The sequence below is a fragment of the Homalodisca vitripennis genome, unplaced genomic scaffold, assembly GCF_021130785.1.
Source record: "Homalodisca vitripennis isolate AUS2020 unplaced genomic scaffold, UT_GWSS_2.1 ScUCBcl_1320;HRSCAF=4789, whole genome shotgun sequence".
In the NCBI taxonomy this organism is placed as follows: Eukaryota; Metazoa; Arthropoda; class Insecta; order Hemiptera; family Cicadellidae; genus Homalodisca; species Homalodisca vitripennis.
The window spans coordinates 36,985-99,099 of NW_025777442.1; the positions used below are offsets into that span (position 1 = coordinate 36,985).

Below are 62,115 nucleotides of genomic sequence, written 5' to 3' on the forward strand. Positions count from 1 at the left end.
TCGATCTTTGTGGATTGTTCTTGCATGTCGGAATTTTTTCTAATATGCTCTCAAAGTCCATATAAATTACGTACGGATGGTTAAATTTCTTTTGATAATTAGTAAATTTAGTTGTTTGACCTGGAAATGGCATAATTGGCTTACAAACTTCATGATTTTTACAAATTTCTAAGTGATCTGTTAAATCTCCAGATTTGTAAAAATGGCTTAAACATCTTCTACACAAAAATTTTCTTTCTTTATGTTTAGACAACTGCGAAGAAACAAGCTTATTTAAATCGGTTATCAAAACATAATGAGATTTATCATCTTGTTTAACATACAATAAATCAATGTTTGTTTCAGCGTCATATTTTTCAGAAATTTGTAACGGAACAATGTTAATATTTTCATCAAAACTGTAGACATTGATAGACATTGTTGGATACTTATACTTGGAATTGTAGCTTCGTTTTTCAAATATTTGTATATCTTTCAGAGACATTGGATACTCAAAACCTGAAAATATTTCGTCATTCACAAATTTTTCGTATTGCTTTACACGTTCACAGTCTCTTTCTGGTTTTTCAATAGCACATCTTATTGAGTAAATAAAGCAAAAATCATCTCTATTTTTTATATTTATACAAGCTTTTTTATCTTTGATATTCTTTGGTAAATCGATGTATGATCCTGCATTCATCATTTCGTGTTTGTTAAGGCTCAAAACTAGTTGTTTACAACTTTTAAATGTCCATCCGGAACCTTTATTTGGATTATTCGTTTGTTCTCGATGTGTTAATTTATTAAATTGCTTAGTAATAAAGTCGTTTACATCAAAGATTTCGTCTGCTTTGATAGTAAAATACATTAGACATGTTTGCGGTTCACCATTCACTAAAGTTCGTTCGTATTCACATTCCAAAGAGAGATAGCCCTTCATATTTTTAACATTTTCTTGAAATTTCTCGATTAAACTTTTAATTTCTGACCGCATAATTGAAAGATATTTGTAAATTGACATGGAATTGTCGTTCAAGTTTGTTAAAATGTATTGCTTGAAAAGACCGTGTATTGAGGATAAAACTTCTACATCAATGATATTTTCGGATTTTACTTTAAGAGTTTTATCAATTTCTTCGATCATTTCAGACTTGGTTTTATCGTTAGTACCGATAGCCAACTTTTCAGCGATTGATTGAATTTTTTCATCTTTAAATAGATTGAGATTTTTCTTTTCAACTTTGAAATTTCTCTTTAATTCACGTAATTTCTCAATATTAAACATGTTTTCGTGATCGGCAATTTTATTTTCTCTAGCCCACTGTCTTAAATAATTTAGTTCATTATTGTAAATTTGCTTGTTTTTTTCATGACTTTTAGAATTATAATGGCGATCATAGTTTTTTCTTAAAATTTCTATTTTGCAGAACGGACATGATATTTTATCGCGCTCCATTTAGATAGAAAAATTTATTTAACTAAATGGTGATTGTAAACCAACGATTGCGCCTCTCACGGCGTGATATCACTACGGATATGACGCAGGCGAAGCGATTATCGTGATGGTCGGTCTGTAGTAGCACACCTCGACTGTCATTAATACACACAGCGCAATCTTTCGGAACTAAAATGTCGGTAATGCAGATTTGCTTTTAAGAATAAAAATTGTGTTCCCGTTTACTATTATAACATTTTCTTTTTCAAAATGTTAGATAATTTTACCTATTTTAAATATGCGTACATTTTGTTACTTGTAATTTTCAAATTATATTTTAAATTAATTTCTTAAATTTTTACTTCTCGATGGGCTGTTGTATTGTGTTGCTGAGTATATATGTCCGCGAATTCGGTTTGGACGGTTAGGAAGTTTACTTCTGAACTGTTTCAATGCGAGTGGCCATAGCGGAGAAACACCAAGTTCAGAAGTATTCAGATCGTATTCCGGAACCATTTCTCTATCCGTATCTCGCTCTTCTCTCTCTCTCTAGCCTGAATATAGATCCTAGCCTATAAACGGCAGAAGTGATCGTGTCATAGGCATAAAAAGAGAGGGAGAGAGAAAGAGACAGAGGGAGGAGAAAAGGTCGACCGAGAAATGGTTTTGCACTTTTTGACTTTGAATTTTTTCTATTTAAATGGAGTTCTTGAAAGAGTTAAATGATATTGGAGAATGTAAGTTTAAAGAGTATAAGAAGTTAAATGAATTGGAAGAAAGGAAGAAACATAGAATCTTGAATTTGGAGAAAATTAAAGATAAATTCGGGTTTACAATAATTGCCGAGTTGGAAGATTGTAAAGTACACTTGCCGAACAGATTTTTGACTGTTTTGGATGAGAAAAAGATTAAAGAATTAAACAAAAATGAAAAATTACACTTGATTGTTACTGGAAAGAAGACTATAAAAGATAAAGAAATTATAACAATTAACTTTGTAGAATAAAGTCTTAACTCTAAAACTTGCAGTCCCTCCCCACGTCATAGTACTGTTTTGATAACCATAGTTGGTGTCTTTCTTCATAGGAATCACATGGAATATTATCTACAGTAATACCTTTTGTTTCACACAAAATGTGGCTATATTCTATAAGAAAAATTCTATAATGCTCTTTAATGAATTGTGTTGATAAATCTTGATACTCACAAAAATTCCTAAGAAATTCATCAATTAAGTCTTGATTATCTTGAAAGGACGTATAATATGGGAAAAATGTCATAAAAAAACGATGAAAACTCTCTGTTTGTTTATTTTTTACTTTCTTTTCAATATCTTTCGTAATTATATTAAATATGTAATCCCTTACTTTTTTAGTTTTTTGCCGATAGTAAAACACTCCATTAGACGTTTTTTCTGCAAAAGACTTTACAAGTTCTTTGAATTCTGTATCATTTAAGGAAAGTATTTATTTATTTATTTATTTATTTTTTATTTATTTTATTTATAAACAGTTGTTTTACATAGTCTTGGCCTCACCAAGTTCTACAAAACTTGTCGGTGAGGACCACTTGAAAAAGTAAATAGAACACATTGATACAAATATTCAACTTTTAACTTTCTTTTAATTTACTAAACTATAAACTCAAATTCGGCGGTTTAGGGCAGGCACTAGCTTAGATATCTTGGTATGTGTGGTAAATTTGATCGAAACAGTATAATTTTTTTAAATAATACTTAATAGTAATAGTTAAAATCAAACGCATATTTGAGTCCCTAAAAATCCTAATTAATTCTTCCCTCAGCAACGACGAATGGCAACCCTGTCATCAGGAAATCTGACAACGCCGGCTACCGGAATTCCCAAATCTCCTTATCTCTAAACAAATAAGCAAATAAAACCTGCCCTCAGTCAAATTCCAATATGTTTCTAGAGTGGACAGTGCGGTACTCAATCCGCTACTCGCTTTAACATGACTGAGGAGGTACGGGAACTCCGGCGCGCGCGGGTACTGTGTGTGTGCTCCCCTTGTAGTGTTCACGGTGTGTCGGTGTTTGTGTGCGTTAGTTATAGTGTGTGTCAATGCTAGTGTGTTTAAATTGTCCAATTAGGTTAAATATGTGTGTGCGCAACACCGTGCTGTGGTGCTCCCTGTGAGGTTTATAGCCATTCATCGCCACTAACAACGGAGAGAGAAACAGAAACCATAAATAACATTCTTAAAAAACTAATAAAAATATGAAAACTAACATGTAATCAATTTATTTTTAAAGCTAGAGTATCAACGGTACAACAAAATCTAACACCAAGCATAAAATACAGATAAACCACCAATTAACGATTTACAATAAATATTTAACATATAAATAACAATGTCAGAATAATTTATTTACTTTCAAAACTGTGCTCTCAAAGCTTTAAACATCAGTGATTAACACTATGATATAATTCAAATAGCCAACAATATAATCTATAAATAGATAACGAGTAACAATAAATTATCAGAGAAAATAACAATGTTAACCACTAATTAACGATTTACAATAAATATTTAACATATAAATAACAATGTCAGAATAACTTATTTACTTCCAAAACTGTGCTCTCAAAGCTTTAAATATCAGTGATTAACACTATGATATAATTCAAATAGCCAACAATATAATCTATAAATAGGTAACGAGTAACAATAAATTATCAGAGAAAATAACAATGTTAACCACTAATTAACGATTTACAATAAATATTTAACATATACAGAAAGTAACAATGTCAGAATAACTTATTTACTTCTAAAACTGTGCCCTCAAAGCTTTAAATAACAGTAATTAACATTATGATATAATTCAAATAGCCAACAATATAATCTATAAATAGGTACCGAGTAACAATAAATTATCAGAGAAAATAACAATGTTAACCACTAATTAACGATTTACAATAAATATTTAACATATACAGAAAGTAACAATGTCAGAATAACTTATTTACTTCTAAAACTGTGCCCTCAAAGCTTTAAATAACAGTAATTAACATTATGATATAATTCAAATAGCCAGCAATATAATCTATAAATAGGTAACGAGTAACAATAAATTATCAGAGAAAATAACAATGTTAACCACTAATTAACGATTTACAATAAATATTTAACATATACAGTAAGTAACAATGTCAGAATAACTCATTTACTTCTTAAACTGTGCCCTCAAAGCTTTAAATAACAGTGATTAACATTATGATATAACACAAATAGCCAACAATATAATCTATAAATAGATAACGAGAAACAATAAATTATCAGCGAAAATAACAATGTTACAATTAATATAACAATCCGTTCAACTGCAGGCCCACGATACGCAGTGTTCAGTGTTTGTGTCACTTGTCACGTCATTCAGTGCACCCGAGTGATGTCCACTGTGTATATATGCATATGGTATAACAATCCAATGTGTGTCAGTGAAACAGTATTTCACAGTGATCCAAAGCAAGTTGTCGGTGTTTCATCACTATTACGCCATTGCGGTTTTCTTTCTCAGGTAAATCTCAGTTTAATTACATTTCTAAGTTTAATAGCCATAGTTCAATACATTTTTTGTAAGTCTTTAAGTGTGGTATATTCTCAATTTCATCCGGCAATGCATTAAATAACTTTGGGACTATATAATTCGGCAATCTACGCCCGTACACGGTGTTGGGAATAGGTGTGACATATTTAATAACATTCCTTGTGTTAAATTTCCTTCTATACTTTTTTTTAAATTCCATATTGCCATAATATTTTGTCATGATATTTAACGTGTACAAACCCTTTGGCGTTAGTTGTCCTGCATAACTGTACATATATTCTCTTATACCTAAGTTTTGATGAGAGCCGTTACCAAACAGTGCCCTTAAACATTTTTTTTGAAGACCAGCTATTATATTTAAATGGCTTACTGCTGCTGTTCCCCACACAGATACACCATATCTTATATGTGACTCAATCAATGCTTTGTATACTGATAGTTTTGCATTCTCACTAAGTTTATTTCTAAGTTTATGCATCATGGCAGTGCCGGGACATAGCTTTCTGTGCAATCTACTCACATGATCACTCCACGTTAATTTATTATCTACAATCAGACCTAGATATGATGTACTCTGAACCATGGCTATATTCTCACATTCACACAAGCTCTGCTCATGCAGGCACTCACAGCTATGATATTTAATACTTATATCAATATTAATTTTCATGTTCTTAGGACATATATGCATGATGCTAGTCTTTTCTTTGTTAATAATAAGTCCTTTGTCATGACTCCACTTAGTGAACTTCTTAAATTCCTCCTGTAAAATATCTTGTACTCTCTGTAAGTTTTTATGCTGTGTCACCAATACCACATCATCTGCGTATGCAAAAATCTCACACATTGTAATTTTATTCAATATTTCGTTTAGATAAATATTAAACAGAGCTGGTCCGATCTGGCTTCCCTGAGGCACCCCATATTTTGTATTCTTCTCTTCACTCAGCACGCCTACTGCTTTAACGACAAAGCTTCTGTCCTTAAGATAGCTTGTGAACCATCTAGGTTATCAACTGTTCTTTAAAATGTTTTGGTAATTCGTTGAATTCATCTTTGTTGCACTGTTTTAATGCTAGAAATTGTAGAGACTTTGGTGAGTTCATGTTGTTTATTTAGTAGAAAAGTTTTTTATTAAAGTACAGTATGTTTTTAGTAAAAATGTTTTAAATTGATTAAATTTTATTAAGATAAATCCTTTATTCGTAGCAGATTTGACAACATTTTACAAAGCACAGCTTAAGAAAGTAGAAGCTCAGATTTGGTTAATTTTTCATTCCACAGAGTAGATAGTAATGTACCGATCGCTTTTGGAGACGAACGACTGTAGATTCGGTTAATTTTTCATTGAGATTTGCTGTGTTATTTCTCAGCTTCCTTTATGGTACATTGAACAGAATTTTACATTGCTTTTCGGTCGGCTCCGAAAGTGCGCCAGGAACCCCATATTACTATCTACTTATATATATATATATATATATACAGGGTGTTCTGAAAAAAGGTGCCCATAAGTCAGGGCGTGATTCCTCACATCAAAATAAGAAAAAAGGTCTAATTAACATAGGTCCGAAAATGCTTAGTTACCAAGTTATACAGGGTGAAAGATTTCGTCTGAATTTCAGTTCCCCTGCTGCAACGAAGCCCTACGGGTATTTGTTGGCTGTTAATTAAGATGTACAATTTAGCGTACTTTATGTAAAATGAACTGGAAAATTGAATAAAACCATTTCCAGACCTGTAGCTACAGTAATTTTTAAGATATGTGACGAAATACGCGAAACTTGGTCCCGAAAAACAAGTTACATTTAGGTTTGAAGCAGATTTACTATGTTAAATGTACAATAAACACAAAATATTTTTTCACGGTACTTGTAGAAAATTTAATTTCGAAGAGAAAGATGTAAAATAAGTCTATAATAGACAAACGCAAACTTTAAAAAATAATCCTTAATTACATACAAAACGCATGAAAAATAGACAAAATCTGTTAAGCTCTCTACAAATGTAATATTGAAATTAAAACAGCTGTTTTATTAAAATATTTGATTTGAGAAACAAAATCATTTCTATTTAAAACATATGTTTTAACAATGTAACATTGTTTATAATAATTTAAATAAACATTACAAGCAGCTATTTTTCCATTGCTCATTAAGTGCGTGTGTTGATCTGTACTTTAATACAAGTTAGTGCGAGTGCCGTTGAAGTTAATTTTTGATAGCTAATAATATCTTATTCATCATGGCAGGTAATATGAATATTATGTACACTAATGGTGAAATGGCAGACATGCATTTAATGTACGGTCTTGCACATTGCAACAGTAGTCAGGCTAGACGACTCTATCAGGAACATTTTCCTCATAGACAGTTACCGACTCATAAAATGTTTTCTTCCATTCATAGAAGGCTAAGCGAGACGGGAACCTTTAAATCTGGAAAATTTGGTAGATCAGGACGGCCACGTACAACGTGTACAGCTGAATTGGAGGAGGGCGTGTTGGACGAAATAGAGAATCATCCTGGAAGAAGTACTAGAGAACTAGCCTTGGATTTCGGTGTTAGTAATTCAATTGTCTGGAAGATTTTACACGAGCAGCAGTTGCATTCTTATCGCTATCAAAGGGTCCAGGCTCTTTTGCCTCGAGATTACTTTCCTCGTGTTCAGCTACGCCAATGGCTTATCCGAAGGTGCAGAAATCCACATTTTTTAAATTACATTATCTTTACTGATGAAGCAAAATTTTCAAGAATGGCTATTCTTAACACCCACAATACTCACATGTGGGCAATTGAAAAATCCACGTGCTATTTCAGAGAACCGTCACCAATATCAGTTTTCTATAAACGTATGGGCTGCTATTCTGGGTGATAAAATTTTTATTAGTTTTTTACCTGATACGCTCAATGGTGAAAATTATTTACATTTCTTGACGACTAATCTGAATGAGTTACTCGAAGATGTGCCACTATACACATGCAACAACATGTGGTTCATGCAGGATGGAGCTCCAGCTCATTACACATTACAAGTAAGAGAATTTTTAAATGAAGCATATCCAAACAGATGGATTGGTCGAGGAGCCCCAGTAGCATGGCCTGCAAGGTCACCTGACCTCAATCCTCTAGACTTTTTCTTATGGGGACATTTAAAGACGCTTGTCTACGACTCGCCTGTGGATACCATAGAAGAGTTGCGAATAAGGATTGTTAACGGGATTCAAAGGATACGTGAGACACCTGGGATCTTCGAAAGAGTTCGGCAGTCTATGAGAAGACGGCTGGATGCTTGTATTTTGAATGAGGGGAAACATTTTGAACATCTACTGTGACGTGGTTAGTTTTTTAGGACAAGTGTAACTTTTTTGTTGAATGATAATTCAGATAACTTTTTTATGTATGATTGTTAAAAAATATTTACTTGATAAAAAATAATAGTAACTCATTAATTTTTTTTAATAAAACAGCTGTTTTAATTTCAATATTACATTTGTAGAGAGCTTAACAGATTTTGTCTATTTTTCATGCGTTTTGTATGTAATTAAGGATTATTTTTTAAAGTTTGCGTTTGTCTATTATAGACTTATTTTACATCTTTCTCTTCGAAATTAAATTTTCTACAAGTACCGTGAAAAAATATTTTGTGTTTATTGTACATTTAACATAGTAAATCTGCTTCAAACCTAAATGTAACTTGTTTTTCGGGACCAAGTTTCGCGTATTTCGTCACATATCTTAAAAATTACTGTAGCTACAGGTCTGGAAACGGTTTTATTCAATTTTTCAGTTCATTTTACATAAAGTACGCTAAATTGTACATCTTAATTAACAGCCAACAAATACCCGTAGGGCTTCGTTGCAGCAGGGGAACTGAAATTCAGACGAAATCTTTCACCCTGTATAACTTGGTAACTAAGCATTTTCGGACCTATGTTAATTAGACCTTTTTTTCTTATTTTGATGTGAGGAATCACGCCCTGACTTATGGGCACCTTTTTTCAGAACACCCTGTATAAGTGTATGTTTGTATGTAGGAGGTGATAAACAGGATCTGCCCCCACCCCAACCTTTCCCCCAAGAGCATTTTATTTCCAAATAATTGATCGCCTATTAGTCTATTTTCTATTATAGAAACAACATTTATGTTGGTACTTTGAAATAAATCACAATAAAATACGAGTATATAAATTCAAACATTATAACTAATTTCATTTATAAAATACAGCACTGCTCATATAATTTAATTTTTGTAACCCTAAATATTTTCATTTCATCATCATACTGCAACCATGAAAGTGATGTTAATCCTTACGGTTTGTACTTCCTTCTACCTGTAATTGGTACTTCACTAACAAAGTGTTCTCGTCATGATTTAGACTCATGCATTACAGAGTGCTCCTAAAAAGGTACAGGTAAAATTCTAGTTACTGTTACTGATGATAAGAGTGTGAGTACTTAGTACCAGGAACGACGGAGACAGCAATCGTTTAATGTAATCTTACTGATTTAGAATCACACGGTACAGAATGCTCCTAAAAAGGTACAGGTACAAGATCCAGTTACTGATATAAGTCCGAGTACTTTGTACCATGAACGATAGTAATTGTGTAATGTACTTGTACTGATTTAGAATCACACTTTATAGAGTGCTCCTAAAATAGTACAGGTAGTACAGTCTCAAAGTGATCTGTTTTCACATTAGTGAGTTGCCGAACTCTGAGTAGTTCTGTACTGTGTTCGTTTGTTGTCAATCTTTGTCACTATGGGCAACACAGACCTGGGTAGTCTGGAAATTGCACGTTAGAATCAACAGTTACCGGTTACAGTGAATTAACAAATCTTGCTCAATTTCATGTGTTAAAAATTAAACATTTTAATTAGTTAATTACAAAATTACTCGCTCAACATATCTAAGCTCTATAATGTGACCAATGCCGAATTTTGTGGACCATATGGTAATTAAGTTTAACTAGCATAATTATAATTACAGTACACATGTATATATCTTGTATAGACATTTGATCTTAGTATAGACATGTATATATCTTGTATAGACATTTGGGGGAGGGGGTCTCCGGAGCACCCCCTCCCCCGCTAGTATGGGGAAGTTTTCCATATCCCTGATTCTCTGGTGTTTAGACACCCCCCAGAGAAGATTTCTGGGTGTGCCACTGGAACGGAACTAACTCTGTTGACTCTTCCTGAGATTTTTCTGAGGCCCTTCTCATCAAACTCAAATGAATGGGGTTTTCTCATGGTTGTGTGAGCTGGGTCAAATCCTACCTTACTGAATGCCAACAATGTGTGAGAAAAAGAAACAAGTACTCAACATCGACAACTGTGTTTAGGAGTTCCACAAAGCTCTAGGCTTGATACATTACTATTCTCATTGTATATAGACTACAGGTATATGAGTTGTAATAAGTAATTCTAGATTTCATTTTAATGAATGAACTCAATGTAAATTATATTCTTGTTCTTTTTCATGCAATAATCACAACTAAATTACTTACTGACCAAAATTTATTTCCATTTCCAACATCAGTGTAAACGATCTACTCGTTGGAGAGCATCTCTTCCACCCATTCCTACCCATTGTTACAGTTTCTTTATTAATAAATCGTTCACTCACTGCCTGTTGACTATGGAATTCACTTCCCGATGATATCAGAAATCTAGGCATGCGTTCTCATTTCAGGGCAGGAAACGTGGAAATGTGTGAGCACTGGGATGATGCGGTCTAGACCGCCGGTAAATGTTTTCCAGTTAAATGTGATTTGAATGTATGCTTTACTAATCTATAAACTTACTATAAATAAGTATGTTGTACAGTTTTTCCTTTATTTATGGTTATCATTTGTTTGTGTTATTGCACATCCTGGATTTACGTTCAATATTAATTGTAAGTTGTGTTTTAATAAGCTATTTATGTTTATGGTATTTTATTCAGTCATTCCTCCTTTTCTAATAATTTTTATTTGTTTCTTTATATTATAAATTGCATTGAAGTTAAGTGTTAGAGAAAGCCTTATAACTCTTCCTTCGCTTCCAGTAAAGCTCAGTCTCAATTTCATTTCAATAATTCAGAAGAATGAGCCAGTAATAGATTTGTTAGAAACACTCAATGTTTGAAAGAATAGATATTGTATATATTTAAATAGTGTAAATTAAATATTCTTTTTTTGTGTTACTACAATAATTTAAACCATTCAAATATTATTTATTTACTTTAAATTTGTTATCTGACGTTATGCTAATATGACAGTAGAATGTTATTTTACATAGATGACTCATATATCTGGGATGACTCATATTAATAACATATCAATGGAAGGAATAATTGGTTGAATGGAATATTGAATTTAACTCCATTTCACCTTCCACTTAGTGCAGTGCTGAAATCTAGTGATCGCCTTACCTATTCTTTTGAGTGAGCTGTGATAACCATTCCCACTCACTTGTATGATCTGTGATTCCATTCTTTCTGCCTTGACAACAAAAAGAACATTTGGAAACTGTAAGGGATTGATGTTACTATGAGCTGATGTAGTTTTTAAAGTGATACATTAACCTCTTACGTATCAAATAGGATCTCACGGCTATTGGATATGGTTGGAGAGTGCTCACTTTCCTACTTGACACTCAGAGTTAACATTCGCAACTATAGGTCAGACAATGTTATATAACCCCCTTATCCTGGAAGTGTCTATCAGAAATTCTTAAGTGTGCGCTGATATTTTACGTTTTACAGGGTCACTTTGTAAATTTTATTAAAAATCTTAAATGTTGTATACATATAAAGTGTCGTATATAATTTTTCATGGGATGGCATAATAACTTAAAATGTTCTTTTTGTACCTTTAATTATTCTTTTTAAATCTTTATATGTGAAATAAATAAGTTGATAAGGAATCAAATAAATCTTAGGTTAGAAGTAGTGGTCATGTTTAAGATAATTTATGTTTATACATTTTTATTACAAAGAGCAAAGATTAATTCATTAATAGCAAATAACGATGCTATCTTAAAATGTATGCTAAAATTTGAATTAACACAAATTAGTTAGCACAAATTCGATAAAATGGTTGTCAGATAAAGGACAATGTGTAGGAATCAGATTTATTGGTAAGAAAAAGCCACAATGAGGACAACATTCAGTTCAGTTCATTTATGTACAGTAGTGCTGTGTAGTCTAAAGACAAATCAGTGTAAATTGCTGTTTCAACTGAACCGTGATCACAAGTCGACCTGTGATTAAAGAAGAACCGTTATAAAATCACAGCTTATTATTTCGATTTCATCACTATTGAAATCTGACACTGAGTAATCTAGAGTCCAAGTCCATACAAAATCGGTGGTGAAGATGTTCAAAACAAACTCTTTACTTTGTTTCAACATCAGACTCCTAGACTACAAAGGAGAGATCTAGATGAAGAGGTAGATAAGCATGGCGGAGCACCAAGTTTGCTACACAGCACATAGCTGTGGTGTGAAGGGTTAATCCAATAAGAATGTTGAGTTTAGCTCCAGTTTGGTGCATTATGTGTAAGACTGTTGCTCCACCATGCTTAAATATCGTGTCAGAAACATCATAGTGCTTTTAATTGTGCTCCTGATGAGACAATGAGAATATCTCTTAACCTAGATTACACTATATTTTTATACTTTTTAGCCTTGGTGTCTCTGATGTTGAAACAATGAAAAGAGTTCATATTGAGGTCCTTCATCGCCGACATTTTTTAATCTCTTCAGACCAACATGACTTCAGGAATAAAGTCTATGATGGCATTAGATTCCAAATGCTACAAACTTGCTTGTATTTATTACAGTCAGACAACAAAGAAACATTGTCTGCCCCCTCTATCAATTTTGCTATCCCAAGCTGTCATATTTACATCTTATTAAAGATTTTAAATAACTCAATATCAAATACTTTTATAAAGAACAATCAACTTCACTCATATAAATAAATAATCTACAATTAAGTCATAGTAAGACAGAATCGCCACTTAGTTTACTCATGCCAACATAACTGCAATCAGCTGACAGAAACCTGTTGAATATTGTTGATATTCAGGAAAATAAAACAAGTAGGATAAAAACAATATGAATATGACATGTTCCTTGTTTTCATCACAATGTTCTGTTATAGTTACTTAGTTAGAATAATTTAAAAAATTGCCTGCAAGATATAACCTTGGGCTGTCACCGCACATTACATGAACCTCAAACCATATAATTGGATCTTAAATCAAACCTTGATGAGGGGTTAAAAATATTGACTTTAACAACTTTATATTTTGTTAACTTAGTCTGAAACAGTGAATCCAGCAAAAAAATTACTTTTCAAACAAATCTTTGAAAATCTAGTATGTTTCTTATGAATTTCAATAAATATTTTTGACTGGACTATTTAACTCTTCCTCTGTAATGTACCAGTCAGAAGAAATGGCAATTGACTAAGATAAAACAAGACATTTAAGAAGGATTGGATACAAAAACCATGAACAAGTTATTTATTATATTTGGGTAAAAATGGGAAACATGATTTTATACGAGAGAACACATTGTAAAAGAATAGTATTGCTTAACTATATACAAGTTTACAGTTTCAAGAGAAAATCTGACCTGCAATCCCTTATATTTATAAAAACACTTAAGTGATTGATGTTGCCAAACAAAACTCTGAATTACAATAATAACAAATCTATTTTATTCTTCAAATCATAACACCGGACTTTATTTACAATAACTATTTTCAAGATTTTACTACCATAAATTGTAACTTTAATTTTGAGAGAAAAATATTCACACTAATTCTATGCATTTTTGTATAAGAAAATACCTACCTAATTTCCAAACACTAAAATTAAAACAAATTATTAACTTAATAAGAATATAAAGTTATCAATTCATTGCTAACTTTAATAAACAAACTGCAACATTAAATTAATTTCATATTTTAATGTTGCACAATACATGTAACGAATAATTCAAAGTACAACAAAATGGCTATATTAAAGATACACTGCGTAAATCTGTGCATAAAATTAAATTTAACAGCATTTTTCTCAATTTTATTTTATTTTTAAAACTATAACAATACTTTAAAACTAAAATTCATATGGTTAATATCACCTTTTACATGATATGTTTTATTTAGAAGTTTGTTGTTTGTAATGTTAAATTACCTTATTTCTTAACAAGCCTTACAAAAATGAAATGTTTTCTGAGGTAATAAAAAACTAATTTGTTTTACTTTCTAATAGCCAGCAATATACCTTTTATTCTTTTATAAATTTATCTACAAACAATATACAAGTGCAATAGAACAAATACGATGAAAATCAAAATATGTTTATAGATATACTTGAAGTATTTTTATTAACTGTCTCTTACACAGAAGACATAACATAAATATGAAAACAATATATTACATCAAAGACCTCCTAATCAAATCCCTAAAACATTATTAATACAAATAAAAATCATTTCTAAGGTCATATTGAATAAAATCTATTTTAGTTATTACTAAAAACAAGTGTATTTACTACAGTGCACAAATTGACAGTAATAAATAATTATTCTTACAAAATACTATTATTATGATCAATCACAATGTAAGAAATGTTAGGAGAGAAAAATTATCTCCACATTAACATAAGACCAATAAAAACAAATGAAAAATCTATTTTTGGAAATGAGAACATCTTGGTGGGGTCCTCCATACAGCACTGGATGTTCTGATTCTCTTTTTAATCTGAGTACCGGCAAACATTTTACTCAGATCAGGATTTACGTTGGGTACCATGAATTGAACCCATAAAGAGGAGGGAATGTATTTTGTCGTCTTGATCAGGCGCTCACGATTTTTAGCTGTAAACACAACAAAATCATGAATAGACCACCAAAATTTGTTAATGTAACAAAACATGCAATTACTGTTCACTAAATTATTCTGTGCCGAAAAACATTAAGATATTAAAACTCTGGTAAGAGAACTTATCACCCCTCTTAGAGCAAGTGGGTTATTTACAACCCAAAAAGTATGCTGTCCAAGAAGACGATGCAGTCTATACATAGCCCACACTAGTCTTGCAACACTAAAAAAAAAAACAGTGGGCCCGCTTTTTGTTTGACTGTTTATGAGTCATGAAACATCGTAAAATCATTATTCTCTAGGCTAACGTATGCCCTTTCTACAAATTTGTTATGGTCGTGTTGGTAATATTTAACTCTAGCTGTGTGTGAAGCACATGTGCTTCAAGGTTTTTGGAGAAAAGTACTATTTATTGCAAAGATACCTGATAGTTACACCAAGGTATTCAGGAAGTAGTAAACTAAATATATATTTATTAAATAGGTCTTTATCTGTAATGCAACTTTTTTCTTAAACGCTTTAAAAAAGATATCATTTTGAAAGCCCACGCCTGAAGAAACTACCAAATACGTTATTTTTAACCGATCACAGGGCTGATGATGTGACACACACCACACCAAATGTCACCAAATGCAGAAATTAATTATGTTTTCAGCACTGTGATTGCCATTTAATTCCATATCCTACTTGTTTACAATACATTTTCATACAAACCCTTACATCGGGCCTGGTAAGTTGCATCAAATACATAGTTCATGAAAATGTAATAAACTCTTTATAATTTAATGAATCTAAATCAAAAAAATCTCATTGGAGATTAGTTAATGCATTTAAAGTATTTGTCAAGTAAGTATTTTGTGCTGTGGGGTTGGCGACAGTTTCAAAACGACGTGGAGCCAATTTCTTTGTCCAAACAGTTTGCCGACTAACCATTTTCATGAAAATACAAACTTTGTTGTGTCATGAGTTATAACGTTTGTGAAGTGTAGTGTTTTAATTAGAAAATATACTACTAAGGACTACTTTAAGTATTATTGTGAAGTGTTCTATATATAAATCGATTATGAAACAATTATGAAACCATTATTTATTCGTACAACAAAGTTCATATTTCTTTGTGCCTCTAGGCATATCTCTCTTTCCAAGATGGAATATTCATTTACTATATTTTTGTAGATGAAATAGTAATTTTAAATTGATTTGTTTTATTGATTCTTATATTTTGGATATTTTATGCTTTTTCAAGATTATTCATAGAATAACAAAGATCTAACCCAGACTACTGTACATGGAAGATTTTAGTGTTGATAAATGTTCATTTTGTTACACAAATATATAAATATCAAGTAGGCCTACACATTTTTTACAATTTGGATATTTTATGCATTTTTCCAAAACTTTGTAGAATAGGAAAGGTCTAATCTACACTACTCTACGTGGGAGATTTTAGCCTTCATAGAAAGGGAGACAGAATAACTTTTTTCAAAAATCATTAAGATTTGAAAGGTGTCAAAAAATTACATTAAATCTCATTTTTACAAGAACAAAGTTACATTAAATATAAATATTTGTCAAAGTTTCTCCAGGACAGGCCACTGTGAAGAATGGTCGTTGAGCAAGCCATTTTTTCAAATTGAGTCTGAGATTATGGTTGTTTAGACTCTGCAACTCATCTGGGAGACTGCTATAAAGATTGGTGCTGGCGTATGCTGGTTTCTTTGTGTACAATGCAGTGAAATGGAAGATTGCAGTTAATGGCAAATCTGGTTTGTACAAGCAGACGAAATCACTGCCAGGACATAGTGAGAAACCACTGTCAAAATTTCCATATCTTGGAAAAGTTTTCCTGCAGCTATCAAGTATTCCCAATCCAGCCAATGTTCTTATTGCCTTCTTTTGGAGAAGCAAACCCCTTTCTAGGTTGCCACAAGATGAACTCAGAGGGCTCTTGGGTCAACAGGGCTCTTCCAAGAGATGTCAACATCCACAATAACTCAAGGATTGTTTGGTGTGGTCAATGGTTTCAAGATTAGGTAAACCAACTATTTCATTTTTCTTTACTCCAAATATCAGCTGCTTCATCTTTTCTTTGTCAAGAGCCATATTCAATGCTATTAAAGAGTTGAACTCATGACTGTTCACAGATTTGTGTGAAGGTAAGATTACAGTATCGTCAGTGTACATAAAGCATTTGCCGTGTGGGTTGATATAGGATGGTAAATCATTAATAAACAATATGAATAAAACTGATAAATATCCTTTTTACTGTAAATATTGATGAATATCAAGTTGGCCTACATATTTCTTACCATTTCGATTATATTCTTCAAGATTATTCACAGAATAGCAAGGTTCCGACCTAAACTATTCTAAAGTTTTCACTCTTGATCAATATTCTTTTAACTATAAATATTTATGAATATCAAGTAGGAAGGACAACATGTTTCTAAAAATTTGAGAAATAGTTTGGCTTTTTCAAAATTGTTTGTAGAATAGCTAATATCTAACCTAGACTACTGTACGCATAAGTGCTTAGTCTTGATAAATATTCTTTTTACTACAAATATTGATGAATATCAAAGCAAACTTACACATTTCTTACAATTAGAATTATGTTTTATACTTTTTCAAAATTATTCGTAGAATAGTAAAGGTCTAACCTAGACGATTTATTGTACATAAGTTTTTTTTACAAGAAGTGTTTGAAGATCAACACCTAGGTAAGGGACGAAGCACAAGTGTGGTGTGTGTGGAAAAATAGGATTGTTCTGGTGCCCTGGATGTGATATTGGTCTTCACATGAAGTGTGAGAAAATATTTAATATCATATAAGCCAGTAACAACATATTATAATGTGTAAATAATAGCTTCAATTTATTAGTTATAAAAAGCTTTTAATCTTTACAATAAAGAAGACTATGATAAGATATCATATTACATAATGTATTTTTTATTTATACATATTTTATATGTATTTATTCACACATGTATGTTCTAACAAAATATGCTATAGGAAAAATTATAATTTATTTTTAGAAAAAACTGTATGCAATATATATAAAGTGAACATATGTCAACAAACACCCTGTTATATACTATATTATATTTAATTTATTACTCACAGTATTTTGATTTTTACTTATTTTTCATTATCTAATTAGTTTCCTATGTGGAATATATTTTCAATAAAAATATAAAAACTCAGTAATTACAGGGCCGAACTTGTAGCTTGGTTTTTTTTGGGGGTTTTCACTCAAAATTTGTGTTTCATGGTATTTTTATTTTATTTTTTTGCATCAAAATTATATCTTTACAGCTTTGGTTACATATATTGTCATTTTCCATTATATACATATGAAAAGCGTATACTTTTCAAAATATAAAAATAATGGATTTTTTAATATTACACTTACACTAAAGTATACAAAAAGATACTTAAGAGTAATATTTAATATTTCTGTAACTTGCACATGTTTTTACAAAATATATTGCAAATATTCCAATTTTATTTTTACTGGAAAACTATGCACATATTCTTTTTCTACATAATATTCTACACATTTTGGTTATTTGGAATTTACTTATGTATTTTTATTAACAAAATGTGATAAAGTTAAAGTTTTTTTTTCTCATTCTTCTCATGACAACATATAGTAAAACATAACATTCATAAATTATAGTAACTGTTTCTAAAACTACATTTTTAGAGAAAAATTATGTGCTATAGTGTATACTATTTTTTACAGATCGTTTAAAAAAGGCTTACAACGTGGACAAAAACTGTAACATGTTACTTTTTTTAACATACAAAATTAAATTTAAATTTAAAATATTCATTAGTAAAATTGTAAAATTAGAACAGACATTTTTTAACAATTACGAATAACGACTTGAGTTTTATAATTATCATAAAGAGGAGCGAAATAATTATTTTACTGACGATGAGTCAGACGCTATCTGGCAGGTCCGTGCCCGCACGGATATCGCCGCTTCCCCTCCGATCACGGCGAGAGGAGAAGGCTTCCCCCACCCCCGCGATCGCGCGAACCTATATAATGACGGCCGATTGAAGACACAGTGAGAGACAGCCAGTGACCGCGACACCGCCGACGACCGCTGCTCACCACTACTTCGACCCCTTCCCCCGACCCCGCTCGCTGAACGACTACATCGCGACTCGACGCCCGCCGCCGATATCCAGCACCAGGTAAGGAACAACGACCCTGTTCCTTACTAAAGTGTTTTATCTCCGCCATCAACAATTCTTCCAAATTTTTTTATGTGAAACCGAATTTAATATTTTATTTGTAATTTATGAAAATTAATCGATCTGAAATATATTAGTAATGTTTGATGGTTATAGATTTATTTTGATAAGATAATTGTTTGATTTTAAATATACTCTTAATAATTTATTTGATATTTAAGGGTATCATTAAATTTAAACAGAATATATTTGACTTTCTCAATTTACTGAAACTTTAATTACTTTTTCAACTTGAATTACTAAAGTTATTCTTTTCTTCAATTTAACTTATATTTAGAATTTCAATTACTCAGATTATATTTTTTGTCATTTCGACTAAATTTTAATTACTGTGTTAAAATTTTCCTTTCTAAATTTTTCAGATCTCGCATTTCTTTTCCTGGCGATCGATCTGACACCTCATCCCGAGTTTCCTTTACGAACTTTCCTACCAATTATCTCCTACCCGGAAAAAATTATAACAGTCGGGACTCGCCTTACCACTGCTTTCTTTCCGGCGATAGTACTGGCATCCTATACCCACGACTTCCTTTTATAAATACTTTCTTCCCACCGACCCCGTCCTCATAAACTAAATCTTATCTTCAATCGATGTAAATTTTTATATTAGGTATAAAGTTTTCTCGACCATCATTCTGTTGTCTGATTATTATCACATTTCTTGGCGAATCTCTAATCTATGCGGAAATATTTTTCTTTCTTATTGAAGTTCAATCTAATTTTCATTTTATTAATTATTTATATTTTTGTAAGTGATTATCTTTATTTTTCTCCTTTATCTATTTCGGGACTCGCAACCCTTTCTTTTTATTTTTGCGAACGTCCCTGACACCCTCACCCCGATAACCTCCATCAAAATATTTATTTAACGATATTTTAATTTATTTTTCTGGTGAACTGTGCAGATAGGGTGAGTGTTCAATTTTTCTTTGATATTCATAGAGCCCTAATATTTATAGTAATTTAGCTTTGTAGCCTTATTGCATGGTTTAAATCATTTACCTTTATCTTAGCTTCCATATGGTAGGGTAATTCTGCATGGTGTGTTATAAGTGATTACTTTGTTTTTTTATTTTTCAAAATTATATGCCTGAGAAAGTAAACTTGATATTTTATTTTAGAGCTATACACTTGCCTACAGAATAAATACAGCTTAGTATATTTTTATATTATAAATTTATCTAGCTTTTGCATCCCGTAGAAATATTTTTTGTTAATGGTTAGTACTTGCTTTATGTATATAGTAGTTGCACTGTGATATTGGTGCATGGCTAATTTTTAATTTATAAGATTGTATATTTGCTATTGGTGTTATTTAAATATTGCTTTTGTTTGCCATTGCTATTCATACTTTGCTTTGATTTTGTATTTTGCTTCTACTAACCATCATTATTTAACCGATTAATTATTCCAACCCCGGGCTCAATAATTACTGTATACGACTCCCCGACCAAGTTATCAGTGGAGACTACTCAGCTTACTTGTAATTCCTCACTGACCGACGTATTAATAAACAATACAGTTGTTTTCGAAAATCGAACTCGCTTGAACAATAACTTTCCTAGAACAAGAAATTTTTATTTTTCTGAGCAAGATTATTTTTTTTTATTTTTTACGTCTTCAAAATTTTATTGGAGTTGACGTGATGAAGTAAGCCCAACGTTATTTTGGAAGTATCAATTCCTTCCGCAGGGCCCTCTGATTCGACTCCTAACAATAAATAATAGTTATATTAAATTCTCGAACCCTGGAAATTTCTAACCCAGCTCGACTGGCTATCTGGCAAGTTGCGAATATTTTCGCTTGCCCCGAAAATAACATCGCAAAGTGGCGCCCGAACAGGGACTGTAATATACGTTAATTTACGAACTTTACGATTTACTTTACACTTTTTGTGAATATACTTTACAATTTACGACTAAAAAGTGTTAAAGTTTTACAATAACTTTTTTTTTAAGAAAATTTTATACGTACAATAATGATGTACTTATTGAACCTCTTTTTCCGCCCTTATCAAATTTTATTCTTTATGTATGTAAACGGAAATGATGGACAAGGGGACGCAAACAAACGAAAAACAACCACAACCACTACGACTTTAACTCGTATTACGACACCACAGGCTTCTGGTGGTACAGTGCCAAAAATGAGTCCTCCTACAGTCGTAACATCAGTCGCACCGATTACTACCACTACTACTGCTACTATTACCGCCACCACTACTACTAGTACTACTGCTACTACAATGGGCCTACCGATCCCTCCTACAACCATTCCCAATCCCCAAATTATGCTTCCTTCCCCTTCGGAGAATGATCCTCGTGTGGGCTGGATTTATAAACTACAAAAGAACGACCTACAGGAAGAGTTAAGAAAATTTAATCTGAATCCGGATGGTAATGTGGCTGAACTACGAAAGCGACTTGTAACTTTTCTTAGGTCTGGAAAAACACCTCCTGAACCTCTTCCACTAAGAACAGAATTATTGTCATACGGACAAAACCTCGCGACCAATGTAGTTTCCTCAGCATTAGGACCGATTAGTGCCTCTCATATTGATGGTCATATACAACATGAGGAAGTTAGCATTCGAGAAATGTTAAACCTCCCGCCTACAGCTAGTTTTAGACTAGTACAGGAACGATTAGCCCTTTTAATGCACGAAAAATCTGTAAATTCCATAGCCCCAACAAACACACAAGACATAACAACACCTCACCCGTTGAGAATCCCGACAGCAAGATCCCTCACAGGTGATGAGTCTTGTGACCCGAATTTTGGATTGGATAGTGACGCTAACATGGTCAGCAGGCCTACATCTGAACTTAGACAACCGGATATCTCTCATATCTGCAATCAAGTTCGGAAATGGAATTTGAGATTCGATGGGGATGGAGACCCAGTCTCTTTCATTGAGCGTCTCAATGAACTTGCCGAATCTTATGAAATACCTCCCGATCGGCTACTAAAAGCATTACCGGAACTTTTTAAGGGAAACGCTCTTTTCTGGTACCGAAATAATAAGTCATTTTGGACAAACTATGACGACTTTATAATCAGCTTCGAAGAGCAGTATCTTCCTCCAGATTACCGACGTAACTTGGATGAGGAAATAACTCGAAGAACTCAGGGCGAGAGTGAGCCAATGCGAAAATTTATTGTAGCCCTTACGACTCTAATTCGACGACGTGGTGGCTTCTCTGTAAACCAAACACTAAACCGATTATATTCAAACATGAGACCTGAATACAAATTGACGATCAGAAGGGAAAGTTTTCACTCGATTAGTGAATTAATTCATCTTGCCGAAGGTTATGAAAGTTATTTGCGAGAGAAGAATAGTTACCGACCTCCTCCAAATCCGGCTCAATCCATGGTACCTGAGACAGCATACGACACAAAACGTAGAGTTTTTAAGTCATACCCAGTACAGATGATAGATAAGCCAGAACTGTATCACGATAAACCCAAATATTTTACCGATAAACGAAGGTTCGAGCCCTCTACAACTGTCCCGACTAACACTACTCAGCCAAGGCATCTTACTACAGATACAACGACTACCATTCCTACTTGTTGGAATTGCGAAACTAAAGGGCATAAATATCACCAGTGTCCTCTCCCTAAAACCATTCGCTGTTTTAACTGTAAGAAAGTAGGAGTTCGAACCGTCCAGTGTCCTTGCAGGCAGGGAAACATTTCCGGAGCCCGGAGCGTCAGAGGTGTCCCGGGACTCTAAGGCAACAAATCACCTCAATCGAATGGCCCAAATGGCTCAACCAAATAAAAGAATTTAACAAAAGCAGCTGTGCAGAAGTTAAATCGAACGATCCTAGACCATTTGTATCCATTAAGATTCAAGAAACTACCTTTTGTGCACTGCTTGATACGGGATCAATGGTGACTATTATAGGGGAAAGAGTAGCTAATCATCTATTACAGTTAGGTGTTAGGCCTAAGAACGTAAATGTTAATGTTAATATGGCCGATAGCACAAATAGCCAGATATCTCAGGCCTTCGAATTTAACTGCGAGATAGCCGATATTAGAACTAAGGTACGCGCCCTGTTTCTACCAGGCTTAACTACGCCGATGATTTTGGGTATGGACGTTATAACGCCTTTAAAACTGATCGATATCACTCCTCATGAAAGTACTGCAGAAACAGTGACTAGATGCGATAATTCAAAGACTATTCATACTGATGCCGTTATGACACTAACAGAAGTAGAAAGTAAAAAACTGAAAGAATTCCTTGATTATCAGTTGAATTTGTTCGATGGTTTTATTGGTCGCACGACATTAGTGGAACATAAAATTCGCCTTAAAACTGATACACCCATTAAACAGAGGTATTATTATCGCAACCCGGCAATGCAGGCGATCATTGACAAAGAAGTTGACAAGATGCTGGAGTCAGGCATCATTGAACCATCATCTAGTCCTTGGAGCTCTCCACTAGTGCTGGTTAAGAAATCGAATGGAAAAGTAAGGTGTTGCATCGACTTAAGGCGAGTTAATGCGGTCAGTGAGAAGGATGCATATCCCCTTCCCCAAATAAGTGCGATACTCGACAAACTGAGGAATGCTTGCTATATATCCACGATCGACCTTAAAGGATGGCTATTGGCAGGTACCTCTCGAAGTTAACAGTAGACCAATTACGGCTTTCACCGTTCCCGGCAGAGGGTTATTCCAATTCAAGGTCATGCCATTTGGCTTACACTCTGCTCCGGCTACCTTTCAGAGATTGCTAGACCAAGTGATAGGACCTGAGTTTGAGCCCTACGCTTTTGCCTATTTAGACGATTTGGTGCTGGTATCCCGAACTTTCGAAGAACATTTAAAACTTCTCAAAGAAGTGTTCGAACGCCTTAGAAATGCAGGATTATTACCAAATATGGAAAAATGTAACTTTTGTAAAAAGGAGTTGAAATACCTTGGCCACGTAATAAACGAGAGAGGAATCCAGACGGATCCAGAAAAGGTTAAATCAATTGTAGATTTTCCAGCACCTAAAACTGTAAAACAAGTACGGAGTTTCTTGGGACTTGCGTCTTGGTACAGACGATTTATCGAAAACTTTGCAAACATATCTAAGCCATTGACGAAACTCTTAAGAAAGGGGAATAGATGGGAATGGACGGATTCTCAAGAACGAGCATTCAATTCCCTTAAAGCAAAACTTTCTACCGCACCGGTCTTAGCCTGCCCTGACTTCAAGGAAACTTTTACGGTCCACGTGGATGCCTCCAATGAAGGTTTAGGGGCTTCGCTTACCCAAACTATTGGCAAGCGGGAGAAGGTTATTGCATATGCGAGTCGACTTTTACACGAGAATGAAAAGAAATTTTCCGTAACCGAGAAAGAATGCCTAGCTCTGGTATGGGCCGTTCAAAAATTTCGTCCGTACCTCGAAGGGTACAAGTTTATTGCGATAACTGACCATCAAGCTTTAAAGTGGTTGATGAGTTTGGAGAAACCATCTGGAAGACTTGCTCGCTGGATGCTGGAACTACAGCAACATGACTTCGAAGTCCAATACCGCAAGGGAGTCCTGAACCGAGTAGCAGACGCACTCTCCCGGTATCCGATCGACACGTCAAGCTGTGATCCTGTAGTCGGTTCAACCGTTGGTTGTAGCACCGCCAACGACAGTTCGAATAACTCTCGGAGGCAACTATCGCTCAAAACCAAGGAACCAAGGCTAGAAAAAGCTTCAGGCGAACTTATGCCCGATTGGCACTCGAAAATGCTTCGGAAGGTATCTGCAAGTCCGAATAAATATGCAGATTACACCATTCGAGGAAATAAACTATACCGAAAAATCGATAAATCATCTACCGACCCAAAAACAAATTGGAAACTTTGCGTACCAGATTCTCTAAAATCCGATGTACTGAGAGAAAATCATGACAGCACAACAGCTGGCCATTTAGGTGTAAACAAAACGATCCAGAAAATCAGCGCCAGATACTTTTGGCCTGGATGGAGAAACGATATTCGAAAATACGTAAAAAATTGCGACACTTGCCAGAGATACAAGGTGGAACAATGTAAACCGGTGGGTAAAATGCATTTCAGACGCCCCCAAGGACCTTGGTTCACAGTAACCAGCGATCTGATGGGACCCTTTACCTCGATCTCGTAAAGGAAACAGATTTATCCTGGTGTTCCAAGATACCTTTACCAAATGGGTAGAAATTGTAGCATTACCATCAGCAACTGCTAAGAAGGTGGCAGAAAAGTTCGAAGACCTTATATTGATGCGATATGGTGCTCCAGAAGTAGTACTGACAGATAACGGAACGCAATACCTCTCGAAAATCTTCCAAAAACTTACAAGTGATTGGGGAATAATTCACAAAACAACCGCACCTTATAGTCCGCAGAGTAATCCAACAGAGCGAACGAACCGCGTATTAAAAACTATGATTTCTCAGTACGTGCGAAATGATCATCGTAGTTGGGATCAACATTTAAATGAATTTAGATTTGCGTTAAATACATGTTGTAGCGAATCAACAAAATTTACTCCGGCCATGCTCAATTTTGGCAGAGAACTTAAAACTCCAAACTGTATCTACGGTCAGGTATTAGAGAATGCCACTCAAGGTGCTGTTAAACCTAGCGAAATCGATATACATGAAACTCGAATGAACTTCATGCTAAAATTAAGGGAAAAATGTAAGCTAAACATGGAAAAAGCACACACTCGCCAAGCTCATTACTATAATCTCAGAAGAAGAGATAACAGTTTTGTAATAGGCCAACAAGTTTTGAGGCGCAGCCATACACTTTCCTCAGCGGCTGAGAATATAGCAGGAAAATTGGCACCAAAGTTTGAAGGACCATACATCCTATATAGAAAAATAGGATGGAATATATTCGAACTTCGAGATCTCCAAGGAAAAGACGTAGGCCGAGCCCATACGAAGGATCTGAAGGCGTACTCTTCCTTGGAGGCACACTAGATCCTTGTGTTGCCCCGTAGTGTGCCCATAGTTTCCTTTCTACTAATCTGTTTTATTGTATGATTTCTTGGTTGCCCGATGTGTTTATTGTTTTGGCGCCAAGAGTTGCTTTAGTAGACTAGTATTCCTACAACAAATCACCTTTCTATCCCAAATTCTTCCTTGTAAGACTGCCACTCTCCTGTACCCGGCGTGTCTAATATCCTTCCCTTAGAGATTTTATATTTTCGAGTTCGATTTTTGTTTATTTTTATTAGTAAAGCGAGATCTGATTTTGTTTTCCATTAATTATATGTATTGTGAAAGACTGTGCCCGTAATATATTTTAGTGTAAATTTTAGTTTTGTTAAATAATTTTTTTGTTTATGCAGATTGCAATTTGTTTTTAGTTGTATTTTCTTACCAGAATATGTTATCATTTTATTTTATTTGTTGATTAAAACATTAATTTCGTACGAAAAGAGTCTTTAGTTTGTTTCATTTCATTTCAGAAACTTTCAAAACGGATACAAGAGGAGATTAAACTACGGTAACCTTTTTTGTTTATCTATATACAAATACCACATTTAACTTTTTTTTCTTCTTTTTTTGTTTCCCGAAGTACAGATGGGGTGTAACATGTTATTTTTTTTAACATACAAAATTAAATTTAAATTTAAAATATTCATTAGTAAAATTGTAAAATTAGAACAGACAATTTTTTTAATATTACGAATAACGACTTGAGTTTTAGAATTATCATAAAAAGGAGCGAAATAATTATTTTACTGACGATGAGTCAGACGCTATCTGGCAGGTCCGTGCCCGCACGGATATCGCCGCTTCCCCTCCGATCACGGCGAGAGGAGAAGGCTTCCCCCACCCCCGCGATCGCGCGAACCTATATAATGACGGCCGATTGAAGACACAGAGAGACAGCCAGTGACCGCGACACCGCCGACGACCGCTGCTCACCACGACTACTTCGACCCCTTCCCCCGACCCCGCTCGCTGAACGACTACATCGCGACTCGACGCCCGCCGCCGATATCCAGCACCAGGTAAGGAACAACGACCCTGTTCCTTACTAAAGTGTTTTATCTCCGCCATCAACAATTCTTCCAAATTTTTTTATGTGAAACAGAATTTAATATTTTATTTGTCATTTATGAAAATTAATCGATCTGAAATATATTAGTAATGTTTGATGGTTATAGATTTATTTTGATAAGATAATTGTTTGATTTTAAATATACTCTTAATAATTTATTTGATATTTAAGGGTATCATTAAATTTAAATAGAATATATTTGACTTTCTCAATTTACTGAAACTTTAATTACTTTTTCAACTTGAATTACTAAAGTTATTCTTTTCTTCAATTTAACTTATATTTAGAATTTCAATTACTCAGATTATTTTTTTTGTCATTTCGACTAAATTTTAATTACTGTGTTAAAATTTTCCTTTCTAAATTTTTCAGATCTCGCATTTCTTTTCCTGGCGATCGATCTGACACCTCATCCCGAGTTTCCTTTACGAACTTTCCTACCAATTATCTCCTACCCGGAAAAAATTATAACAGTCGGGACTCGCCTTACCACTGCTTTCTTTCCGGCGATAGTACTGGCATCCTATACCCACGACTTCCTTTTATAAATACTTTCTTCCCACCGACCCCGTCCTCATAAACTAAATCTTATGTTCAATCGATGTAAATTTTTATATTAGGTATAAAGTTTTCTCGACCATCATTCTGTTGTCTGATTATTATCACATTTCTTGGCGAATCTCTAATCTACTCGGAAATATTTTTCTTTCTTATTGAAGTTCAATCTAATTTTCATTTTATTAATTATTTATATTTTTGTAAGTGATTATCTTTATTTTTCTCCTTTATCTATTTCGGGACTCGCAACCCTTTCTTTTTATTTTTGCGAACGTCCTGACACCCTCACCCCGATAACCTCCATCAAAATATTTATTTAACGATATTTTAGTTTATTTTTCTGGTGAACTGTGCAGATAGGGTGAGTGTTCAATTTTTCTTTGATATTCATAGAGCCCTAATATTTATAGTAATTTAGCTTAGTAGCCTTATTGCATGGTTTAAATCATTTACCTTTATCTTAGCTTGCATATGGTAGGGTAATTCTGCATGGTGTGTTATAAGTGATTACTTTGTTTTTTTATTTTCCAAAATTATATGCCTGAGAAAGTAAACTTGATATTTTATTTTTGGAGCTATACACTTGCCTACAGAATAAATACAGCTTAGTATATTTTTATATTATAAATTCATCTAGCTTTTGCATCCCGTAGAAATATTTTTTGTTAATGGTTAGTGCTTGCTTTATGTATATAGTAGTTGCACTGTGATATTGGTGCATGGCTAATTTTTAATTTATAAGATTGTATATTTGCTATTGGTGTTATTTGAATATTGCTTTTGTTTGCCATTGCTATTCATATTTTGCTTTGATTTTGTATTTTGCTTCTACTAACCATCATTATTTAACCGATTAATTATTCCAACCCCGGGCTCTTACAATAATTACTGTATACGACTCCCCGACCAAGTTATCAGTGGAGACTACTCAGCTTACTTGTAATTCCTCACTGACCGACGTATTAATAAACAATACAGTTGTTTTCGAAAATCGAACTCGCTTGAACAATAACTTTCCTAGAACAAGAAATTTTTATTTTTCTGAGCAAGATTATTTTTTTTATTTTTTACGTCTTCAAAATTTTATTGGAGTTGACGTGATGAAGTAAGCCCAACGTTATTTTGGAAGTATCAATTTCTTCCGCAGGGCCCTCTGATTCGACTCCTAACAATAAATAATAGTTATATGAAATTCTCGAACCCTGGAAATTTCTAACCCAGCTCGACTGGCTATCTGGCAAGTTGCGAATATTTTCGCTTGCCCCGAAAATAACATCGCAAAGTGGCGCCCGAACAACTGGGACTGTAATATACGTTAATTTACGAACTTTACGATTTACTTTACACTTTTTTGTGAATATACTTTACAATTTACGACTAAAAATTGTTAAAGTTTTACAATAACTTTTTGTTTAAGAAAATTTTATACGTACAATAATGATGTACTTATTGAACCTCTTTCTCCGCCCTTATCAAATTTTATTCTTTATGTATGTAAACGGAAATGATGGACAAGGGGACGCAAACAAACGAAAAACAACCACAACCACTACGACTTCAACTCGTATTACGACACCACAGGCTTCTGGTGGTACAGTGCCAAAAATGAGTCCTCCTACAGTCGTAACATCAGTCGCACCGATTACTACCACTACTACTGCTACTATTACCGCCACCACTACTACTAGTACTACTGCTACTACAATGGGCCTACCGATCCCTCCTACAACCATTCCCAATCCCCAAATTATGCTTCCTTCCCCTTCGGAGAATGATCCTCGTGTGGGCTGGATTTATAAACTACAAAAGAACGACCTACAGGAAGAGTTAAGAAAATTTAATCTGAATCCGGATGGTAATGTGGCTGAACTACGAAAGCGACTTGTAACTTTTCTTAGGTCTGGAAAAACACCTCCTGAACCTCTTCCACTAAGAACAGAATTATTGTCATACGGACAAAACCTCGCGACCAATGTAGTTTCCTCAGCATTAGGACCGATTAGTGCCTCTCATGTTGATGGTCATATACAACATGAGGAAGTTAGCATTCGAGAAATGTTAAACCTCCCTCCTACAGCTAGTTTTAGACTAGTACAGGAACGATTAGCCCTTTTAATGCACGAAAAATCTGTAAATTCCATAGCCCCAAACAAACACACAAGACATAACAACACCTCACCCGTTGAGAATGCCGACAGCAAGATCCCTCACAGGTGATGAGCCTTGTGACCCGAATTTTGGATTGGACAGTGACGCTAACATGGCAAGCAGGCCTACATCTGAACTTAGACATCCGGATATCTCTCATATCTGCAATCAAGTTCGGAAATGGAATTTGAGATTCGATGGGGATGGAGACCCAGTCTCTTTCATTGAGCGTCTCAATGAACTTGCCGAATCTTATGAAATACCTCCCGATCGGCTACTAAAAGCATTACCGGAACTTTTTAAGGGAAACGCTCTTTTCTGGTACCGAAATAATAAGTCATTTTGGACAAACTATGACGACTTTATAATCAGCTTCGAAGAGCAGTATCTTCCTCCAGATTACCGACGTAACTTGGATGAGGAAATAACTCGAAGAACTCAGGGCGAGAGTGAGCCAATGCGAAAATTTATTGTAGCCCTTACGACTCTAATTCGACGACGTGGTGGCTTCTCTGTAAACCAAACACTAAACCGATTATATTCAAACATGAGACCTGAATACAAATTGACGATCAGAAGGGAAAGTTTTCACTCGATTAGTGAATTAATTCATCTTGCCGAAGGTTATGAAAGTTATTTGCGAGAGAAGAATAGTTACCGACCTCCTCCAAATCCGGCTCAATCCATGGTACCTGAGACAGCATACGACACAAAACGTAGAGTTTTTAAGTCATACCCAGTACAGATGATAGATAAGCCAGAACTGTATCACGATAAACCCAAATCTTTTACCGATAAACGAAGGTTCGAGCCCTCTACAACTGTCCCGACTAACACTACTCAGCCAAGGCATCTTACTACAGATACAACGACTACCATTCCTACTTGTTGGAATTGCGAAACTAAAGGGCATAAATATCACCAGTGTCCTCTCCCTAAAACCATTCGCTGTTTTAACTGTAAGAAAGTAGGAGTTCGAACCGTCCAGTGTCCTTGCAGGCAGGGAAACATTTCCGGAGCCCGGAGCGTCAGAGGTGTCCCGGGACTCTGGGGCAACAAATCACCTCAATCGAATGGCCCAAAGTGGCTCAACCAAATAAAAGAATTTAACAAAAGCAGCTGTGCAGAAGTTAAATCGAACGATCCTAGACCATTTGTATCCATTAAGATTCAAGAAACTACCTTTTGTGCACTGCTTGATACGGGATCGATGGTGACTATTATAGGGGAAAGAGTAGCTCATCATCTATTACAGTTAGGCGTTAGGCCTAAGAACGTAAATGTTAATGTTAATATGGCCGATAGCACAAATAGCCAGATATCTCAGGCCTTCGAATTTAACTGCGAGATAGCCGATATTAGAACTAAGGTACGCGCCCTGTTTCTACCAGGCTTAACTACGCCGATGATTTTGGGTATGGACGTTATAACGCCTTTAAAACTGATCGATATCACTCCTCATGAAAGTACTGCAGAAACAGTGACTAGATGCGATAATTCAAAGACTATTCATACTGATGCCGTTATGACACTAACAGAAGTAGAAAGTAAAAAACTGAAAGAATTCCTTGATTATCAGTTGAATTTGTTCGATGGTTTTATTGGTCGCACGACATTAGTGGAACATAAAATTCGCCTTAAAACTGATACACCCATTAAACAGAGGTATTATTATCGCAACCCGGCAATGCAGGCGATCATTGACAAAGAAGTTGACAAGATGCTGGAGTCAGGCATCATTGAACCATCATCTAGTCCTTGGAGCTCTCCACTAGTGCTGGTTAAGAAATCGAATGGAAAAGTAAGGTGTTGCATCGACTTAAGGCGAGTTAATGCGGTCAGTGAGAAGGATGCATATCCCCTTCCCCAAATAAGTGCGATACTCGACAAACTGAGAAATGCTTGCTATATATCCACGATCGACCTAAAGGATGGCTATTGGCAGGTACCTCTCGAAGTTAACAGTAGACCAATTACGGCTTTCACCGTTCCCGGCAGAGGGTTATTCCAATTCAAGGTCATGCCATTTGGCTTACACTCTGCTCCGGCTACCTTTCAGAGATTGCTAGACCAAGTGATAGGACCTGAGTTTGAGCCCTACGCTTTTGCCTATTTAGACGATTTGGTGCTGGTATCCCGAACTTTCGAAGAACATTTAAAACTTCTCAAAGAAGTGTTCGAACGCCTTAGAAATGCAGGATTATTACCAAATATGGAAAAATGTAACTTTTGTAAAAAGGAGTTGAAATACCTTGGCCACGTAATAAACGAGAAAGGAATCCAGACGGATCCAGAAAAGGTTAAATCAATTGTAGATTTTCCAGCACCTAAAACTGTAAAACAAGTACGGAGTTTCTTGGGACTTGCGTCTTGGTACAGACGATTTATCGAAAACTTTGCAAACATATCTAAGCCATTGACGAAACTCTTAAGAAAGGGGAATAGATGGGAATGGACGGATTCTCAAGAACGAGCATTCAATTCCCTTAAAGCAAAACTTTCTACCGCACCGGTCTTAGCCTGCCCTGACTTCAAGGAAACTTTTACGGTCCACGTGGATGCCTCCAATGAAGGTTTAGGGGCTTCGCTTACCCAAACTATTGGCAAGCGGGAGAAGGTTATTGCATATGCGAGTCGACTTTTACACGAGAATGAAAAGAAATTTTCCGTAACCGAGAAAGAATGCCTAGCTCTGGTATGGGCCGTTCAAAAATTTCGTCCGTACCTCGAAGGGTACAAGTTTATTGCGATAACTGACCATCAAGCTTTAAAGTGGTTGATGAGTTTGGAGAAACCATCTGGAAGACTTGCTCGCTGGATGCTGGAACTACAGCAACATGACTTCGAAGTCCAATACCGCAAGGGAGTCCTGAACCGAGTAGCAGACGCACTCTCCCGGTATCCGATCGACACGTCAAGCTGTGATCCTGTAGTCGGTTCAACCGTTGGTTGTAGCACCGCCAACGACAGTTCGAATAACTCTCGGAGGCAACTATCGCTCAAAACCAAGGAACCAAGGCTAGAAACAGCTTCAGGCGAACTTATGCCCGATTGGCACTCGAAAATGCTTCGGAAGGTATCTGCAAGTCCGAATAAATATGCAGATTACACCATTCGAGGAAATAAACTATACCGAAAAATCGATAAATCATCTACCGACCCAAAAACAAATTGGAAACTTTGCGTACCAGATTCTCTAAAATCCGATGTACTGAGAGAAAATCATGACAGCACAACAGCTGGCCATTTAGGTGTAAACAAAACGATCCAGAAAATCAGCGCCAGATACTTTTGGCCTGGATGGAGAAACGATATTCGAAAATATGTAAAAAATTGCGACACTTGCCAGAGATACAAGGTGGAACAATGTAAACCGGTGGGTAAAATGCATTTCAGACGCCCCCAAGGACCTTGGTTCACAGTAACCAGCGATCTGATGGGACCTTTACCTCGATCTCGTAAAGGAAACAGATTTATCCTGGTGTTCCAAGATACCTTTACCAAATGGGTAGAAATTGTAGCATTACCATCAGCAACTGCTAAGAAGGTGGCAGAAAAGTTCGAAGACCTTATATTGATGCGATATGGTGCTCCAGAAGTAGTACTGACAGATAACGGAACGCAATACCTCTCGAAAATCTTCCAAAAACTTACAAGTGATTGGGGAATAATTCACAAAACAACCGCACCTTATAGTCCGCAGAGTAATCCAACAGAGCGAACGAACCGCGTATTAAAAACTATGATTTCTCAGTACGTGCGAAATGATCATCGTAGTTGGGATCAACATTTAAATGAATTTAGATTTGCGTTAAATACATGTTGTAGCGAATCAACAAAATTTACTCCGGCCATGCTCAATTTTGGCAGAGAACTTAAAACTCCAAACTGTATCTACGGTCAGGTATTAGAGAATGCCACTCAAGGTGCTGTTAAACCTAGCGAAATCGATATACATGAAACTCGAATGAACTTCATGCTAAAATTAAGGGAAAAATGTAAGCTAAACATGGAAAAAGCACACACTCGCCAAGCTCATTACTATAATCTCAGAAGAAGAGATAACAGTTTTGTAATAGGCCAACAAGTTTTGAGGCGCAGCCATACACTTTCCTCAGCGGCTGAGAATATAGCAGGAAAATTGGCACCAAAGTTTGAAGGACCATACATCCTATATAGAAAAATAGGATGGAATATATTCGAACTTCGAGATCTCCAAGGAAAAGACGTAGGCCGAGCCCATACGAAGGATCTGAAGGCGTACTCTTCCTTGGAGGCACACTAGATCCCTGTGTTGCCCCGTAGTGTGCCCATAGTTTCCTTTCTACTAATCTGTTTTATTGTATGATTTCTTGGTTGCCCGATGTGTTTATTGTTTTGGCGCCAAGAGTTGCTTTAGTAGACTAGTATTCCTACAACAAATCACCTTTCTATCCCAAATTCTTCCTTGTAAGACTGCCACTCTCCTGTACCCGGCGTGTCTAATATCCTTCCCTTAGAGATTTTATATTTTCGAGTTCGATTTTTGTTTATTTTTATTAGTAAAGCGAGATCTGATTTTGTTTTCCATTAATTATATGTATTGTGAAAGACTGTGCCCGTAATATATTTTAGTGTAAATTTTAGTTTTGTTAAATAATTTTTTTTGTTTATGCAGATTGCAATTTGTTTTTAGTTGTATTTTCTTACCAGAATATGTTATCATTTTATTTTATTTGTTGATTAAAACATTAATTTCGTACGAAAAGAGTCTTTAGTTTGTTTCATTTCATTTCAGAAACTTTCAAAACGGATACAAGAGGAGATTAAACTACGGTAACCTTTTTTGTTTATCTATATACAAATACCACATTTAACTTTTTTTTCTTCTTTTTTTGTTTCCCGAAGTACAGATGGGGTGTAACATGTTACTTTTTTTAACATACAAAATTAAATTTAAATTTAAAATATTCATTAGTAAAATTGAAAAATTAGAACAGACAATTTTTTTAATATTACGAATAACGACTTGAGTTTTAGAATTATCATAAAGAGGAGCGAAATAATTATTTTACTGACGATGAGTCAGACGCTATCTGGCAGGTCCGTGCCCGCACGGATATCGCCGCTTCCCCTCCGATCACGGCGAGAGGAGAAGGCTTCCCCCACCCCCGCGATCGCGCGAACCTATATAATGACGGCCGATTGAAGACACAGTGAGAGACAGCCAGTGACCGCGACACCGCCGACGACCGCTGCTCACCACGACTACTTCGACCCCTTCCCCCGACCCCGCTCGCTGAACGACTACATCGCGACTCGACGCCCGCCGCCGATATCCAGCACCAGGTAAGGAACAACGACCCTGTTCCTTACTAAAGTGTTTTATCTCCGCCATCAACAATTCTTCCAAATTTTTTTATGTGAAACAGAATTTAATATTTTATTTGTCATTTATGAAAATTAATCGATCTGAAATATATTAGTAATGTTTGATGGTTATAGATTTATTTTGATAAGATAATTGTTTGATTTTAAATATACTCTTAATAATTTATTTGATATTTAAGGGTATCATTAAATTTAAATAGAATATATTTGACTTTCTCAATTTACTGAAACTTTAATTACTTTTTCAACTTGAATTACTAAAGTTATTCTTTTCTTCAATTTAACTTATATTTAGAATTTCAATTACTCAGATTATATTTTTTGTCATTTCGACTAAATTTTAATTACTGTGTTAAAATTTTCCTTTCTAAATTTTTCAGATCTCGCATTTCTTTTCCTGGCGATCGATCTGACACCTCATCCCGAGTTTCCTTTACGAACTTTCCTACCAATTATCTCCTACCCGGAAAAAATTATAACAGTCGGGACTCGCCTTACCACTGCTTTCTTTCCGGCGATAGTACTGGCATCCTATACCCACGACTTCCTTTTATAAATACTTTCTTCCCACCGACCCCGTCCTCATAAACTAAATCTTATGTTCAATCGATGTAAATTTTTATATTAGGTATAAAGTTTTCTCGACCATCATTCTGTTGTCTGATTATTATCACATTTCTTGGCGAATCTCTAATCTATGCGGAAATATTTTTCTTTCTTATTGAAGTTCAATCTAATTTTCATTTTATTAATTATTTATATTTTTGTAAGTGATTATCTTTATTTTTCTCCTTTATCTATTTCGGGACTCGCAACCCTTTCTTTTTATTTTTGCGAACGTCCTGACACCCTCACCCCGATAACCTCCATCAAAATATTTATTTAACGATATTTTAGTTTATTTTTCTGGTGAACTGTGCAGATAGGGTGAGTGTTCAATTTTTCTTTGATATTCATAGAGCCCTAATATTTATAGTAATTTAGCTTTGTAGCCTTATTGCATGGTTTAAATCATTTACCTTTATCTTAGCTTCCATATGGTAGGGTAATTCTGCATGGTGTGTTATAAGTGATTACTTTGTTTTTTTTATTTTTCAAAATTATATGCCTGAGAAAGTAAACTTGATATTTTATTTTGGAGCTATACACTTGCCTACAGAATAAATACAGCTTAGTATATTTTTATATTATAAATTTATCTAGCTTTTGCATCCCGTAGAAATATTTTTTGTTAATGGTTAGTACTTGCTTTATGTATATAGTAGTTGCACTGTGATATTGGTGCATGGCTAATTTTTAATTTATAAGATTGTATATTTGCTATTGGTGTTATTTAAATATTGCTTTTGTTTGCCATTGCTATTCATACTTTGCTTTGATTTTGTATTTTGCTTCTACTAACCATCATTATTTAACCGATTAATTATTCCAACCCCGGGCTCTTACAATAATTACTGTATACGACTCCCCGACCAAGTTATCAGTGGAGACTACTCAGCTTACTTGTAATTCCTCACTGACCGACGTATTAATAAACAATACAGTTGTTTTCGAAAATCGAACTCGCTTGAACAATAACTTTCCTAGAACAAGAAATTTTTATTTTTCTGAGCAAGATTATTTTTTTTTATTTTTTACGTCTTCAAAATTTTATTGGAGTTGACGTGATGAAGTAAGCCCAACGTTATTTTGGAAGTATCAATTCCTTCCGCAGGGCCCTCTGATTCGACTCCTAACAATAAATAATAGTTATATTAAATTCTCGAACCCTGGAAATTTCTAACCCAGCTCGACTGGCTATCTGGCAAGTTGCGAATATTTTCGCTTGCCCCGAAAATAACATCTCAAATCTCATTTTTTGTTAGATTTGATATGGCAGCAGTGCCATATATAACTAACTAACTAACTTATAACTAACCAGATATGGGTTAGTTATCTACATCTTTTTCACATTGTGTAACAGCTGTTGCATCACGTTGTTCCTGAGTTAGACTAGTGATTATGTTGTGTATTTATGTGTAAATGTGATTTTAATCCTTATTTTCCAACTAAACTAGCATTAATTTTTACCCTTATAAGAAACAGAGTAAGAAACTAAAATAAATGTTGTTTTCCACATTAAATTTATTTTTTTTAATATGATAAACAGTGAACAAAAACAAAGAAAAATTATTTTTATATTGATAATAGGATAAAAACTATACTATATCTTGTTTAATACTATACTAAATACAGTACTTATAATATATTATCAAATTTATAAAATGTTTGTATTTTCTCTACTTTCACCTTTGTCCCCTTCAATAAACTTAAAAAAGTAGTCATTCCAAAAGAACGTAACTTACACCAGAAAAAATTTTAAAATGTTTGCCATACTAAAATGGCTAAAACTTTTATTTCTATTACGTTTCAGGTAATGTCTTCATAGTTCGTATCAGTACCTCCATATAAAAGAAATTCACTTTCTCACAAAAAATAATTTTTACGCAGAGAATTTTCATTACTTTTTTTAATTTACAGAGCCAATTAGTTCAGTCTACAATAAGATTAATCCCTTCCCCTCCAACTATTGTGCGTTTCAAAATTGATGTCAGTTTCAGAGCACATCATAGGTTAAGAAATCAAAACAAGGTGGTTTTTCACGTGCACACGTCTTGAAATTAACAGCTCTCGAAACTTGGGCAAAAACAAGGTAAAGTGGAACATGGATAATTTTAAGCTTTCTTCCGGTCCTTTAGTATTGAATTTGTACTATGTAAATTTGTACATATCTTTTGTGATGTGTCTGAAGAATATAGCCTTGCTATTAGAAGGTCTCACAAAATAAAAAGTAATAAATATTAGTCTTGTAATATCTATGTATTGATTGAATTAAGAGTAGTTAATACAAGCTTCATCTTCAACATGTATAAGTATATGGTGGTTGGTTCAAATTTTGTTTTCAGTAATTATAAATTTTTATATCCATTCTACATTATTACTGAACCGAAATTCCTAAAGTATGTTTGGCAATATTACAATGTATCAAGACATAGCCATTGCTGTGTGGCTGAATAAAGTACCATAACGATGTTTACAAAAAAGAGCGCCCCCTTCACAGCCAGATTATTCACCATGCCTGTTTGAATTTAACGAATTTACTCATGTGAACAATCTGAATGTATACACAAAGTCAAAGTCAGTATCCCATTCTCCTGTCCATCCAATACATAACCCCTCACTTTAATCCCCAGAAAGGTTCACATCTAACTGTTTTATGTCTGCTGCCAGTAGAACCTACACTGGTAGAGCAAAAACTGATGTATCACTTAGATCTAGACAAGGAATAAATGACCTATAATGGACGACCAGGAATAAAACACAAACGTTGAAATATTGGAGTAAAAAGGTTGACTGATAAGTCTAGTTTACTGCAGAGGAAGACTGTAGGAGTGGCTGGGCCTCCTTTAGTTAAAGGTTTTCAGTGTCACACCTATACATACGATGGGTTCAAAAATTAATTATGCCAATTAGCAATCCATATTTATAACAACCATAGCGTCAAAGGTCTTCAAGCATCTAGTTGGAGCATCACCAGGGCCAGCTCCTGGTTTGGAGTCTGATTTTTGTTTGTTTTTTATTATATTGGTACTCATGCTCCTGAAGTATAATAACATTTCCAGCTATATTCATTGTTTACTTTTTCAGTGGCAACTGCTACAAGTAGATGTGTTTTATGAACTCAGCAATCTTTGTTAGTTCAAAAAATGGATCAAAGAATTTGTATCAAAATTTTGGTAGACTATGTAATAAAGTACAACAAACAAAGTGTGGGAAATGTTAACAAAGGCCTACGAGTAAAACAAGGATTAACAAGTGGTATAAACAATTTAAAGATGGCCATGAAGACAATGACAATGACGAATGCTCCAGACGCTCTAGCACATCAATAACAAATGAAAACATGAAAAAGTGAAAGAAATGGTTATGAATGATTGCCATATTACAATCAGAGAATTAGCTGATGATGTTGCCATATCATATGGCTCATGCCATTAAATTTTACTTATGCTTTTTGTATGAAATGTGAGGCAGCAACAAATTGTGGAATTTTAGAACAAAAACAGCAGCAAATGGAAGTTGCTCAGAAGTCACTACATGAAGTCAACAACGATGCAGAATTACTGAAAAGTGTTACAAGTGATTAAAAATGGTTTTACGGATATGACATTGAAACTAAGAATTAATCCCCCAGTGGAGACATTCTGGATTGCCAAGACCGAAAATGCTCGACAAGTGCAGTTGAACGTGAAGGTTATCCTTACTGTGTTGTTCGATTTTAATTGCATAGTCCATCATGAATTCTTGGCACAAGGTTAAATGGTCAATAAGGAGTAATATGTGCCATTTGCATGAAAGAATCCAAAAAAAAAAATCTGAAAAATTTGTGGTAAAACAATTCATGGCTTTTGCACCATGGCAATTCACCTGCTCACACTTCATTGCTTCTTCGTGAATTTTGGCTAAAAACATTACTGTAACGATACCCCAGCCTCCATATTTCCCAGACATGGCTTCATATGACTTTTTTTATTTCCAAAAATAAAGAGAACCTTAAAGTACTGTTGTATCACAAGCATTGATAATATTAAAGTTATCGCTGAAAGAACTAAAGCCTATCCCAAAGATCGAGTTTGAGAAGTGTTTTGAAGATTGGAGGAAGTGCTGTCACAAGTGAATAATATCTAATGGGAAATATTTTGAAGGTGACAGTATAAATGTAAACTAATAATTTTTTTTTTTTTTCAAAAAATCAAAATTCCTATTACTTTTTGAACATTCTTTATACATAAATAGAAACATATACTTACGAAGTGCCCATCGAGGAATCTCCTTCTTTGGACAGGTCTCCTCATCGCTAGAGTCATCGCTGTGAGCATCATCTAGTCCATAATCATCCTCAGTCTTGGGCTTGAGCAGGGGTCTATCTTCACGTGCAGGAGTTATCTCGTAGCTTTGAGTTGGAACATTGTTGGTCTTTTCCGAAGGAGTCATTCCAAGCTGGAATTTTATATCCAACAAATTAAGGAAAAGTATTACATCTTCCAAATAACAAAAAGAGTAAATTGCAAAATATAATATTAATTCATTATATGGGAACATATTTATTTAATTTTTGTAGAAACAAATGTATTGTGCATTGTGTTATTAATTTTGTATTGTGTAATTTATTGTTTTTTTATTATTATTAAAATATTGAGTTATTTTCTATCTTCTTTCATCATAATTATAGAATTTTACAAAATCATTTTTTTAGTTAATGGATTATTCAGGAACCTGGGTAGATACCATACTTACAAAAATAAATATTTGGAAAATTAACCAATTAAGAAAGAATTATTTTCAGCTCTACTAACATATTGTCAGCAATTATACCTTTCTCATCAATGTCTGGTATTCAGACATCCTGGGTTTTTATAACTGCCGATTGTTCAGTATATAAAACGTCTACAAAAATATTGTTTGTATAATATGTTTCTAATCAAGAAAGTATGACAAAAAGTGAATTATATAATGATACCAAGAAATTTACCTAAGTTTATAATGCATATTTTGTAAATCTACAAGAACAGAGCACACCAAACCAAATGGCTGATGATGGTGGTCTGCAGCGATATGACCACACCACCTCATACGTCATCAGACTATTTTGGTGCAGGCTGCTCTAAAAGTTTATTTACATCATTTAAAAAAGTTTTCATTTCAAAATTTGTAATATTTTTATTTTTTAATTTAAAAATATTAAATAACACGTAATAATGATTTGGATACCACTAATTCATTATTAAAAAACATATAAAAATTTCATTAAACTATGCATGTTGTACAAAATCGACCTTGAAAATTTTCAAAAGTACCACAGTAAAGTGTTTGGCCTCAAAATATATATTTTATTTTTTTGTCTAAATGTATTTATTTGTCCCATTGATTCTAAAGATCAAATTTAAAAATGCTATGGGTTGTTCGAGAGAACACTTTTATACAGCTAACTAACTCTTCAACAGCACTAATTCAGTTAAATTTTGAGGAAATGTTTACAAAATTATAAGGAATAGAGGGATGAATAGTTAAAACATAGCCACTATATAAACATTTTGCATTTCATACTAAAATAATTGTTACAGTAAAACATCTTATTAAAAATACTAAAATATGGTATTCACTTCAGAGTACCCAAAAGCAAAATGATAATATTCAACAATTAAACATACAAGCAAGCAAGTGTGCACTGTGAGAGATGCTTGTGGAAGTGTGTGGAATGCTCCCATTTGCAAAGACCACACACAGTACACGCACAGAACAGCATTGCCAACTTTCAACGGTCTGCTCAATTAACGGGTAATTTACTTATTAATAATTATTAATGGGTTATGTTGTTTTAATATTATTTTATATTTTTTATATAAACTCATTATATGCAATTTTTATACGAACACTTATTACTTAAAAAAGTAAACTAAACACTTGACAAAGTTTAAAACTAATACTGGCTAATAAGTCACCAATGGCTACACCTGCTTTAATTTAACTGAAACGTGTTTAATTAAAAAATGTTATTTTGCTGAGGTCATACAGTTTAAACACGTTCATGTTGACACATTATTAATGGCTCAAGCTGAGCATGTCATATTTAAATATCTTGCATTACAGAGCAAAAGCTCAAGATTTCTAGGTTTCTTTAGAGATACTGAAGAGGGATTGGAACAGGCAAAAAGTGTTCAGAAGATATCATGGTTTTGTAAAGGCCTGGGATTTGACACAGCTTAAACCTAGCAGAGGGTGTACAATAAGCCACATGGCTGAGAGGCAACAGGAAACCTGGTCTTTTGTTATAAGAAAAGAAAAATTACACCTTAGCTAAATATACTTGTGTGGCCTAAAATGCATTTCAGTTTTTATTATTATTATTATTACTTTATAAAAACATTCTAATTATAAAAATCTTTTAAAACCAATTATGACACCAACATAAATATATTATATAAATACTAAATTTATTGCATTTATACATTTCATAAATGTATAAGTTCTGGTTTAAAATTCTACTAACATATAAGAATGTAAAATATTAATAATACTTTACTTTTGTGCAGGTCTTTTCTTACTATGTTTTTACATCATAAAAAAATTGTTTTTGTACAAAACTTTATACATTAACGCTAGAACTGTTAATCGACATAATTTTGTCGGTCAATGCCGCTTCTGTAGTGTTAACCGTCAAAATTTTGTCGGTCAAACCTTCCTTCGTATAATTACTTTTTACAATATACTCCGGTAACGTATCGATATAATTCATGCAACATTGGATTCGGGAAGAAAAATGCTAGGGAACAGATGAGTTTTATTCCTATTTGTATTATGGTTATGACGTAGCAAGCTTGTCATTTTGAACGTAAAAGAAGTTTGTTGTGACCTCCATATTGCCGCTGCCGTTCTGTGTCACTTTCGTGCCGAGCTGTGGATATTTGTAAGTTTTAACGCGTGTTTTAGTGTCGTATTTAATGTGTAGTGTGTTGTTTGAGGTCGTAGTAGTGTAAACGTATATATTTTAGAATAAATCAATTTCTATTTACTGAAATATGTTTGAGAAATTACCGGCTTTGTGTAGGCTATGGCAAAATGACGTGGCTAAAATTCATTTCACATAGTTTGTTATTGTTTTCACTTACTAAACGTTATTTATAGCACTCTTTTAGCTCTGAAGTAACTATTTATTTTTGGTAAATAGATAGTTTTCACAATAAAATATATATTTCCTGTAATTTCTTTGGTTATATATAATAACTATTTGGGTTATTCTATATTTTTTCAATACATTTAGTTATATTTATAGTTTTCTAACTACGTAATTAACTACATTTTGATATAGTACAAGCTTTAGAAACGATTTTATATTTTGCTGAATGAAAATTTTTCACAAAATATTTGAATAATGGCAAAATTTAACTTTTTTTTACTTTTCAAAAAATAATTTATGGTAATTATTTCATTAGTACTGTATATTCTATTTTATTCTAAGTAATAAAATATGCAATATAACATGTATTCATAGATAAATGTATTAGCAAAACTTGTTTTACCAAAGTCTTACGTGTACACCCGATTTTCAGAATTTATACGCATCGCTGCTTTTTGTTCTATAGCTTTATGATGCTTTCATAAATGTGTATAATGTTTATGTTTTTCTGAAACTAGATAAAATTTGACACAGAATGGCTATCTCACTTATTTTTCACTATAACTTCATTTGCTAGGTATGGTCCCCCCCAAATTTAAGAAATATTTTTCGTAAATTTTATATTTGATTAAAAAAATTGTTTATTAGAAATTTTTTATGATTAATTTTACAATATAGTGCAATTCTAAGTTTAATTCTGAACACAAAAATATATACTCTTATTTATATTGCTTTTATTTTATATTTTTAATAATTTTTTTAAAAAAACCTTGCGCGAAGCTCCAAAACAGCCCGACACTACAGGATGAAATGACCGCCAGTTCTAGGGTTAATCGGTAACAGTAATACCTTTGTAACCATTACTAAACAACTAACTTAAGTTATAGAGATAATGGTAGATAAGATTTTAGAGGACTTACAGAAAGGCATTAATCCAATATATGACAGCTGTTAAAAAAGGTCCATGAATCTAACGAACAACTATCAATCCTGTAGATAATCTATATATATAAAAATGAATGTTTGTATGTTTGTCCTTTATGGAATCGTGAACTATTGGACCGATCATGATGAAAATTTGTACGTATATGTATTTTTCCACGGAGAAGGTTTATAAGCTATGCCCATCCCTTTCCCGATTCAGGATTCCGCCCCACTGGTTACAGAAATACCCATAAGAAATGCATTGCAGCAAACATATGTTAACGTCTTTTCAAATTTTTAATCAGCTGTTCTTTGTAAACATATATTACACTTATAGTTTTAAAGCATAGAGTAAGCTTAAGAGAAACGACAAATTTTGTTTAAACTGTTTTTGCAATCACTGTTAAACATAGACTTTACTATCCAGATAATACAATTCAAATTTGACGTAAAAATTCACCTTTAACTGCAATATTTATTTAATATAAACCATGCTCATGCTTGATCAGAAGAGTAATGCAGATATCATAATTACTATCTTACGTTGGCTACAAATATAAAGAATGTTATAAAATCAACCTTAGTTGTTTTTTTTGACAGAAGTATGGTTCTCAAAACTCCGTGTGTACATATTCTCTCGATCGAGACAACAAAGCAAGCTCAATCGTGGCATCGGAGATATAACTAATTTAATCTAAAATTTATTATAGTAAAAAAAAAAATTTACTAAGTAATAAGGACTTCGGTTCTTAAGATTTGCGTGCGAAGCCGTGGGTAACAGCTAGATAGAGGCAGGAATATGGTACATACCTTCATAATACGCCCAAGAGGCTCACGATGGAACTACTATCAATTATCTCAGCAATGTTTAGAATGTGATAGAAAAAGAATAAGTGAATATAGTGTACTGTTTTCAACGGGAAATTGCGTGCGAAGCCGCGGGCAACTTTTGCAAAAAATTATTGAAATTCGCAGCAAAGCGCGCCGGGCCCGCTAGTAATATATATAAATGAATGTTTGTGAGTTTGTCCTTTATGGAATCGTACACTATTTGACCGATCATTATGAAAATTGTAATGTATATGTACTTTTCAACGGAGAAGGTTTATATGCTATACTCATTTATAAAACTCACCACGAGATGGCGCTGCAAAATATAAAAGTTTTCAAGCCACCTGCACATTATAAACTGCAATTACGAGACAGTTACGTATATTAATTTGCCAAAAACTATTTGAAGGCACTAAGTTAGAATATATGTTTGTCTTTATGATAAATATATGGTTGAACTTAAAGCTTGACTGTTAGACCGCTTTATAATAAAATACATGTACGTGTATAATGGCTATATAATAAGCATACACAGATTTTCTTGATCGTGACCACAAGGCAAACTCTACATCGATGTTAGAAATATAATGCACTTGAACAAGAAGTGCAAATACATGGCCAAGGCTTACGTAAAGTGTGCGAAGCCACGGGAAACAGCTAGTTACTTTATAAAGAATACATTTATAGTTATATATTGCTACAATTTTCGCTGGTTACCTTCTTCTACAATTTTCTGAATCTTGTCTTATTCAGAAATAACTGTGAGAAAACAATGAACGAGAGATTTTAAAAGATAATCACTGGAAGCTAATTAATTTTAATTTGTTTCAATATCTCAAAATAATACAAATTGGTACTTAAAAAGTTACTGGAGTGATGTTTTTGCTAATATTAGTAAGTACAACCAAAAGTTGAAAATTGTCACATAACAAATCAAATGTTTTTTTTATTTTTTTTGTCTTAAACACAGCATGCACCAAAACCTGGCTGGTCTCAATGGTTCACAACAATACTTTCCTTTTACTCCCAAGATACTAACTTGTAAAACCACTCTTTCCATTCATATGTCAAGCAAGTGTTAATATCAGACAACCATATTTCTCCTCACTCTGTAATAATGGGTATGTTAATTTTTGTAAAAAAAGTTTTTAGTTTTTATAGAGTAATTTACTTTTTAAAAGGTTCATACAAGTTGTGACTTAAAGGGTCAGCAATTTATCAGAAATAAAAACAAAAATTGTGTTGTTTTAATAGCCTAAGTACAGTGTCTTTACATACCTGTAGTTTCATTTTTTGCATTATTGACTGCAGCAATTTTTCCAAGTTTACTGTTTCCTTGCTGTTTTGCTTTCTCGGTTTCAGCTAACCTGGTGAGGACAATAAAATGAAATAAAATTTTAGATTAAACCTCTTTAATTTATACTATTTATTGATAGCATCAGTAATGAACTCAAACCAATTAGTTTACTGAGGTTTTACTTAATGAACAAAATAGAAAATGTGCACATGTAAGGTGATAGAAAATTGATTACCATTTGCTCCATGGCAACAATTTGAGGAAACAAGCGAGTGCAGTGAACCCGTGACCACAGCAAATGGAGTCACAAAGCAATATGTAAGATATGCGGGTCGTCACTGTACTCTGAGCCGGTTTCAATACCTATATCTCCCCGGCTCATGTGTGCTTTATATATGTATGTGTGTGTGTTTATTGGCTGCAGAGGCCACTGAACCATTTGAAGGCGTTTGGCCTTTCCGGGAGGGTGGCGTCAAGAGTCCCGAACCGTGGTGTACAAGTTAGGAGTAGCTCCAGATTGAAAATTTTGTTTATTTAAGTTGTTTTTGTTAGTTTTACTGAGCTGTTTTCCTTCTGACATGTGCGGCTAAGTTTACGGCCCCTCACTGATGAGTAAGTTTTTGCTTTCTTTTAAATTTTAGTGATTATTTTTTTATTTTTCAAACTGTGAAGGTTAAGAGCACATGGTTTTCCAAATTGTAGTTTTGCTTTTTATTAAATTTTAGTACTTTCTGGCTGTTAACTAAATTTTTAAATTGGCTTTCAAATTAATTCTCTTACACTTTTATTAGTTTTCACCCTTTCTTTTCGGCTTAAATTAAGTTTTTTCTGTCTCTCAGTGAGGACCAGTCCTAGGCTATATGTTACAGTTCATTTTTATTCTGCAGCCAATATTGTTTGTAATGTGTCACGTGTTATGTAGTTTTTGTAAACAAACCCAGAGAGACTGCTGAAGGTTCATTTTACTAAATTTTTTTAAGCCTTTCTGAGAGATGTAACGTTCTTCGGGTCTTTTTAGCCCATAACTCCCCCCTTATAGCCTACTTGGTTAATTTAAGGCCTTTCTGCCATCAAATTTTAAATTTAGTTTCCTGTAATAGGCAGCTACTTATGGCCATCAGTTTTTTTTTCTAATAATTAAATTTTTTTTTTTTTTACCAAAGATTAAAACGCTTAAATTTTTGTTCTGTGACAGAGGGGATTTTCATACTAACTTTCTTTGGGGTTGTTGTTTTGAGTTGGGAATTTTATTTTAAAGTGCAGGATGCCCTTCCCCTGCTTTTTCACCAATTTTGAGCCAATTCTGTCAATAAATGGTCTGTTTTTAAAAATGTTTTAACCAAATTGTTACGTATGGTAGGCTACTGCGTTATACCTCAAATAAATTTCTTTATAACTTATTGTTTTAGTCTTTTAAATGGAATATCTTGTTTATTTATTGTTTTCTAATGTTACCAGCTTCTATATTAAGGTTTATTTTAATTTTTATCAGTAATTGATTGGTCTGTGATATTTTGAAATTTTGGTAATTTAACTTAACTTAAAATTCTTGATAGATAACTTTTGGCAACTTTACTTTTATTAAAATCTATATTGTTTGGCAACTATTTATTAATTATTATTAACTTTAAAAGGGTACTAGGCTGAAACCTGGTTTCAGGGTCCAAGAGATGAGTTGATTTTTCTCCTGTCATCTCTCCATCATGCGTGGTCCCAGAGAACCTTCGCTTTTGCGCTATCTGCTGAAGGACGGCCACCATGATGGACAATATCTTCTAGTCAACATCTGTGATACCCTGCTTCATATTCTTTATTTATTTGTTATTGTTATTGTTGCCATTTATATAGTTTATATTTTGTTATTTAATTTAAGTTATTTTAGATATTATTTAGTTATTTCTTGGATTTCATTAGGAGCCCCCGCCCTTAGCCGAAGGATACCGGTGGAATTGGCATTTCTTTGTTTCAAATTATGGCTTTTCTAATTTTTTGTATGCAGGTGCACCTGACAAGGATTGTTTGAGGTATATACTACTGCAGGCACTTTTTTTTTTTTATTATTTTTTTTATTTTTATTTTATAGTATATATATTTATATTGACAGGAAGGTTCATTTTGGTGTGAAATTTGTTGAAAAATTTTGTTTTTCTCTCGCTGGATAGGCCTATGTTATGTCATAGTGAATGAAACCTGAGTATACTGACCACGGTGTTCTTTATTTTTACCTAGTTTAGTTTTGATCCGGCTTCCCGTTCGCCACCATGGGGCGCGCTTCCCTGATGGTTTGCTGTGGGTGTGCGAGCGGCGATGTACGGTTTCAACACTATCTGGGTCGGGATAAATAATAAGACGTTACATTTTAGAGTATCATTGCTCTAAGACCGCTCATAAAGGACGGGACACGAAGGTTTACATGACGATGTCTGGTAGTGGACTGATGGATAGCTAGCTTGGACAGTTGGTTGTAGGGTAGTGGCGTGATGTGACGTCACAGGAGAGCAGCCTATGAGCATTCTTTATTCGTATGGATTAAATCAGACTACATTGTATGATACATCGCCTGACAATACATACTGCCAACATAACTAGTGCAGACATTAAATATTGCTATGGGTACATTACCAACTTAGTGTTTATCACACTAAATACACTACACAATACACCAAACAATATATAGAATTTTGGATAGCATAAAAATTGTCGAGGAGACATCACGTCTCCTTTTCACAGAAGAGGCATACAATACTGTTTAGGTACAAAAATATTTATATAATTCCTAGACTGAACCAAAGAAATAGGATGACATAGTGAATAGGGATTAGAAAGTGAGATCACATACTGTATTGTATCAGATTTACAGATGTTCATTCCTCCTTCAAAAAACAAATACTGAGGGTACAAAAAAAGGTGGTGAGCTGGGTGGCCTGCAAATTTAGAATACATTTATACAAATATGGAGCTTAACTCATCAAATCAGGTCAGTTTGAAAAGTTCACATCTTTGTGTGTATGCCTGGATAAATTATATCAAACAGTTTTTACCTGCAGTGAAGAGATTTAGCACCAATGTATGTCGATTGAAGAATAAGGCACAGCCAGAAATTAGGATTTTTCAGTCTACTCCCTCTACACCCAAAGTGACAAGCACAGAAAGAAGTGCTTTTTGGCTGTAATAAGACTTCTCAGTTTAATTTCTACATATGTATATATTTGATCCCAAAAATTATACTGTTAAAGCAACCACTGTTTAAGAGTAAAAATAATTAATAGTTTGTTTTATAATTCTGAGTAGAGAGGCCATTTTTTTGCACATGGAATTCAACGGCCAAAATCATTTCGAAAATTGCTTCGACCTAAAATTTATTGTTTAGAATCAAATCCTCAACCTAATTTGAATCTAATAAATATAAGGAATGTTGAATCAGACATTGATTCATTTAAAACAAGGCAACTAAATGCTCTACATCCAGGAGCAGCAAAGAAGACAGTTTGAAGACCAGCCAATAGAGGCGCGGTGCAGCATCGCTGCTGCCATATCACGTCACTGCTGGCAAAAACATCAGCTCATAATAATCTTGTTTTATGGTGTGGATTGAAAAATGTACTTATCTTCTTTCAAAAATCCTTCATTCGGCCCAACATGACAAATGATAAGACACCTACCATTTTCTTTTAAATCACAGTATTTTGCAAATACCATAGAAATGAACGTATTTGAATATTTATGCAATATCGTATTATAACATTGAATATATGAGTAATCAATATTATATCTATTAAAATACAATATATAGTAATATATGAAAGGTTTTAAACATCATTGGTATACATCACTGATATATTTTTACAACATGATTGTATTGGAATAGTAAAAAATTGTGAACTGGTAACAAATACAGACATTTTATCTTAGTTTTGGATACAACTCTAGGCTGGTAGTATAAGATGGCAAATTTTACATAAAGAAAGTTCAAATTCGTTTTACATAGTAATATAGAGTGGTAGTCAGAGTTAATTTTTTCAAAATGCAGGCCTTTTCAGGCTCTTTTTACCATCTTAAAAACTGACATCTTTATGTTGTTGTTTTGAAAAACCAAAATTATATTTATGCAAAATTAGCTCCAAGAATATTTATACTGGATAAAACGCTTCAGTAACTTGATCTTATTTTAAAGGACTGAATATGTTATGCTTAGAAATTATTCATTTGTATATTTTTATAACATTATTTTGTTCTCATGCAAAAGCTATATATGTACTATGTAAAATGAGTGTTACTTCTAGTCTAAAATTAATAACAATGTAAATGTGACATATAGAGATGTGTTAAATGAGTATCACAAGTTATTTTGTTGGTTAAATATAGTTATAAATGTGCTTTCAAATAATTTACTATAACCATTTCAAAATATTGATGTAAAACTTCTATTTATTACTTAAAACTTTTTTATTCCTATAGAGTACAGGAAATATGATTAAAACATAATGTGTATTATAATACATTAACTGATGAAACTAAAAACTTCAAACATTAAAATTGTCAAAACAATATTTGTTATTAAAAAAATGCCACACGCTGTAAAGGTATATAAAACCTATACAATTTGATACATAGAAATTGGTTTTTGCTAAAGGATAATTATCAATAACCTAACACTCCTTTGTATTTATTTGTTCCATCCAAAAATGAAGCCAAAATAATAACTATTGAATCAATCAATGTTTTCTACTTTAAAACACATGTTTTCATTATTTTAACAGTCCATCTGATCCTATTTCATCTGATGTTTTGATTGTTAGACAATATTGTTTACTTGATGCAAGTGATACCTACTATTGAATTCTGTCATCAAATTGGTATACAAATGGCTACTGTAGAAGAACCACAAGGTGTTGAACTGTCCAAATTGAATTTTAAGCAGTTGATTCAGCTCAAGATACAAGTCGACAAAGAACTTAACCTCCTCCAAGACTCCATGTGCAGTTTGAAAATTGCAATGAACAAGTTTTTAGATTCAAAAGAGTCCTTGGAGAAAATCACAGTGGAGTGGAATAGCAAAGAGATTATGCTTCCTTTGAGCGTATCAGTTTACATTCCTGCAAGGATTGCTGAGGCTGGGACTGTGCTCCTCGATATTGGGACCGGTTACTTCATTCAAAAAGACCTTGAAGGGGCCAGAGACTACTTTGAAAGGAAAATTATTTTCATCAATGATCAGATAGACAAGATACAAGCCGTTGGATTAGAGAAGAGTAACATCAGAGAAGTTCTTGTAGATGTGATTGAGACAAAGCTAGGACAAATGGCTGTCAGTTTCCCAAAAGGAGAGTTACAATCCCCCAATACTTAAATTGGTAAATGTATAATTTTCTAATGTATTTTCTTACAGATTCACTTCAATCCATTTTATTATTATTGAAATGAATCTTCATCTTGGATCTTTGTAAACTATGTTTAGAAAGTAAAATTAAACTGATTTAATAATTACAACTATTACTGTGATAACTTTGTAATTATCAACGAACATTAAGAAACATAAATAATCTAGTGATTTTTTTAGTAGGAATTATCTAGTACTGAGAAACTGACAACAGCTCAGGAGCTACAAATTGTAAGCCTAAACACACTTTGAATATTTAGTTTAGTGATTGGAATCTGAGGTTAGGACGAGACAGGTTACACAGTGGGACAAAGGGGGAAAATATGTATAAACCTCACATCCAACCAATAATTTTGGAATTGCAGCTGTCTAATTCATTAAACCTAGAATTGGCAATGGCTGTTCCTCAAATGCCATAATATGTAAACCAATTTATAATGGTTTTTTTTAAATAAGTATCTATACCAAATAACAGGGTTTAAGGTACGATCGCATTTGTCACATTTTGCAAAACGAGCAGAGAAAATGCAATGCAGTTTAGAGAAGCTCTTGCAAAATTGCAACGAAAACAAGAAAGAACTAACCGCAAAAATGATATAAGTTTACAGCGTTAAAAATATTGTTTTTCAATGATACTATAAGATCATTACATGTAATTTTCCTGTGTATAAAATATTAGACACTGTGCCATGCCGCCGGTAGACAAACTGTCTGGTTGAAAAACCTCTACCTACTAATGGATCAAACACTATGGATACCCAAGTTTGAACTTTAACCACAAACTAAGCTAAAATTATGGGAGTTACATTAAACTTAAGCTTGTTTATTTCTGCGTATAAACATATAAAGCAAATTATTTACAAACAATAACCAAGTTTTGGGTCTGTAAGAATAAAAATAGGTGACACACATTTGAACAAAAACGAACGTTGCATCCTTCTAAACGTCTTGTTTTGGCATCTGTTACTAGTACTGGAGATTTGAGATTACGTTATAGTCAGATTTTATTTTAAAATTTTACATTCGTAAAAGGTTAAGCATAACCAATCTAAGCAATTTGTTAATGATCTCTATTGAAAGTCTTTATAGAAAGGAATCCATTTCAATGAGGTTTAAACATTGGTGTTTTCAAAAACAAAGAAGGCTAAAGATTGAGTTATGTTGGTAAGGTCAAGTTTTTTTTAAAGATAAACTGATGTTAAAAGTAACTTGTTAACTTGTTTTATAAAAAATAACCATACTATTTTATTTTATTTTGTATTTTAAATTAAGAGAAGACTTTTTGTTTGTTTGTATATTTTTACAATAAATTTACAACTTTATTTCCTAACTATACTGCTTTTAATAAAATTTCTCCACAAAAATCTTTTAATTATAAAAGTTTTAAATATTTTAACAACACTACATAATATTAATATAAATATTGGTTCTGGAGGCTAAGTTCTATAGAACTTCAGATTGTTTTTCGATAAGTAATTGGTAGTCTCCTGCGGAATACCAATGCTATTAATAAGTGCCGCAAGAAAAATATTTTTGCTAAAAAGTCTGAAGAGCTTGTAGCATTTTTACTAAAAAGATTTTCACCTCAGCTTGAACCCTGCCAAATAACTTGTTCTAAATATAACATATTATAGATAACTTTTTCAGGAAATATTACAGAATCTATAAACCTAAAAAAACTAATACTTCCCAACATCTGCATGCAAGACCCTAAAACAATATATCATGCATAACTCTATTCAGAATCCAACTAAACAACTAAATAATATAATATAGAACAGTTTTTTTAGACTTACAAGTAATTTCAATAGATGTATAATGTAAATATTTATATTTACACATACTGTTCAAATTCAATTGAACAAAAAGTTCTGGATAACACTTACATTATAGTACGAAAATAAAACAAACATAACTGATTATAAAGTACGCGACAACAACTGATCGACAACAACAAAAAACAAACGTTGTCGTCAACTGTCTACCGACATACTACAGCGGCGCAGAATAGCATTTTGAAATTAACCTAGAGAACGCAACATAAAAACAAAAACCAATATAGATTGGTTCTTCTTTACAGTTGTATGAGATGAAACATGATTAGTGAATAATTATGCATTCACAAGCCGTGAAAACAAAAATAGGAAGACCAAATGAACCGCATTGCCAGTTTTAGGGTTAAACCTGTTTAGATTGACTGATGGCTGGCTGTACAATTCATTAAAACTATTTAGACTGACTGATGGCTAGCTGTAAATTAAATAATTTAAAAATGCTTTTTCCATTATTCAAAAAGATGGAGTTCAGATTTAAAATTTTAATCATTCCACACAAAAGTCAGTAGCTATGGTGACTGTGTTGTTCTATAGTAAGATTAATAGTTCACAATACTAGTTGCAGACACGTCTTTTGACGTGACAACGTCTTAAATTAGGTTGCGGCTCGGAGTCACTCATGAAAAAGTGTAACGCCCGGTAACGTTACGATGCCCGTCCAGTGGGTCCGCCGCACGGGATAAAGCAGATAACTATGTTTATTCGTGAAAATGTGGAGTGCTTAGATTCGTCATTTACAACAACTACAACAATAAAGGTAAATAATTGTACACTGATATTTCATTATCGTAAACTATGATTGATTGATTACTTGTTAGATTGACACAAAAGTTGAGAAACTGAGTTTATAGGTTATGTCATACTATTGACAAATGTTGATAGTGTTTAAGTAAATTATTAGTTTAAATCACTCTGCAATCAATCGTAATTCAGTCGATTAAGAAACAGCGCGTATTGCTAGTCAAACATTTAAAATAACAAATTATAACCTCTAACCTGTCATAACAGTGCGACCAAACAAACGAACTAAACCGACCAATCACCACGCGCGGAGTTAGAATTTAACTGTGTTTAGCAAGAATTTCAAATTCCAATTTTAGTAAATGTTTTATTCAACTTTACCATTTACAATAACAAATTTTAATTAATTTCAAATTATGTACAATGTTTTAGTAAACAAAATATATTTCTATAGTTAAAATTTGTGCAATTCTTATTTTCATTCAATTTCTTGTTCCTATTGTGCAATTTAATAATATTCATATCAATAAATATTCTACTGAGAAAAAGACGTTGTCACGTAAAATCTTCGCCCGTAAAACCGACTTTACAGGCAACCATAATTTTTTTATATTAGATATTAGAAATATTAGATAACCTGCATCATTAGGGCTTGAGTCACATACAACTAAATTAGTGGTTTCTAGATCGGGGTATAATGCAATCTTCAAACGATTCATCACTATAACTCTCACTTGAATTATACTCACAATCACAGCACAACACTTTATCAACTTCAAAATCACGCAAGTTTGCACACTCCATCATTACACATAATGTAAACAAACAGTCAGAGAACACAGTGTACAAGATGAGCTATCAGCTGATCAGCAGCGAAATAGACACAAAATATTTTTTAAATCAGTTTATTATAAGGAAATTATTTGTTTGTGTCATCACAACACTTAGTAAGAATCATACCATCGATATCTAGCTGAAATACGGTGAACTACCAAAACAGTGTAATGTCAAATGACTATGTAACCAGCAAGTGACTCAGCGCAACATAACCAGCGCATGTGTCTACCTCAATGGGTTCAAGTCCTGCACTGGCTTAATATTTTCTGATGTACTTCTGCTGATTACAGAAAAATAAATAACACTTGGTACATCATTACCAGGTTTGCCCCTTTACCAATAAATTAGGATTTTGTTAACCCTTGTGATAACTAACTTCATAATGTACCTTTTTGTACAACAGACAAAATTAAGCATTCAGTTTATAACAGCATTTTGTCTTTGATTTATTAGTGCGCTTAATTTGTGGCTACTAATAAAATGACAATCATCTATGTCCTTCTGATATGACAGAAAACTTACTTACTAAAAAGTTACTACGAAAAGTACATTTTTAAGTGTACTAATGATGTACTACATACACACCATGAGTAAAACTCAGACGTATACTGCACTTTCCTGTATCTATTCAAAATTATTCACATAGGATACCAGAAATTGAAGCTCTGAGCTCAGTCAGCAAGTTAGGGTATATATTTTGAATATGTTTATCAAATTTGAATACACAAAATTGAATATCAGATTTGTTGAAAAGGAAACAGTTACAGTTACAGTGGTGATATTTCTCAGGTTAGTAAAGGATTCTGGTACAGAAAGGTTATGGACAAAAAATAAATCTGATAGAGAACTAGTAAGACTTATCTGTAAAGTTCATATATTGTGTTTCACTAAGGTAAGTTTTGCTGGTTCCCTATCAGTGATGATGAGTGTAATATTATATTCTGATCTGTTCAAAACAAACAATTGCATTTTCTTCCATTCTCTACAAACCTTAATACAACCAATTACATTCCAACAAACCTCAGTTCTGCAGCTTTCTGCTGTTTTTGGAGCAGTTCTTGCTCCCTCTCCTTCATCGCTAGAATTCGCCGGTGCTCCTCCTCCTGTCAACAAACTAAGTATGAACCATCAAACTTCTTAACCCTTAGCGAGCCACAAATAAATAACCAAAACTACTCCTAAGAGCCATACACCTTAAAAATAAAAAAATTCCCAAATACCAAAACCAATTTTTTTTTTTTAATTCTTATAACATAAGAGGTAAGAAAAACAACAAAATATTTTTTTTCACTCTTTATTGTTAATTTACAGCTAAAAAATGGTAAAATCAAAATTTCACTGAAAAAATTTAATTTCGACATTCTATGTGTTCTTTATATAAAAATAACAATAGTGGAACACAAGCATATAGTAATTTGTATTAAGAGAAAATATAAAGAATATAGTAAAAATTTATATATATACAAAATTAAATAAAAGCAATGAAACTACCAAAAATTTCAATTTTCCAAATATAAAATAAAGAAAACACTACATTTTACAATATTATAACATGAGAAAATTTATAAATGATACTTATTAAAAACGAGCTTCATATACGTGATCCTTAGGCGTAGGTTTGTTGTGTGCGGTACATCTCAAAAACACAGGTCAGGATGCAAGGCAGGCTTCGACGCGCACGTCTTGCGCACAATAAAGCCCTACATCACGATAATAATATATAAACTACACCGTACATTGATTAAAATATTTGATTAACATCAAAATTGAAAAGATAAATACGCGGATCGAAAATGGAAGGGCGAATAAACCTCTACCTTACGGAAGGCTACAGGCAGACTGAGCGCGCGTGAGTAGAAGTCGTTGGCTCGGCGGGAGACTATGAACAACCGGCCCGCCCGCCATTTTGTCGCTCGAACAAGAGCCGTGACCTTCAAAATAGACACAAACGGTTGTCTCTTATTTAAATAAACCTTGTTTAACAGTTTTTACTAATTTTTTGTTACACAGAAATGCTTTTAAATAATATTATTTCAAAAAAAAATAGATTTTGCGTCAGTGGACGTCGTTGGCTTTTAGCGCTAGTTTAAGCATGACGTCTAGTAACGTCATTGGCTCGGAAAGGGTTAACATCAAAACATAAGCTAAATTTATAATTTATAATCTCACAACACACCCGACATCATAACATTCTTGGTTCAATCCACTGCCACACCTGCTTTATTTGCCATTTGTACTATTGTTAGCCAATGTTTACAACACTGGTAAAGTTGCCTGTAAATTGTGTTGGTATTCACTAATCTTGGATTACTACAAATACGAAATTGCATCAGCCATTTTTGTTGTTTAATTCGTGTCTTTTTACATTCACATACATATATCTCAAGGTCATGTGAGAGATGAGAGTACTAAAAAAAAATTATTCGACAGTGATGACACTATTATTGGTAGTGATGATGAGAGATGTTTAAAAAGTTAATATTCATACAAGAGATATAAAGAAAACAAAAATTATTAGATGGAAGATTTTTAAGTTAATCCTACCATATCAAAAGAAATGTGGAAGATAATTTGTGTTTTATACTTAACACATATAATTATAAACTTAATAAGATATTCTATTATGACTAAAATTAAAATTAAAATAATGTAATAATGTAACGTATTCTCAGTACATTTGGCTTTTCAATTGTTTAATTCAGATCTGATGAGAATTCACCCAAATAAATAGATTGAAAATAGTTAACTACTTATATACTACTCATATAAGTAGTTAACTGATAGTTAAATAGTTATGGTATATTCAGAATGAACGAATAGGTTTTTACGGTTAAGAGTATAACATGGAGATCTGAAAAGGTCAAGGACTACAATATATTCCTATAGATATGGTGAACATTTTTGTATAATGTGGTAACATATAAGTATTGGCATAATGGGTTCTATCTATAATCTCTTAAAAAGCAGAGATTATAATCAGCTAGTGACTACTGTTAGATAAGTCCTTTAACATGGATAACAATAGAACAGAAAATTAGGTAGATGTCCAATATATTATACCTTTCTACTTCAGAATTTCAACTTTATTTAATGTTACATGTTAAGAAAACGTTGTCTATATTTGGGCAGTCGTTTATAAACTAAGTGAATTACAGTTAAATTATAAAAGCAATAAGGGAAAAATAGGGCTGTTTAAAATTGTTTTTTCGGTTAGGAACCCTGCAGATTGTAATTTACATATGTGGCAAAAAAAGATATGTGCAAGTATAATCCCACTTTTTAAAATTTAAGAACAAATTTTTGAAGTAGTGCTTATGAAAAAATTTGAATTGAATACCTGTTCTTTGATTTTGGCCAAACGAGCTGCTTCTTCTTGTCTCCGTCTTTCTTCATATTCCAATGTTTTCTGCTGCATCAAGAGTTTTTTCTTAAGCTGTTCTTCTTTCTGTTTTTCTTTTTCAGCTGCAATGAGCCTCATTTTATCCTCCTTTTCTTTCTCTAATTTGACAGCCAACAAAGCTTTCTCTCTCTCTGCAGCTGCTCTCGCCTCGCCTCAGCAGCTTTCTGGAGTTTCTCTTCTCTTTTCCTGTGAATATTGTTCTTGTGTAAATCATCTCACCAATTATAATATGACAAACCAATTAGTACATTTTTAGTTTGGATGCTTGTAAATGGTAACAAATATCATTTTAATTATTGACACAATTTTTAAGAACTTATCTTTATAATAAAACATTATTATTCATAAAATAAATGTTAATTACAACAAAAATTAATAAAATTGCTTCTCATTAAATATGTTTTTATGCAACAACAGATTTATATACCGAATTTTCGTACTAACTTATAACAGCCAAGTGTATCTATTTGGGCACAGGGATATGTTCAGTCCTCGCTCGGAGTGTCCATTTCTCACTTCATTATTTAGGCTGATACAAGTTAATGAGGTTTCCTCTTTAGTTCTGATAGTAGAGGAAATTGTATCTTTTATTAATACAAACATATTGAGGAACTAAATCACAGTAATATGATCACCTCTATTTCCAATAATTTACTTAATATTTATATTGACTTTAAATGTCATATCTAGACTGTTAAAAATATAATTATAAACATAGTGGAATTTGATAAACCCCAATTTCTTAACACATTTGACATTTTGACATTTTATAAGTTCAAAATATTCACTTTATTTCCGTTTTTGATTACTTTCAAATATATTAGCCATCCAAAGATAATCTCTGCTACCCAAACACTAATTTATTCACTAGTAGATAACAGTAATAATAAAAAAAAATATTTCTATTTAAAAAAAAGTATATAAGAGAAACGCATGTTTTGTAATAATGTAAAAATCTTCATATGCTGGAGAAGTAATAACTACATTTCAGAAAGGAGACCACAGACAATGAAGTACAGTAGAACCCCTCATATCCGACCCTCACAGGACCGGGCCGTGGTCGGAACGGCCAAAAAGGTCGGATAAGCCGAGGAATAATAAAATACGTTTTTCGGGTAAAAAAAGCTGTATATTGCACTAAACTATTAGTACAGAACTGTACAAAATACCCACTCAATACACATAGTGCTGCTTAATTGTAATTACGAACTGTATCCAATGCAAAATTATTTAATACAAAATTATTTTTCAGTACATTTTAATAAAAAATAACAGTTTTTTTTATAAAATGGAAAAGTTTCATTTTTATATTACAGTAACAACGAAAAATATTATAAATACAGTACTGTACTGTTTAATCAAAAAGGCAAACAATTACATACAGTGTGTACAGTACAATTGAAGAAGTCCTTAATACTCTTTTGCTTCAATTTACCCAATCTTGATTTAGCTGAAAAATCACGCCATTTCTTTGCCCACAACACGTCCATAGGTGTAGCTCTCGGGTTCTGCTCCAAATATTTCAACATTACGTCAAATGCATCTTTAGCCTCTGAATGCGTCACTCCAGTATCACGATCAACTTCTTCTTCTTCAGCGTCGCTGTCTTCATTATTTGCGCTTTGAACTGCAGCAACTATTTCGTCAGCATTGAGTTCTTCATTTGTAGACTCAGCCATGTCAGCTTCGGTCAGCCATTCCTCCACATCTGTCAGCTGCAGCTGGACACCGTGTTGCAGTTCCTGCAGGTCTTGAAGAGTTTCTGCGACGTCGTTTTCTTCAGCTTCAAGGTCAACTTCCATTGATGATGTGGGCTCATCATCGTCCCTTATCAGCACTATCGCTTTGTTTTAATGATGGCCCAAATTTTCTTCCACGATTTTTGAAGAGTTGTCTCTTTGCTTTCATCCCATGCAGAAGCGGCGGTATAGATGGCGTGTTTTATGTTTAACATCTTCATGGCCTCCAATAGTGAGCAGCCTCCTTCTGTTTTGTCCAAAAGAGACCCAACATATTTTTTCCGGTACCGTCTTTTTACCCCACATCGATTACGCCTTGGTCCATTGGCTGGATTAATGGGGTGACATGTGGAGGTAAAAAACATCGCTTTTATGTTGCCTTTCTTCAATTCATGCTCTGGCAGGATGGCTTGGTGCATTTATCCAGCAACAACACAGCTCGAAGTGGCAGGTTTTTGATTTTAAGTGTTTTTTAAACAGCGGGCACGAATTCAAGAAAAAACCATTCTTTAAAAAGAGCACAATCCATCCAGGCAGAGGATTGATTACGGTAATACACGGGGAGTGTTGACATATTGAGATTTTTAAAAAGCTCTCGGCTTCTTAGATTTGCCGATAACAAACAACGGCAGTTTGTGACTGCCACTGGCGTTGCTACACGTAGCAATTGTTAGTCTATCCTTAGCTAGCTTTGTACCCAAAACAGGCTCATTTTTAGAAGCAAGAGTAGATTTTGGCAACATTTTTATAGTTCAGTCCGGTCTCGTCTACGTTATATACTTGTTCGGCTACAAGATTACTATCCGACACCAACTTTTGAAACTTTTTCTACAAAATTTTTTACAGCATCGTCATCAGCAGACAACTTTTTCACCCGCAATAACAACATGTCTAATGCCGTGGCGAAGCTTCCAGCGGTGAAACCAACCTTCGCTTGCCTGGAAAGTCTCAACATCTCCTCCCAATTTTTCAAAAAGTCCCTTTTTCGCCGTTCGTGGCAAAACCAAACCCAAAGAGCTTCGTCAACGAGTTCTAACTTAGGTTTTTTTAACATTTTCCGATTTTTAAGAGCATCTTCCGTTTCAACGGGTCATAGAATAGGTTTTCGATGTCTTTACGGTTTTTTCTCCAGTCTTTAACTGTTGTCACGCCGACCCCTAGCTCTGCGGCTAATTTTACTAGTGACTCACCACGGTCCAATCGTTGGAGCACTTCAAGTTTTTGTTTAAGGGTAACGCACACACGCTTACGTTTTTGAGTAGCCATAGCTAACGTTCACTAATCGCACAAACACATTTTTTTACACAATCACAAACCAAAGATTGTACAACAATCACGAAAACAAAACAGTCAAGTAGAGCAACGTTTACGTCGACATCAGAACGCAACTGGCCGTTTAACAGAGAAACAATGCACAGCGCTGATGAGTCATGTTTCACGTTGAGACTTGTCGACTATAGGCAGCCTTTGTTTGGTCGGGGCACATGGTCGGATATCCCGAGGAGTCGGATATCCCGAGGTCGGATATGAGGGGTTCTACTGTACATATAAATTATTGCCCTGTTTCAATTGCCTAGTTTTCATTCTTTATAAGAAAGTATTCGTATATACTCTATTACACTTAAAACACACACACTTTAAATAACGATTTTTAAAGTGTTATGTAAAAAAAAAAACTCCTGAACTTAGGGAAAATTACTCTGTGTTAGGAGATCTTAGTATGTAACTAAGCCTGGCACTCGGTTTGTCGCTGTGATTCCAGGAAAAAGGTGGTTAAAGGGGATGACAAATGCTTAATGTTTTGGTGAAAACAGAAAACATATATAATGATTAACTGCTCCTTGCTTTAGTATGCCTATCTAGCAAAATCATGAAAACTATCAGATGATAAGGGCCAATTACTGTAAGTTTCTCATGGAAAATGGGTTATGTTGTTTGTATTTCTTATATTATTGTTTTTTGTCACACTGAAACTTCATTATTAATTCTATGATCTATTTCACGGGGTTTTTCTGCAATTTATGTGCTAAAAAAAGGTGATAATGTAAATGAATAAGGTGGTATTGTAAATGAAGGTTGTGTTGACAAGTGACTACACAAAACAATGTACTGAGACAAAACAATTTTTATTGCCTAAATT

The 62,115-nt window shown here is 33.6% G+C and overlaps 2 protein-coding genes across 2 annotated transcripts; one reads left to right on the forward strand and one right to left on the reverse strand.

Annotated features, from left to right (window-relative positions):
• Window positions 1-14,733: 14,733 nt before the first annotated feature.
• LOC124371374 (inner centromere protein A-like) lies at window positions 14,734-58,397 on the reverse strand. Its single transcript, XM_046829704.1, has 5 exons — window positions 58,174-58,397; window positions 55,857-55,939; window positions 46,025-46,113; window positions 40,125-40,314; window positions 14,734-14,863 (listed from the first exon to the last, which is right to left on the reverse strand). The coding sequence occupies exons 1-4, from the start codon at window positions 58,312-58,314 to the stop codon at window positions 40,244-40,246; spliced, it is 384 nt and encodes a 127-aa protein (XP_046685660.1). The 5' UTR covers window positions 58,315-58,397; the 3' UTR covers window positions 14,734-14,863; window positions 40,125-40,243.
• LOC124371373 (probable prefoldin subunit 5) lies at window positions 50,837-51,536 on the forward strand. The gene has a single exon (XM_046829702.1). The coding sequence runs from the start codon at window positions 50,860-50,862 to the stop codon at window positions 51,391-51,393; it is 534 nt and encodes a 177-aa protein (XP_046685658.1). The 5' UTR covers window positions 50,837-50,859; the 3' UTR covers window positions 51,394-51,536.
• Window positions 58,398-62,115: the final 3,718 nt, after the last annotated feature.

Excerpts from the sequence above, each read along its gene's own strand:
- LOC124371373 (XM_046829702.1), top strand. The coding sequence starts at position 50,860 with ATGCAAGTGATACCTACTATTGAATTCTGTCATCAAATTGGTATACAA.
- LOC124371374 (XM_046829704.1), bottom strand. The coding sequence starts at position 58,314 with ATGAGGCTCATTGCAGCTGAAAAAGAAAAACAGAAAGAAGAACAGCTT. Across the intron at positions 46,114-55,856 it reads CAGAAAGCTGCAGAACTGAG|GTTAGCTGAAACCGAGAAAG; the intron begins GTTTGTTGGAAT and ends TGTCCTCACCAG. Across the intron at positions 40,315-46,024 it reads TGCAAAAAATGAAACTACAG|CTTGGAATGACTCCTTCGGA; the intron begins GTATGTAAAGAC and ends ATAAAATTCCAG.